Source organism: Diospyros lotus, chromosome 7 (genome assembly GCF_014633365.1).
Source record: "Diospyros lotus cultivar Yz01 chromosome 7, ASM1463336v1, whole genome shotgun sequence".
NCBI classification, from domain to species: domain Eukaryota; kingdom Viridiplantae; phylum Streptophyta; class Magnoliopsida; order Ericales; family Ebenaceae; genus Diospyros; species Diospyros lotus.
Genome location: NC_068344.1, coordinates 23,442,262 through 23,514,048, shown reverse-complemented (window position 1 = coordinate 23,514,048; position 71,787 = coordinate 23,442,262). Strand labels below are relative to the sequence as shown.

The 71,787-nt window shown below is 36.4% G+C and overlaps 5 protein-coding genes across 10 annotated transcripts in view; 3 read left to right on the top strand and 2 right to left on the bottom strand.

Moving 5' to 3' along the window:
- LOC127806731 (uncharacterized) overlaps positions 1–3,553 on the bottom strand; it is a 12,359-nt gene extending 8,806 nt beyond the window's left edge. The window contains exons 1-8 of one of the 4 annotated variants that reach the window (XM_052344206.1): positions 3,172–3,552; positions 2,771–3,020; positions 2,409–2,546; positions 2,154–2,313; positions 1,724–1,868; positions 1,439–1,579; positions 984–1,182; positions 287–891 (exon numbers count right to left, since the gene is read on the bottom strand). In XM_052344206.1, coding sequence (XP_052200166.1) covers positions 985–1,182; positions 1,439–1,579; positions 1,724–1,868; positions 2,154–2,313; positions 2,409–2,546; positions 2,771–3,020; positions 3,172–3,513 — 1,374 coding nt within the window. In that variant the 5' untranslated portion in view covers positions 3,514–3,552 and the 3' untranslated portion in view covers positions 287–891; position 984. Of the gene's footprint in view, positions 1–286; positions 892–983; positions 1,183–1,438; positions 1,580–1,723; positions 1,869–2,153; positions 2,314–2,408; positions 2,547–2,629; positions 3,021–3,171 lie in introns of those variants that run through there. The other 3 variants (XM_052344203.1, XM_052344204.1, XM_052344205.1) reach the window with 3 other exon arrangements.
- Positions 3,554–22,188: 18,635 nt separating this feature from the next.
- Positions 22,189–25,774, top strand: LOC127806876 (patatin-like protein 7). Its single transcript, XM_052344436.1, has 4 exons — positions 22,189–22,486; positions 22,623–23,690; positions 24,927–25,239; positions 25,386–25,774. The coding sequence occupies exons 2-3, from the start codon at positions 22,629–22,631 to the stop codon at positions 25,194–25,196; spliced, it is 1,332 nt and encodes a 443-aa protein (XP_052200396.1). The 5' UTR covers positions 22,189–22,486; positions 22,623–22,628; the 3' UTR covers positions 25,197–25,239; positions 25,386–25,774.
- A 6,708-nt stretch (positions 25,775–32,482) lies between these two features.
- On the top strand, positions 32,483–35,442 carry LOC127806724 (putative serine/threonine-protein kinase). Of its 2 annotated transcripts, none has more exons than XM_052344191.1 (6): positions 32,483–32,619; positions 32,975–33,081; positions 33,395–33,605; positions 34,242–34,482; positions 34,688–34,838; positions 34,951–35,442. In XM_052344191.1, exons 1-6 carry the CDS (start codon positions 32,517–32,519, stop codon positions 35,269–35,271), a joined length of 1,134 nt encoding a protein of 377 aa, XP_052200151.1. In that variant the 5' UTR covers positions 32,483–32,516; the 3' UTR covers positions 35,272–35,442. The 2 variants fall into 2 exon arrangements, with proteins under 2 accessions (XP_052200151.1, XP_052200150.1); XM_052344190.1 differs by having other exon boundaries at positions 32,963–33,081.
- Positions 35,443–38,488: 3,046 nt separating this feature from the next.
- On the top strand, positions 38,489–56,365 carry LOC127806194 (protein GET4). Of its 2 annotated transcripts, none has more exons than XM_052343323.1 (12): positions 38,489–38,655; positions 38,960–39,039; positions 40,845–40,923; positions 41,621–41,702; positions 48,312–48,465; positions 50,627–50,717; positions 51,557–51,640; positions 53,218–53,264; positions 54,414–54,542; positions 55,311–55,395; positions 55,621–55,701; positions 55,961–56,365. In XM_052343323.1, exons 1-12 carry the CDS (start codon positions 38,608–38,610, stop codon positions 55,982–55,984), a joined length of 984 nt encoding a protein of 327 aa, XP_052199283.1. In that variant the 5' UTR covers positions 38,489–38,607; the 3' UTR covers positions 55,985–56,365. The 2 variants fall into 2 exon arrangements, with proteins under 2 accessions (XP_052199283.1, XP_052199284.1); XM_052343324.1 differs by having other exon boundaries at positions 38,519–38,655; positions 38,883–39,039.
- A 342-nt stretch (positions 56,366–56,707) lies between these two features.
- On the bottom strand, positions 56,708–61,758 carry LOC127806195 (uncharacterized). The gene is made up of 3 exons (XM_052343325.1): positions 61,529–61,758; positions 58,021–58,363; positions 56,708–56,906 (listed from the first exon to the last, which is right to left on the bottom strand). Exons 1-3 carry the CDS (start codon positions 61,696–61,698, stop codon positions 56,844–56,846), a joined length of 576 nt encoding a protein of 191 aa, XP_052199285.1. The 5' UTR covers positions 61,699–61,758; the 3' UTR covers positions 56,708–56,843.
- Positions 61,759–71,787: the final 10,029 nt, after the last annotated feature.

The following is a 71,787-nucleotide window of genomic DNA, read 5'->3' as shown; positions in this document are numbered from 1 at the left end:
TATTTTTGAATAAAATTTAATTTCAATCTTTCTCTCAATTTCCCTCTCTTTCTTTCGGTACTCCCTAATCTCCCTCTCTTTCTCTCAGGACTCCCTAATCTCCCTCTTTGTTCTATTCTTCCCTAATTTCTCTTCCATTTCTTCCGATCTAACTCTCCAAATTTTCTTCCAATTACCTTTTAAACCTGTCATGAGCCTTAGGTCCATGATAGAGTTATATTGTGGATGAGAAAGTATGGACTTTAAGCTGTATGGAATGACGTATTGTAAATTTTCTGTTTTTCTATAATTTATTGGTAATGTAATGTCGCTTGAGAACATTATGACACACACACACAAACTTCTTTCACGTGACATACCCATGATTCTAAACCATGTCCTTTGTTGATGCTTCCTTCTCATCCAACTGCTTTAAAAGAAAAATGGAAATTTTCTATCTTGATTTCTGTTGTACAGGTTAGTTCTCTTGTTTTTAGTTCAGGAACTCAGAAACAAGTAAGCTTTTTATTGGGTGGTCCAAGAAAGTTCCAAGTTTCTCGTGAGCCATGAAAAGGGAAATTTGGTTTGCCATTTCCTTAAGCATAGCGGGCACCAAGAAAACATTATCCTCAATATACGATCTGGGTCAGTACAGTTGTTTTTAGCTCTTATCTTTTAGTCCTCTGTTTACTCTGAAAGAAAGCGAGGCTGTTTAGGATATATGGGAAGCGGAGTTCTAGTTTACTAAATAATGCTGAGTCCTCTGAGAGTTTCAGTCTCTTTTGGTCACCAAATCATGTTCTGTTGAAACATATGAGGATGCTGATTCCATCACTTCAATGTCTTTAGTTCTATACTTGTAATCTATTGCATGAATCCTTGCAAGTCTTAATACGAAGTACACAATTATACCTGCAAAGGAGAAGAATCAACGTGTAAAGAAAATGCACAGTTCATGCAAGGTTGATTGTTATTGATGTCAACTTTATGATGCTCTTGTTTACCTTAGTTGTGCAACATTGAGAGATCTTGCAGGATTTGCTCCACAACTATCCCACAGGCAAGTAATCCTACTCCAAGTAGAGCAGGCATTGCCGCTGATATTCCCCTCTTCTCTGTTTCGTCCTCACTTTCTTTGTTTTGCATAGCCCAGGCCATTGCTGGTGGAAGAACTCCAAATAGCATTGTCATACAATAGCCGCCCTGTTTCAAATTTTCAAGTGATTGTTTGCCCTAGAACTTGGATTACTCTCAAGTGTTCACAAATGCAATCTCAGAGCTCGCTTAGGGTAAAATCCTTGCCAACGATAGGATGTTTAGTCCCAACCTCATATAGTGGGATTGAGGCTTATGATTGTTGTTGTTATTGGTAAGTTGTTTAGTGGCCTCCCTCTCCCTTTGTAGAAATCTTACCTTACATTAACACCACAGACACATGCAGAGAGAGAAGAAAACTTACAGCAATGTCTGTAGCCGCAGAGAATGCATCTGGAACTGTTGCCGACACAACAAGAGGTGGAGCAATCACCATTGCTGTCGCCGTGAAGCTAACTTTGTTTCTTCCCCACCATTTTCTTGGGCCAGCTAGCTTTTTTGGTTCCTGTCACAGCCGTTCATAGAACATGTCACCATTGGTAATGGTGCATAAACATCAAAGGAATGGTAGAATAATTATCAACTAAAACACATACAGAAGTAGAATCAGTTCCAGAGTGTCATTAAAGAGAGATGTTGCCTGTAATACCTGTCCTGCAGGAGACTGCCTGGACAAACCATTAAGTTGCTCCTTGAAGAACTCGGTGAAACTGAGCAGAGTGCCAAGTAGCGATGTCCCAACTGCCAGGAGCGAGAATGCCTCGACCAAAAATGAAATGCCACTCCATCTTACGCTGGATTAGGGTGGTAATTAATATAAGATTAATGGTAGCTTCAAGATGGTAAGAACAGTCTTCTCTGCCCTCTTAACAAACTTTATGCAATACTGTTATACTTCACTCGGCCTATTACTTGGTAATAAGCTTGTCAATAGTCCGGATCTGGATCTGGATTAATTCTATGTTGTGTGCGATTTTATCTAGATCCATTTGTATTTAGATTAGATCTCGCAGGTATTGCTGAGCGTAATATCTGGAGGGAAACAAGCTCGAAAGAGAGAAAAAAGACGATTGAAGTACCTCATGAACAATTGAACAGGATCAGCAACTTGGTCTGCCTGAGCCGATAAACCAAGTGCTATTCCATCCCATAAAAGCAATGCCAGCAATGGCACAACACTGCCAAGCAAAACTGAAGCCCTTATTCTTGGTAGATCACCTCCCAGATACGCACACACAACTGCAAGGCTTTAATAGCGTAAATCCAAAGAGGCAAATTAACCATTGTTCGATGAATCCAGATTGAAACATGAACAAGCATGGTGCTCTGCTCACCAGGAGCTATATCATGATAGACCAAAGAAAATATGATCACTGGAATGGTGGCCGGAACTTTTCCCCAGTCACTGGCTCCCTCCATTCCCGACAACCCCCCGAGCAAAACAGCTAGAATCTCGATTCCCAGTAGCAAACCTGTTCCATCAATGGTAGTGTACAAGGATACAATCAGGAAGATTATGCATGCATAGTTCCTGAATATACAACACATTTGGTACCTATCATAGTAGCTGTGAGCCATTGGTTGACTTGATCAGTGGCATGAGTTCCTCCAATGGAAATGAGAAGGGTGAAGAAGACGCTGAAGAAGAAGCCAGAGATCGACTCTGGAATATTGACTAGGTGGTAAAGGATCTCACCGGACTTGGAAGCATAGGCAACCATGGAAGTGTAACCCAAGAAAACATAGGTAACAGTGGCTAGAGTTCCACCCCACTCTCCTAGTGTCTCTTGAGCCATGGTTCTGATGGAGATCACCTCAAGCTCATCCTCTTCTGCCCTCTTTTCCCTCTTTCTCAGTAGTCCGACATTGATTTCGACTAGCAGAAGTGCTTCGATTAAGAGGAAAGCCCAACATGTTATCAAGGTTATTGAGCTTGGAAGCAACCCCTGCAATAACACAAAATGGCGAGTCGGGAAGGTTGCTTTTTTGTGATGGGAATGCCACGGTTTCAAGTTGTGCTCTTCACAAAAAAAAGGGTAAAGTGGAGTACATAAACGGCTCTTGTGATGTGAAGCGGGAAGAGCGAGATAGGATTACCGCGGGGGAGGTTTTCTGAGGGAGAGCAAGAATCCCAGAACCAATACTGGTTCCAATAATCAGAGCAACTGCACCAGCAAGGGTTCCTCTTTTCTGGGCTGAATTGGGAGGCTCCTCCCTCAAATTTGCTTGATATTTCTTCGTTGTCGCCTTAGAAACTGGAAGCTGAGTCCATTGTGGTTGCAGGCAGCTGAAGGCACAAGTGTCGGAGGTGCTGGACTTGAAGCTGAGTTTAATGGTGGCGCGAATAGCTCTTGTCCGTGGTGTGGTGCTTATCTCTGCATCTCTGAGCAGCCTTCTGGGATGCAAAGGGGAAGAAGCAGCCATGCACTGTCCATACATCCCAAAAGAGAGGGCTGGGGGAATGAATAAAGACCATAAACAATACAAGTGCAAGTTTGCCAAATATCTATCTTGGAAGTGGGGCCCCTCACAGAATCTTTTGTTTTCTTTAACTTCGAGAATATTTTGTATAAAAATATGGAACACTTTGCTTACTTTATCTTTTAAAATTTAAAAGAAAGAGAACAAAAGAACAACAATAATTATATTAAATTTTAATTCCACTAGGCACTAGGTGAGATTGGTTAACTTGCCAATCATCTATTTTGATATTTTGCTTATAAAATTCATGATAATAGGATCTAATTGTCAATTACTCAGCACAAATCTTTAATGAAAATCATGTTCACAATACAAGGATAATAGAGTGTTAAACAAATTATACATACGTACGTACATGAATTTACTTAAACTATGTTTTACTGTTATTTCTAACTCAAATGGTCTTTAAATTGAAGTTTGTATTCAACTTTTAATAAAAAGAGGCAACGAAACCTAAATGAAAGAATTAGATAAAGTTTGGGGCATGTTAATAAACAAAAATGTTAAAATAGTATAGTTGAAGTTTTTAGCTATTTAGTAGCAGTAGCTTTAAATGGAATAATAAGGGGAGTAATAAGGGGGTCTAGATCTTAGTTGTGAGAAATGGAAGAACAGAACTAATTCCTAATTAGTATTGTTATTATGCCCAATGATTCATCTGAGTTTGTGAAAATCTAAGGGCGCGTTTGATAGCCCAATTTTTTCAAGGAAAAGGTAACTTTTCTACTCAATCTTTAACTTTTGCATTGTTTGATAGCATTTTTTTTAGGGAACTCATTTTTCCATTAATGGTCACGTGATGCCATTTTCCTTCAAACCATGGAAATCAAATTCTTTTTGAGGGGGGGGGGGGGAGGAGATGGAATTTTTCTGGCAATTGAGAAGGGCAGTGGGTGGGTGACAGCTACGGATGAGGGAGAAGGGAGGGTTTGTAAATTATTTTATATTTTTAGTAATTAATAAATATAAATGTATAAAAATAAAATATGCCAAAATTAGGTATAAATTATTTTGTTGAAAAACAAAACAAAAATAATTTTGTAGTTTTATTTCTTTGAGAAAATAATTTAATTAATTTAAAATACGTTATTATTTTAATTTTTTTACAAGATTTAATATTTTTTAATACATTTTCACCATTGAATTCCATGAAAAATAATGCCTATCAAACACGAAATGCCAGGAAAATGATCAAATTCTATGAAAAATATTACCAATCAAACACCAAAAGATAGAAAATAACATCATTTTCTAGATAGAAAATTATACCAATCAAACAGCTTAAATTTTCAATTTCCAGGAATTCATTTTCCCTAGAATTCATTTTCTTTCCACTCAAATTTCACCCTTGCAATCAAATGCACCCTAAGTGATAGCGTTGGGTTAAAAATTAATATGGATCAAGACCATCAAAACCAAGACCAAGTGGGCCAAAGAGTTGCTTTCGGGACTTCATAAGAGCCAAGATAAGTTATTAGAGTAAAAATTGAGTGGGTGTATAGTTACTTAGTTATAACAGTGAACCCCCCACCCCCACCCCACCCCAATCTCTTAGCAATTGTTTCGACCATATGTCATGGCATCTTGTTGCTCCAAGCCATGTTGAGCCAAATCATGTGACTATGCAGCCTTGTGCACAAGACTTAGAAACCAAACGAGTGACCTCGGGGGTCACTCGATTATACCTAAGTGAGTGTAGGGGTCACTCCGTTATAACTGAGTGACTCCCCTCATCTCTTAATTGTTATTCAAACCACACACCAATTATGCCGTGTGAACCCTGCAAGACCACGTCAAAGCCACTCCCAAAATTCTTGTCGAGAGGTGTGGGTCTCATGTTACCTATGTAACGCCCCACTTTTCTCGACGTTAAATAACTTAGAAAATTTTGGGAATATTTTTTTTTTCAATATAAATCATTTCCCAACAATCCCGTTTTACCTTCCCAACATACTAAACAAGAATCAATTAGCCAAGACAGGTAATCATCATAAATGCGGAAGCTTAAAATAGAAACCTGATATGGTACAGAATCAAAATCTACTTTAATCATAAAATAAGAATCCATACCATTACATCTTCAAATACTTAAATACATGGAGACTTATCATCAAGAGATAACAACTAAGTACCTCAAATGATACAATCTAAAGATATCTCAAAAATACATTAAACCATAACAATTATACATGATCATCAATATAATAATATATCCTGAATCCTCATGAGGAAGAAAATATAGGGACAACTCGCCAAACTCATCGACCACGTCATCACATGCCGTTACGTCTTAATCATCTCCCTGCCATATATGCAAGTCCTAACTGGAACGTGGAATGTTCCAAGGGCATAACCCATTAGAAGATGAAACTTCTAGTGAGGGTTTAAAAACATGATACGTGAATGCAAGATGCAAATACATGAACAAACATTTGCCCTAGTATAACTTTTTAGGCTCAGCTCGACACAGAACCCTAGGTAGAATCTCGAACCTCTATAGGATAAACCTAACATTGTTCCATCAATTGCTCTTGGGGAATTACGGCTACACTCTTAGGGCGATATCCCAATCCCATGCACAAATATCGATATGACAATAATATTGTGCCATGCAAATATCACAATTTTCCACGCAATATGACAAAATGAATCATATCTTTTATAAATATCATGCATGCATAAACAATCATATCTTTCATAAATATCATGCATAACAAATAATCATATCATATAGGATAGGACAACTCACATTTTCACGAGATTCGAAATACCTTGAAAGGCGTATCGCCTCGATATGCGTGTCTGACCTCGATTTTTGTGTTATCTCTCGAAAGTTGCATCAATCGCTTTTTCTCGAGCACATAAATCAAAAAAAACATATTTAGTCACTAAATACCTCAAAATTCCAATTTCTTTCATTTTTCCTTCATTTTCTTCCATTTTTCCTTCTAAAAATCCCAATGAATGCCCTCAAGACTATTTTCTCAAATTTCTTTCCACAACAATTCATAATAACCTATTAACATCAAGAGAAAATTACTGGATTTACCCGGATGTTGCGTTTTCATGCAAAACGAGGCTATTCGATGCGAATATCGAGACATCGGGATGGCAAGTACCAAAAATTTTTGCACAAACCCCAGTAAAATATTTTCTAGAATTTTAGGAATTTTTCCAAATTTTTCAGAGGCCCCACGTGCCCGCACGCGCCTAGGGCAAGTGGCGCGCATGAAGGACTGCGCGTGGCTGGCACGCTTCGGTCGTCTTCTCCGGTGATGTCCATGCCGGCGATGTTGGAAACCTCCACCTCTTGAAAGCCCTCCTTCAATCGTCCGGATGGCACCCTTTGCAGCTTGAAAGGAGCATTGAAAATCCCTCCACTAGCCGCTTGAAGGTTAGGCCAGGGCGGTGTACCTCTTTTTTCCGGTGAAGCTCGAATAGCCTTCAAAACAGCACCAAAATGCTCCTAAATCTTCAAATTGAATCTACTCCTCATGGGCAACAAAAGCCCCTTATTCCCCTTGCCCAATTTGTTCGAAATCGACTTCAATTTGAAGCCTTAATCTCTCCCATTTTTGGCTTTCATGGTTGTCTATTTATAGGCAAAATTGAACCCTCAAACGCCCTTGCTTGGCCAACCCAAGGCCTTAGGAGTTTCCACCTCCCTTAGATCGGCCTGGAAGCAGCCTTTACCGACCAAGAAATCGAGTTGTAGGTTGTGGAAATCCGACCAGCTTTCTGGTCGGCTTTTTCTCCAAATTCTGGCCACCACAGTGGCCCTTGTCGGCTGATGATCACACCCACGTGATCCCCGACCATCCCCATGCTAGCCCAGTGGCTTTCGGTGACTCATCGTGGCCTAGTCGGATTCCATGGCCAATATTTTCATTTTTTTGCACTTTAGCCCCTTCAATTTTGGCTATTCTCACTTTAACCCATTTTCACATAGCCCCTCAACTTTACATAATTGCATTCAAGTTCCTCAAGTCCTAAAAATTTTATTTGACCTTTGAAGATTCCGAAAAACATCATTTGACCTCCCTCTGGCAATTTCAGAAAATTACACTTAGGCCTGAATCTTTGTTTTGGCCTTAAACCATTTCGTTTCTTCTTAAAACCACTGAAGGGTTATTCCTTATGAAAAACTGAAACCCCCTCAAGCTTTCGTTGATTTCCAGGAAGTCGTCTATCACAATTCGGTATTACAGCCTAATCGGCAGCTACATTTTAGGTATACCAAAAATCGTTCTCAATCTCATTTCTTTCAATGCCATAAATCATGCCTCAAAATACTCATCACAGGAATATCATTTTCCTTTAGCATCTCGGCTCCAGGGCACTCCCTGCAGTCGATTTGGTCAATTTTTCGGGCTATTTAGATACCAATCTTCCCCGAAATTTCGTTTTTCTAATAAAATGCTTATTTTCAAATAATCTTAATTTCTTGAGTATTACAACCTATCAGTCTCCTCTCTCTCTCTCTCTATATATATATATATATATAAATAAGAGACTCATTCTCCTAGTAAAGGTGTGTTTACTATGCCACTTGAACTCTAATTCATCTTCAGATCGAGATCGAGACTGACTTAAGCATTGGAAGGTCCACAGGTGACTTCACACGTGCCCCCTAACTTTTTTCTTTCTCTGTAGGTCTCTCGATTATCTCAAGTCTCTTAGTTATTTCAAGTATCTCAGTTATCAGGACTCTTGTCATCAAGGGAGACACATACCATAAGGAGACTCACAAGACATCTCGAGAGTGGCAGGTTTCCCGTCATCTTGTAGGTTACTCATTACTTCAATCAATTATATGAATGAGTCCCTAGATCTTCCGTGTAAGAATATTATTCTCAAGGTGTTGAGATTGTGACAAGATTCTTTGGTAAGAAAATTTCTTAAACTATTCCTAGTCCTCAGATTCTTTGGATGTGGACTCCAATTAATCGAGTATGGACTAGCACAAGGGTATCTAGCTTGTTTGATATAGGGATACTGATGGGAGGATGGCGTGTCATGCGTCATATGAAATGAGATATCACTAATAAATTTGTGGGTGGTCATTGGGGAACTATCAGTCGAATGTGACGTCGATGACTGACCACATGGCCTGATAGATAATGGTTATGTCATCAAGTTGTGATGGTGTGTTGATCATTCGAGTCGAACCGGCACAGTTGTTTTGTGTATTGGAGTATGAGATTTGCTAATGAATCGAACCATCCAATTGGGAGATGGGAACGTTCATCTATGTGGTTTTGTATTGCTGATATATGGAGACATGTGTTGGAAATATAATTTGTCGCCATTGGCAGTATTTGATAGGGTGAACGTCCTATGTGATCTATTATTGATGTGACGGGACAATCCCTGACCAGGGCAGATTGAAAGTCAGGAAAGGTGTTTTTTTACGATGTCATTTAATCACATTAATGAGGTCTGACACATAGTTGCTGAGTTTGTGAGTTTGTCACTCCATAACTCTCTTTCAATCGGGATGTTAGGTGATGGAAGGATTATAGCACATGATAATCATCAACTGTAATAGGTTTACTTGAAATGAGATTTCACTGCCACTTATACTATCCTGAACTGTTGCTAAGCGCTATTCAAAAACTCTTGAAACGTAGTCGAAATTTGGAGAAGTTTTGATAATGGGTCAAGGGTTTGATCGATACCGAAAAGGGTTTCGGTGTTATCTGATTGCTAATGGGTAGTGAACCTAGAAAGTCACATATCATATAGTGTTGCATTTGGTATTGACATCATGCGCCCAATATGTCTCTGAAAATGGTTGGTCAAAAGTTGTCCCTTGGCCCCTTACTAATAGTGTATAGTTAAAATGCATAGTGTATAGTATGAAATCAATTATTAATTGCACAGTAAGAGGTGACAGATTGTAAATAATGCACACTGCATAGTGAAATCAATTATTGATTGCACAATAACCAAAGAGGCGGCGGATGTGAAAAAGAATGAAATTGGGAGAATAAGAAAATGAAAAAGGGGAGGAAAAATTAATAAATAAAGGGGCCGGGCCTCTGCCCCTTCTCTCTTGCTCACGATTTTGTTTCATTTTCTTCTTCTTTCTTCTTCCTTTGAAAAATTATAGAAATTATACGTGTAATTATTACACATATAATTTTGAAACACAAGCACCAGTGATACGCAGATCCTTCGTATCTAGCACAAGAAGAGATGATCAGAATAGTACCTTGTTGCATACTACGTGTGGACAAATTAGGACCACCACAACGTGAGGTGAATACAGAAATTGTTTTTACACCCCAACATTACATCGGACAGCAGGTATACATTTATTTATGTATTTAATTGTTGAATATGCATGTTACTTAAATACTCAAGCTATATATGGCTTATATATTATACTTCGTTGCGTGTATCTAATACACGATAAAAATTTTATTTTTGCTTGTACCGTCATACTAGTGATTCCCTTCACTTCCCCCATAAAGGACACACTCTCAGGATTCCCCTCCTTGCCATGTTTGAAACCAAGGTGATATTTTACTCTTGTGTTTGGTTTTGATGATAAAAAATAAAATCAATTTATTTCCTAAGTCATTTATCAAGAATATGATTTGTTGGAGATTATGATTTGTCAAGAATATGAAAAACCAAATGATCTATAATTTTCTATAGATGGGGATTTACACAAACAAGTATTAAGATTTAAAAGAATCTCCTAAATGGTTTTTTCAAATTGGTTTTGAATCATTGGATAAATGAACCAAAATGTTTCAAAGGCAAAAGACCATGTTGTTGAGCCTAAGAAATGTTATTTTTCTAAGTCTAGAAGATTAGTACATTATAAGAAGACATACAAGAAAATATTTTTATTTTGAAAAACTATCTCCCGATATTTTGATAGCTAGTATTCATTGTTGTTAAAAAGATTTTTAATGAATTTTTCAGGAAATAGAAGGTATGTATTTTGGGAGTGGTAAAATTGTTAAATCCCGAATTTATACTAAAACCAAAATTCTACTTTCTTATTGTTATGGATTTTGATTTTTTAGATATTTTTATTGAATTCAAATGGGGGGTACTTTCTTATTTACATTTATGTATTAAAGTAAATGGAAGATAAAATATAAATTAAAGAAAATGAGAACATTTACTTAGTAAATATGTTGTAATATTTTATATCATCAAGCTTCATCTGTCGACCACATGCTTTCACTTTGTCGACTAATATATTGTCTTGGTCGACTAACCTTAAGCCTTGGTCGACTAACAATGTGCTTGTTTATGTCTTGGTCGACTAAGCTATAAGCTTGGTCGACTAACAGTGCTTGTATTATGTCTTGGTCGACTAACTCTTTCAGTTTGTCGATAGAAGGATAGTCTTGGTCAACTAAGTGCCATGCCTATTTTTATCTTGGTCAACTAAGTGTCCTGTTGTTTTTATGACTTGGTTGACCAACCTATTTTGTCTGTCAACCAAGCTTATTATTTTACCTAATTCTATCGACTAACCATTTTTATTTGTCTACTAAGTTTCTTTCGTAGAAAGTATAACAGCTAGTTTTTCAATTTCCAACGGTAAAAAAATGGCTAGTTTTTGGGCAAGCCTCTTGGGATGCCTATAAATACAACTCAATGATGATCAAGAAGAGGCTAATGGATGGGAATGAGTTAATCCAAAGATTACAAATCTTTTTATTCGAGCTTACAGTGTTTGTGCTTTCATTATTATATTTTTCTCTCCAAGGCTTTGTTCTGTTATTGTTAATATATTCTTAAGCCTTGTTTTCATTGTGAGAGAACTTGTAACTAAGAGTGTTAACTCTTAGATTCTCTATTTCATTTGTATCGTTTTTATTTTCCTAGCTTGTTGTGCTAGAGGACTTGCTCTTTGAAACAAGGGGTTGAATTTCCTAGTTTGTTGTTTTAGAGGATTTACTCTTTGAAACAAGGGGTTGTAATTCCTAACGAGGTGCTAGAGAGCTTGCTTGTATAAGCAAGAGGTTTGTAATTTCCTAGTGTTGGACTAGAGGGCCTACTTGGTTAAGTGAGAGATTTTAGTGGATTGTTTGCAAAATCCTTAGTGATGAGCTAAGGTAGTGGATTAGGTTTAGATTAAGCCAAACTACTATAAATCCTTGTGTGTTTCTTGTGCTTGTGTTCTTTGATCTATTTATCTTTTCAAGTATTTCATTATTCCTCACTTGGTTCACATATTTATCTTTGTTCATTTGTCATTTTATATGCTTTATGTTTTAAATCACTAAAACCTTAATTTGTATCAAAAAGTTTTTCAAGTTCAATTAAGTTTTTAAATTATTCAATTCACTTCCCCTCTTGATGTGTGCCATTGCATTTCAATTCTAACACAAGGAAGAGAAGAGGACTGACGAAGATAGAGAAATAATAGATGAAGTCCCTAGAGAGGAAAATATCAAGAAATCGTGGCGAGTACATCCATAGATGAAGACCAAACCTCATCAAGATCGAGGAAGAATGACAAACTAGAGAATTCCTCAGAGTTCAAGGCTTGAGAAACGGTTGACATAAGGAGAATGATCGATAAGGTACTAAAACATAGAAGATTATTGCCTACCTCAGAAGACTGGACTCAAAGAAGAATCCCATTTGCCCTAACCATAATGGATAAACCCCTACCAAGGAATTTTAAAATGCAGAGCTATCTCCGTATTTGGGCAAGGGCGACCCTCATGATCACATTCAAAGCTACAAGTCCCTGATGTTGCTTTATGGATGAGATGATGCAATCACGTGTTAGGATTTTCCTCCAACCTTGACAAATAATGCTTGCACTTGTTATAATGGTCTTACTGAAGGATCCATCTATTCTTTCGACCAATTGAGGGCAAAATCCATCAAGGCCTTCATTGTTAATAACCAAAAAAAGAAGGATTGCACGTATCTGTTTAGTATCCAACAAGGTAGCAAAGAAACCCTTAGATAATTTGTTGATCGTTTTAGAAACACAACATTGGAGATATAAGATCTATAGACTAGTGTGGCAACCATTGCAATGCTCCAAGGGATGACACTGGTACCACTGTAAGAATCCTTAGCCCTTGATCAGCCAACGACCCTGACTAACTTGTTTGTAAAGGTTGACAAATACATACTCCAAGTTGAGGTAATAAGGATGGCTAGAATGAATGAAGATAGGGGAAAGAAGAGGAAAGGAAAAGACTTCGATGAATGGGTAATTAAGCCAGAGAAAAGAGAAACCCATAAGACATGATAACACTTCTCGACTCCAATTCAAGGATTATACGCCACTCATAGATTCATGCTCCAATATTTTGGCAGCAATTAAAGGGTTGGGCCTTATTCGGTTCCCCAAGAAGATTGACAAGCCTATGGAGAGAAAACAATATGCCTTTTTCCAATTCCATAGTACACATGGCCACTCTATTAACAAATGTCAAGACTTGAAGAATTAAATAGAAGCACTAATCAAGGATGGGGAACTGGCAAAATTTGTGGACACAGGAGCCCATACAAAAGAGCCTACTGATTGCCATGGAGACCAAGTGCATAATTCAAGGCAGAAAGAACAGTAAAAGAGAATAAGCTTTTCTAAGAAACATGTAACATCGCTTGAAGACCAAAAGTTCTTGAAAGAATTTAGAATATGTATGAACGCTTCAAGGAAGTATCGTGGGCAAGGTTATAAGTCTTAAATGTTTATGTATCTCATTTAGTGATGCATGAATAAAGTGACGCTTGTCTTGTTGCAATTCCCTCATGTATTTTGTTTTTTAGGACAATGAATGCACTAAAAAGGGCCAAAATTTCAATAAGCAAGCAAAATCTAGTATCAAAGCATGGAATACGCGAGAAAGATCTAGGCTTCATATATCAAAACCTAGTGTTAAAGCATGGAATGTCCGAGAATGATCAAAGGCTCATTATTTAAAAATCAAAATGTAAAATCGTGAGAACAATTCAAAAACTAAAGCTCCAAAGCATGAAGATGGTCCAAAAATCGAAGCGCGAAAGTGTGAGAACGGTTCAAAAACCAAAGGGCAAAAGCGTGGGAATGGTCCAAAAATTGAAATGCAAATGCATGAGAACAATTCAAAAATCAAAGCGTTAAATCATGATAATAGTCTAAAAATTAAAGCGCAAAAGCATAAGAAAGGTCTAAAAAATTGAAACCCGAAAGTGCGAGAATGGTCCAAAAATCGAAGCGTTAAAGCGTGAGAACGATTTGAAAAATCAAAACACGAAAGTGTGAGAACTATCCAAAAAATCGAAGTGCTAAAGAAGAATTGTCTAAAAATTGAAGCGCAAAAGCGTGAAAACGATCTAAAAAAATTAAAGTGCAAAAACGATCCAAAAATTGAAGCACTAAAGCATGAAAATAGTCTAAAAATCGAAGTGAAAAAGTGTGAGAATGGTTAAAAAACTAAAACGCTAAAGCACAAGAGCAGTTTAAGAACCGAAGTGCGAAAGTGTGAGAATGGTTTAAGAATTACAAAGCGCAAGAAATGCAAAAAATGATAGAAGGAGAATCGAACATAAAAAATGCAAGATGCGTGAGATTGGACTAAAGACCAAAAGCACAAAGATGGTCTAGAACAACCCAGAATCAAAAGCGATAAATGCGTAAGAAAGACTGAAATCAAAGGCACAAAGTGCATGAGACTAGATTAGGTCCAAAAACCCAAAGAGGGTGAGAATGGTTTAGGGTCATCATCAACAAATAATTAGGGAACAAGCATAATACCCCTTTATCATCATTCACTAAGGACTAGAGAATGGGCGTGTCCCCCATTTTCTATGGAAAAGCGAAACATAAGCGATAAAAGTTTTGAACGATTTACGATTCAGAAATTAATTGCAAAATTTTATATATTATGGTAGATGCTAACATGTTACATAGAAAAATGAACACAAAACTAGAACCAAAAGCGCATAAAGAGTGAGAACGACATGGGAAACTAAAACATGAAAGTACAAGAGTGATATGAGACAAACCCAACATCAAAAGTGCGTGAATGCATGAACATGATCTGGCGACCATCGTCTAACAAAAAACCAAGACCATTTGAAAATACAAAATTCAAGAACCCTGTGACAAAGTGACATCATCTCAAATAACTAGTAGCAAAACACCATTTATGAAGGAAATGATGTGAGAAGAGGTGGAATAAAAGGCAAGACAACAGCTACTCTTTCTACTAGGAAACCTAGAGGAAAGAGTGAGGAGCAATTGTTATGCCCAATGATTCATCCAAGTCTGCGAAAATCCAAGTGACATAGTTGGATTAAAAATTAATATGGTCCAAGACTAAGTTGCCCAAGTACGCCAAGGAAGTGCTTTCGAGACTTCATAAGAGCCATGGCAAGTCATGAAAGTAGGAAACTGGGGAAAACTCGATTATAATCGAGTGACCTCTCCCTATTTCCCCAATATCTTGACCATTATTTCGGCCATACACTAAGCCATTTTATTGTTTCGAGCCATGCCAAGTCAATTCATTTGACTATACAACCGTGTGCATAAGACTTGGAAGCCAATCGAGTGGCTCCTCCCTTTTTCTAATTGTTATTCAAGCCACATGCCAATTAGGCCGTGTAAACCCACAAGACCTGGTCAAAGCTACTCCTAAGATACTTATCAAGAAGTGTGGGTGTCCCGCTACCTATCAATCTCCATTTCTATGAATAAGAGACTCATTCTCCTAGCAAATGTATGCTCACTATGCCCCTTAAACTCTAATTCATCTTCGAGACAAGACTAACTTTAGCATAAGAGGATCCATGGGTGACATCACTCACACCCCTAAGTTGCTTCTTTCTCTATAGGTCTCTCAATTATCTCAAGTCTCTCGATAATTGAGACTTGATTATTTTAACTCTCTCGATTATTAGGACTCTTGTCACCAAGGGAGACACTCACCACAAGGAGATTCACAACACATCCCGAGAATGGCAAGTCTCCTATCACTTTGTAGGTCACTCGTCACTTCAAAACTTTCTCCTTACTCAGTAGATATCTCATCACCTTGAGACTCGCTCATACCTCAGTTCATTGGGGTCTTATCCCAATCACATTGGGGTCACTACCCAATCTCATTGGGGTGTTCACCCACTTGATTATTAACTCTCTACCTAATCCATCATACTCCTTGCATTTACCTCTCTCACATTATAAATTTGTTGTTATAATTGAATAAGAACAAAAATGATTCAATAACCTATTTTTTTGGTTTTTATATTAAAGCCCATCTTTTTATAAATTTATAGAATGTAAGTGTTATTCCTTATATTTTTGTAAAATCAAAGTATCCTTTAATTACTGAAGGACAATTTAATGTTCTAACCTCAATCAAATTATCTATTGCCTTTCATTAAAACTAATTTCTTTTATTGAAAAATGAAAATTAGTAATTTTATTCATTCATTAACATTCTGGTGCAGACTATTTTTTGTATTTTTCTAAAATCTCAAATTGATCCATAAATTATTGTTGTCAATAAATTAATGGATAAATTACACTCAAATCTTGTATAATTTGGATCATTAGCTCTTGTAGTTTGTATTTTTTTTCTTATGAAACTCTTATTCATCACTATCATCGTCGTCCATTAAACCTTAAATCAAATTAAAATAAATACTAATTATAAACGAAAGATAAAAAAGAAACAAGAAATAAGAAAACTAATCGTTGGCTGGTGGATGGACAACCAGTGGTGTTGTCAACAATGAGCCCATCAGTGATGATAGGCTCTGCCTCTGCCTCGAGTCAAGTGGAAGATTATTGATTTGGAATTTTGCTCAACTTTTTTAAAGTTTTTTTGTCGCCATTGTTGGGCAGGCGTTAGAAACCATTCGAATTCTGGAACTCAACTCGGCCTCAAATTAAGAAAAAAATTTAAATCTTTTTGTGTTTTTGTGATTTTATTTAAAAATTTTAATTTTGACAATAAGATCTTGATTTGATTAATTGGTTGTAATTTTATCCACGACCCGTATTCGATTCAAGAGTCGTTCAAGATTCACTGAAGTGGCATGTCTCTTGACATTTTAAAACAATTTAAATGAGTTCCACATATACACATGTAAAAAATTAAAAAACTAAAATAATATTATATATATGTTATATATGTGTGTGTGTGTTACAGATATATTTACAAAGGAAGGCAAGCGAAAAATGGGGACGACGACGACAATGGATGACAATGTTGGGCTGAAGGCAACGACCGATCTAGAAGTTGGTGTAACACCCCGCCTTCTAGGGCATTAAAATTATGCTATGATTTTTTTTTTTTTTATACACCAGCACAAATTAATAATAAATCCTCAACATAACCTTTATATATAACACTCCCAACCATAGCGAATGAATGATATAATTTAAACATAAGCGGAAGCAAGATCATAACTTGCATGAAATCTCAAAAACATAACATGGGTTCATAAACATCATTTACCTAACACATTTATTTAAAATTTAAATAATACAGCCGAATGAAATATATGGTCTTAGTCCCACATGGGACCCACAAAATTTTCATCGCGATCAGCCTCGATCACCTCCTTGCCCTTCCGGCCACTTTATTCGCCTGGAATATGGAATATTCCAGGGACTTAGTCCAATATTAGAAGATGAAATCTTCTAAGTGAGGGTTAGATAAGCATGAATAAATGAATGATGCATGGACATTTATAAATAGATACCCTTAGTGTAACTTCCCTGGCCTATCAGCCCGGCACAGAACTCTAGGCAAAATCCCGAACCTCTGCAAGATAACCCTAACGTTGTTCCATCAATTACCCTCGAGAAATTACAGCTACACTCTTAGGGTGACATCCCCATCCCATGCACGAATTTCAATATGACAATAATATCGTGTCATGTGAGTATCACAACTTTCCATGCAAATAGAATATGAACAAATATGACGAAGATGATCATAACATACATAAATATCATGCATAGAAAGGTATTCATGTTATGTACGGATTATAGGGACAAACCACTCACCTTTTACAAAGTTCAGGCTATCTCGAAAAGCGTGCAATCGTCTCAATTTTCGTGCCAACTTTCAAATTCGCACCAATTGTTTCACCTCAAATCCCAAGGCACCCTAGGCAAGATATTTATTTAAGTCATCAATAAAAACTTTTTTTTTTCATTTTTCATGCCATTTTCTCTATTTTTCTCCACTTAATTTCTCTAACAATCCAAAATAAATACCTATGTCACTTTTTTTTCAAATCTTTTTCCATGATAAATCTTAAAATATTTTTCTAAGCATATTAAAAAAAAATCAGAAATTAACAAGGCCACACGCGCCCACACACGCCAACGCGTGATAGGACGAGTGAGACTGACGCATGAAGCCCATGCGCCGGTCGTCTTCTCTAGCGAAGGCTTCGCCGAAAAAATGGCATTTTCACACCTTGCTAAACTACATGCCGAGTCGATCACGATGGTACCTGAATTAGCCTGAAATGAGGTTCGAAAGCCGGTCAATCGGGGGCTCGAAGTGTTGACCAGAGCGTCCACCTAAGGCTCTGGCGAGGTTTCGGATCTCGCTCGTTCTTGCTCCGTTGCTCACGAAATTCTCTAGACCAACTTATGTGCAACAAAAGCCCTCTATCCTTGCCTCTCAATTTGTTCGAAAATGGCTTCGATTTGGGCTTCAATCTTTTGAAAATTTCGGCCATCATTGAGCTCTATTTATAGGTAAAGTTGAAGCTCCAAATGACCTTGGCCGCCTTGCCCATTGCCTTAAGCGTTTCCACCACCCCTAGATCGACCTAAAGGCATCAATAATCGACTGAAAAAAAACAAGTTGCAGGTTCGCCATTTCGGCCAGCTTTCTTGGCTGAATTTTTCAAAAATTCGGCCACTCCGGTGGCCATTGTCGGCTCATCATCATTCCTTGGCCCTCCCTGACCACTTCCCATGCAAACCCAGAAGCTTTTGATTACCTCTCGTGGCTTGGTCGGATTCCATGGCCAAAATTTTCTTTTTTTTGCACTTTTGCCCCACTATTTTTTTTTCTATTTGGCCCTCCTTCACAAAAGCCCCTCAACTTTTGAATATTTCCATTAGGTCCCTCAAATCCTAATCTTTCCATTTCTCCTTGAAACTTTTGAAAAATGTCATTTTGACCCCTTCTGAAAATTTTGAAAAATTACACTTAGGCCCGAATTTTCGTTTTGACTTTAAACCTCTGGGTTTCTTCCCGAAAATTCTGAAGGGTTGTCCTACTTGAAGAACCAGAGCTTCCCAAGGCTTTTGATACCCTCTTGGGAGTCTTATACGACAATTCAATTTTTCAGTCCGATCTATAGCTGTACCGAAAATGGTTTTTGATTTGATTTCTTTTGGTCTTAAAAATGCCTCGATATGCTCGTTAAAGGTGTTCCTATTTCTTTAGACATTTAAGTTTCAAGGTTCTCCCTTCAGCTGATTCGGTAAATTTTTTTAGGCTTTTCATATACCTATTTTTTTCGAATTTCGATTTTTCCTTTAAAATAACAGCCCAAAGTTCTTGGGTATTACAGTTGGAGGTGGCGATGAAGGCTGATCTGGAAGCTTGATGGCCGATTGTTAACGTAAATGAAGCCAGCTTAAGTAACCGACAGCGAGGGCGATGCAGTCGGCAAATGACGTTATTGGCCAGCAAGAGTAGAGGGTCATTGGTCACTTTTTGTGAGGTGGTCTTGAGTAGGAGAAAGCCCAGGTCAGATTTGTTGCCGTCGCTGTGAGCAAAAGGAAGCCCAGATCGATCGTTGCCTCCAACTTCCAAATTGATCATCGTCGTCCTTTGTCACCATCACCATCCTTTCTCTGCTTTCTTCTCTCTGTGCACATATATATATTTAATATTATTTTATTTTTTAATTTTTTTACATGTGTGCATATGGGCTCACTCAAAATCCAAACCTTTTTCAGGTGGCATGTCATGTCAGTGGGTTGTGGACGCTTAGATCCGGGTCGTGGATAAAACTACAACCAATTGATCAAATTGGAATCTTATTGTTAAAATTAAAATTTTTAGATAAAATCGTAAAAACTCGAAAAGATTTGAATTTCTCATTGCTAATAAACCCAGATTAATTAGGAAGTTGGGAATCTATTTTGATCCCAATTCTAATTAGTCTCATATGGAATTGGAAGTCACTTCCATTTCAAATCAACAAAATCTAACACTCGAACCTAAAGAGAGGGAAGAAAAAAAAGAAGAAATGACAATGAAAAAGACGAAGACTATTTTATTAGGAGTTGATGATAGCTGGTTGGAATTTGTCGTTGGGGACAATTAGGATTTCAAGCAATGATCTAATTATAGAAGATCTCAGTATATTTTATACTATACAAATAGTGATTTGTAATTATTATAATAAAAAAAATAAATCTAAAAGGAAAAAGTAAAAAATTACATGATGAATGGTGAATTGTGTTGTCAAAGTGACTGCCTAATGTCATCACCAAATTACTTAATATATAATTAATTCTAATTAGTCTCCTATGAAATGGGAAGTCATGTTGGTTTCAAATCAACAAAATTTAGAAGTCGAACTTGATGAGAGAGAGAGAGAAAAAAAATGACAATGAAAAAGACTTGCATTCAATTCGAGAGTCGTTCAAGACCCACTAACGTGGCATACCTCTTGACATTTTAAAATAGTTTGAATGAGCTCCACATATACACATGTAAAAAATTAAAAAGCTAAAATAATATTAGATATATATTATATATATGTTATATGTGTGTGTGTGTGTGTGTGTGTGTTACAAATATATTTACAAAGGAAGGCAAGTGAAGGATGGGGATGATGACAACAATGGACGATAATGTTGGGCTGAAGGCAACTATCGATCTAGAAGTTGCAGGTGGCAATAGAGGCTGATCTGGAAGCTTGATGGCCGATCATTGACGTAAATGAAACCAGCTTAAGTGATCGATAGTGAAGGCGAGGCAGTCGGCAAAGGACGTCATCAGCCGACAAAAGTAGAGAGTCGTTGGTCACTTTTTATGAGGTGGCCTTAAGCAGAAGGAAGCCCAGATCGGTGGTCGGTCCAGCTTCCAGATCTGTTGTCGTCGCTGTGAACAAGAGGAAGCTCAGATCAATCATCGCCTCCAACTTCTAGATTGATCATCATCGTCCTTCATCATCGTCACCATCCTCTGTCTGCTTCTTTATCTCTGTGCACACATATATATATAACATATATATATATTTATTATCATTTTATTTTTTAACTTTTTTACATGTGTGCATGTGGGCTCACTTAAAATCCAAACCTTTTTCAAGTGGCATGTCATGTCAGTGGGTCGTGGACGCTTAGATCCAGGTCGTGGATAAAACTACAACCAATTGATCAAATTGAAATCTTATTGTTAAAATTAAAATTTTTAGATAAAATTGTAAAAACGTGAAAAGATTTAAAAAAATTTTGCTAATAAACCCAAATTAATTAGGAAGTTGGGGATCTATTTTGATCCCAATTTTAATTAGTCTCATATGGAATTGGAAGTCACTTCCATTTCAAATCGACAAAATCTAACACTCAAACATAAAGAGAGAAGAAGAAAAAAAGCAATGACAATGAAGAAGACGAAGACCATTTTATTAGGAGTTGACGACAGCTGGTTGGAATTTGTCGTTGGGGACAACTAAGATCACAAGCAATGATCTAATTATAGAAGATCTCAGTATATTTTATACTATAAAAATAGTGATATGTAATTCTTATAATGAAAAGAACATATAAATCTAAAAGGAAAAAGTAAAAAATTACATGATGAATGGTGAATTGTGTTGTCAAAGTGACTGACAAGTAATGTCATCACCAAATTACTTGATATATAATTAATTCTAATTAGTCTCCTGTGAAATTGGAAGTCATGTTGGTTTCAAATCAACCAAATTTAGAACTCAAACCTAAAGAGGGTGAGGAAAAAAAAAAAAAAAAAACGACGACAATGAAAAAGACGAAGACCTTTTTATTAGGAGTTGATGACAGCTAGTTGGAGTTTGTCGTCGGAGACAATTAGGATCTCAAGCAATGATCTAATTATAAAAAATCTCAGTATATTTTACACTATAGAAATAGTGATTTTTAATTCTTAAAATAAAAAAACATATAAATCTAAAAGGAGAAAGTGAAAAATTACATGATGAATGGTGAATTGTGTTGTCGTAGTGACTGACAAGTAATGTCATCACCAAATTACTCGACATATAATTGTAACGTTAATTATAAATTGATGTTCACTTTTAATGTGCATATATATACATTTACTAATCTACATCCCTCTCTCTATTATTCTTAGGAACCTTAATTTCACCCCCAGCCATTAATCAAATCCCACCAACGAACGAACAAATTTGCATTTGCATGTCTCCTAAATTTATCTTCATCTTCTTTTTACTTTATCATCAAATTCAGTTTTAAAATTCTTGAAAGAGAGAATTAATCAAGTTATTTATTTATTTAGGAATAAACAGCCAGCCCTGCCGTATGTATGTATGTATGTATGTATGTATGACTGACAAGAGTGAGAGAGTCTCTCCCCGCCACAATCAATCTGGGCCGTCGGTAACCACGGTTAAATCTACTTAACCGTGGTTAGCGTATATAAAGCCAACCGAAGACTTCGCCATTGCCGCTGCTCTCTCTTGCTTGCTTCCTCTTCCTCGCACTCGTGTCTGTGCTTGGTTTTCTTTGTTAGTCGTCTGACTAGACACGCATATGTTGAGCACTTCTCTCCGAACTCTCTTCTCGTTCGAGCGAGTAATGATTGCTGTGAAGTTCGAGCTGGAGCTTCTGGGTTGGGATTGAGAGCGATGTGCCCGCAAATGGCGTGATTCTTAGGTTATGGGATCGTTGAACATCGCCATGAAATGAGTTCACTCCCTTTGAATTTTTTGCTCCACTTCCATTGGCTGGAGTTTCGAGGTACGGCTAGATGTTTATCCAGTTTAAGCAAGTGGAAATCAAATTAGGATAAGAAATTGACGTGCACTTGAGAAATTAATGTGAAGCATTTGAGATTTAAAACTGATAAGTTCGATTGGTGCTCTGAGTTTTACAGGGAAACATGGCTTGTAATCAATTGGAAACGCAACAGCCGAGTATCGACACCGACAAGCTGAGCTATGAGATATTCTCAATCCTCGAATCCAAGTTCTTGTTTGGCTACGACGATCAGAAGGTGTGGATACCCAAGCAAATCACGCCGGCGGTGGAACAAGCGGCCACTGATAACGGCGTCCAGGCAGTGAAGAACCAGAGGGGCAAAATCTGCGTACTCAGCATCGACGGTGGAGGAATGCGGAGCATTCTATCGGGAAAAGCCCTAGCGTACCTCGAAAATGCTTTGAAGACCAAATCGGGAAATCCAGACGCCAGAATCGCGGATTACTTTGACGTCGCCGCCGGCGCCGGAACCGGAGGGATGTTCGCGGCGATGCTCTTCGGTACGAAAGATCACCGCCGTCCGATTTTCCAAGCTGATGACACGTGGAAGCTCTTGTCGACACAAGGAAAGGACTTCTACTGCGGCGGTGGGCGAATTTTCCGGCGGATATTCCGTCGCAGCGAGGCCGCGGGTTTGGAGAAGGCGGTCAAGGAGATGTTCATAGATAACGGAAGGAGCTTGACGTTGAAAGACACGTTGAAGCCGGTTCTGATACCGTGCTACGATCTCTCCAATTCCGCGTCGTTCGTCTTCTCGAGAGCCGACGCGCTCGAAACGGACGGCTTCGATTTCCGGCTCTGGGAGGTGTGCGGAGCCACGATGGCGGAGCCGCCGAGGTTAGGGCCGGTCGTGGTTCGATCGGTGGACGGCCGGACCCGGTGCGTGGCGGTGGACGGCGGGCTGGCCGTGAACAACCCGACGGCGGCGGCCATCACGCACGTGCTGCACAACAAGCAGGAGTTTCCGTTCGTGCGGGGGGTTGAGGACATTTTGGTACTTTCACTGGGGACCGTTCAAATCTTGGAAGGAAGTTATGGCTACGAGCAAGTCAAGCGGTGGAAGACGAAGGACTGGGCTCGGCCCATGGCTCGCATTTCCGGCGACGGCTCCGCCGACTTGGTGGACCACGCCGTCGCTATGTCCTTCGGCGAAAGCCGTAGCAGTAACTATGTCCGTATCCAGGTACGCTTATTTGCTAAAATGCGCCGAATGCGTCTGATAATCTGATTTTTTAATTTCTGGTTTCTGCTATTTCAATCTCAATTTGATTTAAAAAGGCATTTTGTTTCGATTATTTAGACCATTTTACAAGTGCTTTTATGCTGGGAATTAGGATGTTTGGGAGAATGAAAACAAGTATTTTTTACTTGTATATGTAAAATTATATACAAGTAATGTTATTGTTTTTCATTAAAAATCTTAATTCTAAATTGAGGGTTAGTTGAATCTTCCTCTGGAAGTAGTTTTGGAGGAAAAAAAGTTTGCTCTTTCAAAAACTCAAAAAAAAAAAAAAAAATTGTTTAGAAAAAAGTTTAGTCAACTGTTTGCTAATCAATCAACATAGTTATTTGTTTTTGTTGACAAGTTACATCATGGGAGAAGTTATCTAAGAAAGATTGATTGATATGTGTCTTATGTATATGCATGTTTTGGTTGAAGACGTGGTGTTACAATAGTACCCTAAATACGCAATTTCATGTTGTGGCTGTGAGCCAAGATGGCATATTTGTATTAATTATGTTTAAAGGTTGTGCGATTTCAGATTTGTGTCTTGACAAGGATGATAGATGCTAAGGGCAAGAATTTTTTTTATGAATGCACAGTATACCTATCTGTCGAGGAGGCATTTATTATAATAATAAGAGCCTAGAGATTAACTTTGATTTAGCACTTAATCTGATTAGCTGGAAGTTGGTGTTGTTATTTTTGTATATGCTAATCATGGTGGTGTTCTGAAATGAAAGCGACGTGCTATGGTCAAGTATGAAGTGGAATAGTGAAGGTTGGAGAATTAGGGGTTACATTAGAAACCCATAAGAACGATAACACAAAAGGTCTTGAGTAAAGGTGGGAGACAGGTGCTGTTTTTCGAAGAGCCATGAGTGTGATATCGTGTGTCCCAGGTGTAGGAACAGCGTTATTTAGGCTCGCTTTCCATTATTAGCTACTTGTTTCATTATCAATCCTGGTTATGGCACATTGCTTGTGTTGGCAGTAGACCATGTCGATTGTCATGCTTGTCCTACCCTGTGTCAGGGAGCGTCGTCGTTTTTGTACGCAGTTCATCATGTTTCCCATGGGCCATGGCATGCTAATGGGTCGAGTTTGCCATGTTTTGTGCCCAATGTTGACATTGACCAGTGTCATTTATGTACGCAGCTTATGATATGTGTGTTGAGCTTTCATTTTGCATAGCAGGCTAACGGGTCAGGTTTGGCGCGTTTCGGGCCCAACGTGGCCACCGACCCCAGTCCTGGAAACGTTAAGATGCTACTGGGAGTAGCAGATGAGATGCTGAAACAGAAGAATGTTGAATCTGTGCTGTTTGGAGGGAAGAGGATTGCAGAGCAAAGCAATTTGGAGAAACTTGACTGGTTTGCTGGAGAGCTTGTGCTGGAACACCAGAGGAGGGGCTGCAGAATAGCTCCCACTGTTGCGTTTAAGCAAGCCATGCCCAGGTCCAACTAGACAACTCCCATGATATTGGGGGGAAAAAAAAAAGGAGAAAGAGGTAAAAAGAAGCAGCTCAACTTTGTAATTCAGACAGACTTCCTCTTATATTTCACTTTCATTTTATTTTTCCTTGTTATCCTGCTTGATGGGTTATGTTTCTCTCTTTGTTTAACCAGTGTGCATTTCTTCTTAACATATTTGCAGGAATCGGAGAAACTGAAAATAAGGAAGAAGAAAAAGTGTTACAGCAACAGCTTTTGCTTTTGAAAGAGAAGTGTGGGGAGAGGCCAGAGAATTGAGTGAAAATGACCAACTGTAAAAAGGTGTAAATGATCTTTATGGGATATTTTGCCTACCAGAGGACAAGCATTGTGGTGCCCACTTCACTTGACAGAGACCCCCAGGCCATTGAGTGATTAAACTATGAACAACATTCACCTTTGTTTGTATCCTTTGGTTTCAAATACCAACTTTGGAGTGGGAAACATAGTTATTGCCCGTTTCCTTCACCAAAGTTATTGATTATGACATGAACAAACAACTATATTCTGACTCATGAGAAATGCACAAATCACATAATTGTGAATTAAACATGTGTTGTTTGTTTAAATCTTTACAACAATTATGCTTTGAGTAGTTGGTACCTTCATGGTGCGTCTCCCATACACAAAGTTATTCATTTTACAAAAATCGAGCTATACAGTCTTATCTTTGCTTTTCTACAAGGAGATTGATTTTATAATTTGAACTCTTGGCTTCATAGTCACAACTGACAATCCAATTGCTATTACCAAGACACTCCCTCTTGATTAGTATTTCACAAAGAACCCTAAAATTTCAGCAGAAGCTCTTTTCTACATTTAGTTTTTGTCTCTTTTTTTAATTTGTTTTTCTTTTCTTTTTTTCGTCATCATTGGATTGATGCATGTAAGAGGAAAAGCATTTCATTCTTCTTTGTTTTCTTATGGGTTCGGGTCCTTTGCTTGAATTTCACTTATATGAATCATCTTTTTGATTACAAATATGGAAGCTCTTTGGTTCTTTGTGAACTTTTGAATGGATATTAATATGGGTGGTCTCTGTCTTTTTCTCTGTTGTATTTCTTGACTCAAGCCTACTTGGGCTTCATTATCTATAGATGATTAATAATGGATACTAAATTAATATGGTAGATCATTATCTATAGATGATTAATAGTGGATACTAAATGAATATGGTAGATCAGAGGGTTAAAAATTTCTCCACCATATCGCCTGACTCAAATTTGTTCCTTGCCCTTGCCCTTAATGTCAGTGAACCTCCTGCTAATCTGAAATCCAATTGCAATACAAAAATTCTAGAGGATTGATAATCTTTTGACCACAAAATTAAGCACAGTTGAGGTTTTAATTTTATTTGGGGTTATTGGAACCTTGTATGATAAAGGGGTACTTTCTAACTTTATAAATATTTTCAATTAGAAAGGTTTCATTTATATAAATAATTCTCTTCTTATCTAGCCTAGGGATGAAAAAAAGTCTCAACTAATCCTATTTAAAATAAAAATAAATATAAATATAAATGCAAATATGATTTAGAAAAATATATCAAAACTAGCATAAAACAAACTTGTAAATGGGTTAGTCGGAATCCATCCACATCCTTATCTTTTAGGTGGTAAAAAGATTAATTATTGTGTTTGGTTGACGCGTGAAAACCATTTAAGTCACTTTAACTGTCAATTAGATCATGATTTTAAGTTTATTTTGATTTTGGCAGTTAAATGCCTTATTCTCTCTCAACTAGTTTTCTTTCTTTTCTTTTAGCTATTAAAAAGTGATTAAAAATTTAAATGGATTGTCTTCTAATTTGCTATGAACATTTAGAACATTCAAAAAATTTCCTACTAAGAGTAATCGTAATATCATCAAACAGTGATATTATGTTGTCCACTGACGGACAACATAACATTTGTTTGTCACGTGTATGGGGCGCAGTCCCCACGTGCATGGGGTCCACGCCCCCTCATTAGTGGGCAAATATTGTGTTGCCCGCTAGTGAACAATATAGCATTCTTGTATCATCAAATCTCACGTTAACTCTGAGTTTTTTAAATTTATCCTAAATTATGCTATCGTCCTAGCTATAGTTATATATATTTAAAAAATATATATTTTTCCTAATTCTCATTAAACAAAGGAATAGTTTATCACCCATAATCCAAAGTGGTTTCCTTTTTCTTAATTTAAATGAGAATCTATGATGTTCTGTAATAATGTTGTTTAGAGATGAATTGAAATACAAATACCCCACAACTCTGGCAATGGAATTTACTTTGGCTTTTTATATATCTTTAATTCCAAATGGGGTGGTGTTTGATTCTCTCTAAGATTATTATATAATTAAACAATTAGATTTAGACCCTCTGATCTCATCCTCTCTCAATCTTGTGGGCTAGAATTGCTGGTGAGTGGTGGGAAAGAGTCTAATCAACACAACTTTCCAAACCCAACTCTTTGTTTTTTTCTAATAATGGATCTAATTATGAGCCACGCACTTATTGAGGTGATCCTTTTTGTCTACTAATTATGCATCTATGGAAACAAAAGTCCTTCCTTTATTAAGGTATAAAGTGCTTTCATGTGATCTTAATCGCTTCATTTGATAGAAAGATTTAACCCAGTTGTTTAAAAGTGCTTCATAAACATTTTAGTGGCCAACCATACACAAAAATCATTAACAATCAGTGCTATTTCAGGTATCTGTTTCTTTCGATTTAGGAGACAAAATTATATTGTTTTAAAATAAAATAAAATTTTTAATATGTTATTTGGTAACTTCTCTTTGTTTGTATTTATTTTTTATATTTTGTGATTTTTTATCTATCAAGATGTCAATAATTCTTATATAAGAGTCTGACATTTTGAGAGTGTAAGAGCAATTTGCAAGTAGAGTCATTAAACTTTGGGGATTAAACTTGTTAACAACAAAAAAAAAAGATTTGAGGAGGAGGATGAGGAGAATTGATAACAAACTAGGTTGCACGGAAACAGAAATGGGAAACGTTTTCGATAGAAAATGAAAACGGAAAAACGGTATTTCTTTAAAAAAGTAGAAAATGGAAACGCGGGATAAACTGTAAATTTAAAAAATATAGGAGTATATATAAAAAATAATTAAAAATATAAGTATTAGAATAAAATAAATAAGGGTGTATGTGAAAATAATTTATAATTTATATAATATAAATATTATTATAAGTTACAATTTACAAACTCTAATCAATTTTGCAAGTTGTAGCCGTCGGCCGACAACCATTTGTTGAAGCTAAAGATTTGGAGCAGCTGTCGCCGCCGCCAACCCAAGTCCACTGCTCTCGCCGTCGGCCTGCCTCACCGCCGACCCATCTCGCCACCTTGCCACCAACCACCAACCCATCTCGCCAGCTCCCTGCCAATTGTTGACCTATCTCGTCGCTCTCCGCCAACCGTCTAACGTCGACACATCGATTGCTTCATCACATCATCCTATCTCGCTTATCACTATCAACCTTCGACCTATCTCGCCTCTCGCCATCGCCGTCGCCCGCCACGTCTCATCTCTCGCTGTCGACCTCCGCCTCACCTCTCTCGCCGCCGCCTAGCATCAAGTGATAAGTTGCAGATCTGATGAATGACGACCCTCGTCTTCCCTGTTGCAGGCGATTGCTTCACTGCAGTCGACGAAAACGCGTTTCCAGCAGGAAACATGTTTTCCACAATTTTCTGTAAATTGCGAAACGACCCCGAAACGTTTCGCAATTTACAGAAACGGCCCAAAGACGATTCCAGGACGTTTTCGCCGTTTCCGTGCTTCACAGGTAACAAAGTGGATGAAAAAAAAAACATATTTTTCTTTTTTTTTATAGATACAAAAAAATACATTTCAAAAATACAACTACTTAAATCATTAAAAAATAAATAATCAAGGGTAAATTATATGAAACCCCCTGCACTTAGGGTCATGTGCAACTTATCCCTATGCTTTCGATTGCATCAGAAAACCCCATTGCATTTTCAAAATATTGCAAGCAATCATAATTTGTTGTTATTTTACATAATTTTATGTAATCTATTGGTTGATTAATGTAAAATTTTATATTTTTTTGATATATTAAAATTATATATGTAGAATTATGTATGCTATATGTAAATTATTGTACAAAATTATGTAAAATAACAATAATTATGGCTGATTGTAATATTTTGAAAGTGCAAGGGGATTTTTTGATGTAATTGAAAGCACAGAAGATAAGTTATACATGACCCTAAATGTAGGAGGGTTTCATATAATTTACCCAATAATCAAAGTATAACATTCACAAATCAAATATAGCACATGATAAATTAATGGGGAAACTATTGGGCCGATACCTGGTGAGCATTGGGTCAGTCCAATTAGATACCATTTGAGAAATGGTTGGGCTGCATGGGCCCTGGGCTTACAACTGATTGACCTTTGGGTTGGGCCTCTCAGTTTTGCAATTGTATTTGTATGTAAAGTTGGGTCAATCTATGAGATCGTAGAAGCACCAAAAGCAACCTCATTTTCAGGTGACCAAAGGAATCTTGGACCATATATCAAGGGAACTTTTGGACCATATGTTTTGCTTTATGCTTCAATAATAAAATGTGAGTTTTTTTTTTCCTACTATCCCCATAATGATTGGGAAGGAGATAAAGAATGATATAAGAAACAGCAAGTGATAAATTATATTTTTTAAGCTTAGTTGTTAGCATTGGCTTCTTATATATAAGACCATAAAAAATAGATAATTGTTGCACTCAAGCTATGAAATAAACATATTGCTATCCTTTCAAGTGCTTGTCAATACCTTCTGTGCATAACTTACCAAGTCAAATTCATTTAGGAGTTAAAAAAAGGCTAAGTTTGAAATTTTGAAAGATAGTCGAAATTTAATTGACTTTTAACAACAAATCGTATCTCTTAAGATCTTATATTTATTATAATATTTAAAAATCTTAATGATAACACATTAAACTTTCATGATAACTTCATTAATCTTTTTTTTATCTCTTAAACTCAAATAACATATAAGGCTTAACAAAAACATCAAGTTTCAAGATGATAAAATTTCAAACCTTTGAACCTATAAACATATTAATCCACTACTAATAAAAGATAAAAATCCTTGGTAGAAACATTTTTACAATTAAGTTGAAATAGTCTTCAACAATGAACACAAGCGTGACAAACACAATATCATTTTTCTAAAAAATAAAGTTAAAAATGTTAATTAATAGCAAACATTTTGGATTTTTCACATTAATTAATCATGGTGTTAGTAACGGCATATTTGTGGTTAAAGTCCCCCAAATTGCATGGTTTAAAAATAAGAAATATCGTGACAAAAAATTAATTCTTGTTGTAGTTATCCGACTTAGATAGTGTTTATTAAAATGAGTATGATAAAATTTTATCAATATAATTTATTTATGAAGTTCAAGATAAATTATCTAAAAGGAAAGGAATTAATTTATCTTAAAAATTCAAGATAATTAAAAGTCATATAATTTTTTTTAAAAAATATTTAATAAACACAATAAAAAATACTTTTTTATCTTAATTGATTGGAGCAGGTTTGCTGATGCCACGCTCACATAAGAAACCCCTCCTCCTTCCAAATATAGGCTGGAGGATTCTGTATTGGTCGCTCTCTCTTCTCGCTGACCTTGACCAATCCCCATCATATATATATATATATATATATACGTTTGGTTTTTGTGTTTGTGGAGTCAACAGGTTAGGGGTTGATCACTGTTGCATTCAATCACTTTAATTCTTATATATTAATCCTTAATTTGACATCAAGCCGCCTCCGCCGCCGCCACCTCCGTGATCAAGCTAACACGACTTGACTCCTTCTCTTCTTCGCTTAATTTAATGTTTACCGTCTTTACGAACCCACATCCTTTTAAAATAATATATATTTATGAATAAATTTGTTTATTATTTTTATACGTGCTGATTCAACACACAATATAAGTATTGTTTTCCTTTCTTTCTTTTTTTAATTCAATTAGAAGTCATTTGTCGTTTATATTATTTTATCTGGGTAATATCAGTATTGGACCTGAGATTTTGGAGTCCCGAGGCAAAATGTAAAAATGGGCCCCAAATCGCAGCAATTAATCGCTGAAATTTGAAGGCTTGAACTTGAAAGCTGAAGTAAATTTGAAACAGATCTAAAATTTGAAGGCTTAAAACAGATACAGATCTAGTCAGCAAAGGTGAGTGATGGAGGGCGAGAGAGAGACAGCGCAATGGAGAGAGAGCCACCACCACCGACCACGAGGGCGAGCCGAGCCAACGAAGGCGACCGAGCAACGAGAAGCGAGAGAGCAAAGGGCGACGAAGTAGCGAGAGGAGAGAGAGGCAACGAGCGACGGTTCGACGGAGCAGCGAAATGGGAGAGCGAGGGCAAGCCACCGACGACGAGGGCAAACGCGAAGCCAGGAGTGTCAGACGCAGCAAGAGAGGCAGCGAAAGTAAGAGAGGGAGAAGGTCAGGGTGAAGCTTTGCAGAGGGGGAGGGGGTGGGCAGCTGGGCCTGGGCAGTGGGCCCTTACAAGAGAGAGGTTTGGGCCCCTAAATAGTTAATAAATAGTTAATTTTTCATGGGCCCTGAGGCGGTTGCCTCATGGGCCTCATGGAAGGTCCGGCCCTAGGTAATATTAACCATTGTTGTATAATGTTAATCAATAAAAGTATTTTGTTCATCATCTTAACTATTACCCTTACAACAATGGTTAGTTTTACTGTTTTTATTTATGTTTGTTTGCCATGGACTCATAATTATTAAATAAACTCATTTATTAATTGTTGGCAATTGTCTTTTCTATCTATTGCTTGCTTATGTACAAATTCATTCATGTTGGTCACAAACAAGCTTATATATTTTATTAATTAAGGAGCTCATTTTCGTTCACAAAAAATGGAGTGGTAGTAAAAATGTTTGAAACATATTATGAATAAAATGAGAATAAAGTCAAAGAGCTCCATATATACATATTTGTGTGTGTGTGTGCGCGCGCATATGGCTGTCTACATAACATGCATCCACGCTTACCATGGAATATATTTGTACAGATGCATTAGTCATCTGATGTTCCCCAGCTGTTGCATTGACTTTATTTAATGACTTTTCGCAGTTGATAAAAACACCTAAAAATATAAATAAAATAAAACGTGATGTTTTGCTTCTTCATTAATTCCTATATAAATACCCAACACGCAGCTTGCCAAATCCACTGTCCTCACCATCTCAAGTACTCCACTCTTCTCCATAAGTGTGTTAATGTTTTTATGTGAATTCACACTTGATAAAGAGATGAAGCTCTGCTTTCCATGCTTCTGTCCTTCATCTTCTTCCAAGATTCACAGGAGCAAGTGCAAACGAGGTAATTAATTAATTAAGCTAGCTAGCTTTTTTCTGTAACTATTATCAATTAATTCATCATGCATCACATTAAGATTCACAGTATTCTAATACTACCCTCATCATCCAAATCTCATTTTGCTTGTTACTGTATATGTTGTTGGGATATGCCATTACCGATACTTACTTCGAAGTTAAAATATATATTTTCTTTGGCAACACCCAAGTAAGCAATGTTAATTGGCAGTTTTTGTACGCATGGATGAACTGGTTATAATTTCTTTTTATTTTCTACATTATTGTTATTAGATTTGGCTAATTAACCAGTTGATGAATGATCCATGTTTAATTAATTAATCAAGCAGTAAGCGCGGCAGGTCTTCAAACTTTTCAAGCATTCACATACAATGAACTCAAGGCTTCCACCAACAATTTCCGCTCTTCCAGTAAGATTGGCAGAGGAGGATTTGGCACTGTCTATAAGGTATGTGTGAAATGTATGTTATTAAATGGTTGTCCAATAATAATAAAATTATAATGTTATCCTTATTTATGGACCCAATCGGGCATTTGGGTCACATCACCAAAATCGTTTTCATATACTTTTTGAAGTACAACAAATTAGGAAAAGCAACTAAAAAGATAGGTGCCATACGAACCCAAACCAGAATGAAAGTTTTACAATCTTATCAAGTAAAATATATATAAGTGTGTTTCGTTACGGGATTATCTATGTCTTAAGCTATATATATTTATCTGAAGCTGTTCTAAGATGTACGCGGGTGTATGTGAATTAGGGGAAGCTTGAAGACGGAAGAGTGATTGCTGTGAAAATGCTTTCAGTGGAATCGAAGCAAGGAGACAGGGAATTCATGGCTGAGATAGCTTCAATGTCAAATGTCAGCCATGACAACCTTGTGAAGCTGCATGGCGGCTGTGTCGACGGCGCTCATAGGATCATTGTTTACGAATATCTCGAGAAGAACAACCTTGCTCAAACCTTGCTAGGTATACACACACATATATATATATTTATAATTTCTTTGTTTATTTTTATTCAAGTAGAATTTTTGATGTGGTGGTGAAGTTGGATGACTCTTCCACGCTTTGAAATAAGTATACGTTTCCAAGAAGAGATTTGCACAGAGTTCTGGTCAATTAGAGCTCACTTTCCTTTTCTATTAATTCTCTTTATAACTAATATGCTAAGTAAACAGAATTATGTAGAGTTTCTTAGATTCATATATACACTATTCATGATAAATATTAAACACGCTGTATTAGATTTTCAGACATTTCACCAACCAAAAGACGTTAAAATTTGAAAACAATGTATAATAATTAAATATACATACTTTTATTACATCTTATTTATTGCCTTAAGGCATATATTAGAAAACCCTTTTATATAAGATCTCTGCACAAAAAATAATATGGCGCCTGGTTTATATTTATGCGTTGGACAGAAAAAAAAAAAAAAAATCATTGTAATCTTTATCAAACTAATACCAACAACATGTCATCATTCTAGCTAGTTGCTTTCTTTTTTTCTTTTGGTGGGTTTGTAAGTAGAATTAACAGTTAAAAATTTTTTATAAAAATATCAGCGTCCTTGTCTAAATCAACCTGGAGTTTCTTGTCCAGGTGGGAAGGAAAAGAGGATGAAAATTGGATGGAAAACAAGATATAGAATTTGCCTGGGGATTGCCCAAGGACTAGCCTACATCCATGAGCAAGTAAAGCCTCACATAGTGCATAGAGACATCAAAGCAAGCAACATCCTTCTTGATCGCAACTTTGCTCCCAAGATCTCAGACTTCGGCCTCTCCAAGCTATTTCCTGACGACAGCATCACTCACATTAGCACTCGAGTTGCCGGCACACTGTAAGTAATACGTAGTTTCTATATTTATAGAACTACTAATTAAGGCTCACTTGACTCAGGATACTAAACATTCAAATTCATCAATATAATACTATGAGACTCACTAAGCTACCATCTGGTGCTTAAACTTTCTTTTTCAACGCAAGTGGTTAATATTTGATTTTTCCTCTTTTCTGGTTTTTTCTGTTTGTTGACATGAATGAAGAGGCTATCTTGCTCCGGAATATGCTGTAACAGGACGTTTAACCCGAAAGTCAGACATCTACAGCTTCGGCGTGCTGCTTCTAGAGATTGTCAGCGGCCGATCGGCGGTTGACTTCAACCTTCATCTTGGGGAACACTATCTTGTTGAAAGGGTAATATATATATATCAAAATGATCAACTAGAAAACAGCACCAATAATATTGACAAAATTTAACAAATAATATATTACTAATTACTATTTAATACGTCGAAAAATAATGCAGGCGTGGGACCTGTACAACAGGAACAAGCTCGTGGAACTGGTCGACCCTATGCTGGCCGGAAAGTTCCCGGAAACGGAGGCCGTGCGGCTGCTGAAGGTTGGATTACTGTGCGTGCAAGAGGCGTGTGGTCTCAGGCCGAGGATTTCGAGGGCCGTGAGGATGATAGTTGGCGAGATCGAGGTGGACCGCCTGGAGATCATGCAGCCCGGCCTCATCACCGATATCACGAACATCAAGATCGCCGACCGCCAGTCGTCGCCGCTGACCACCATCTTCGGCAGCGGCCACAGTCCGCAGAGTTATTTATTTTTTGAAAAATAATGATGACGTTAACGAGAATTGACCTCTAGACATAAAATAATAAGATAGGAGATTATTTCATTGAAAAACAATACATATATTGGAGAGAGAGAGAGAGAGAGAGAGAGAGAGTAATAAGAATGTTTGATGTATTCATATATATGTGAGTTGTGGAATCTTGAATATGAACGCTAATAATGATTCAATATTGTTGTGTTGTTATTTTGATTCAATAATATAATTTAGATGGTAGAGAATTATTTTTTAGCTATAAAGGTGTTAGAAAAAAAAAAGATACTCAGAGCTTAGAGTATTTCTCATGCAAATCTTTTGATGTTTAAATTAGATTTTTGTATTCAAAAAAGTTAACCGAATTTTTTTTTTGTAAAAATAATTTAATTTTGAGAAATCATACCTCACATATTTATATTATTTTTTTTAATTAAGGAGTTCTTCCCACACAATCAACTTTAAATTTAAAAGTCTATAAATTTATAATTTGTTCGATCTCTCGTTTAAACGAGCAGAGAAAAACCAATACCCAAAACTTACCACATACACAATTAATGTACAGTTTCTTACTGAGGCAAAAATTTATAATTAAGTTAAGAACATTCTTAATATTTTGTGATTGATTAAGATTTGAATCGTTGTATAAAAAAATTATTATTTTTATGAATGTCAAACCAACCCGTTATCTATTTACATTACACAGTACCCTACAGGCCTTTTGGGTGAGTCAAAGAAGCCACCTCACCCACCCACCCTTCAAATCTTTAATTTCTTTTATATATTTACAGTGATATTTTAGGGTCGATGTCAACATCAAAGCATCTTCCGCAATTTCTTCTCTGCTGATTCCTTTGTCTTCGGCGACACACGCACACACATTTTGGTAATGTTCCAAAAAAAATTAAAACCCCTCACGAATAGTTTGGGTAATTTTTTGACATCGGCCGTTGCTATCTCCTGCCGTCGTCGCAGCACATCCCCTCTCTCCTCTACTGATGCACACCTCCCTTCTATTCAGTCTCTACGGATGCACACCTCCCTTCTATTCAATCACTTGCTGTTGCTACGCACCTCCTCCTCTTTAAAGCGTTGCCTACTATTTTCTTTCATCTCTATCGAGGCTCGTCACCACACACCTCGTTTTTCTTTGCTGCCACTCATTGATGTCTCTCTAAAACTTGTTGAGCAAGAGCTCGGCTATTTGGTGAGCTAAGATTGAGTCTCGAAACAAGTTCATCGAGATGAGCACTACTTAGCTCAATTTGATTATAACTCTTATATATATGTCCTTTTAACTTATTTCTTAAATTATATAAAAATAAAAAAATAATATAATATATAACAAAAACAAGAAAATGTCATTTTTTAAAAATATAAAAATATTAAAAAAACACATAAAAAAAAATATGAGCTTTTGTATAGAAGTCAATGGCAGGAAACTAATTATTTTACTTTATTTTTAAATGATAGTAAAAGTCAATGCTATTTTTAAATATGAGGGCTAATATTTGCATTAAGGATAAATCTAAGAATAAAAAAATTGTTTAACACAATTTTAATGAGGCATTGGTATTAAGGTCATCTCCAATGCAAGCAAAAATTGTTCATCAAGCCAAAATATGGAGAGTCATTTCCTGAAAATCTACTTTAGCGATCCTCCCTATTTGTCTTGTCTCTTGCTAAATATTTATTAGTTTCAAATTGTTTATTACAGTTGGAGAGTAAATATCAATTTTTCCCTCCTCACCATCTCTCTCCCCTACCCAATGGCGGTGAACGTAGATTTAGATTTGAGAGAAGATGGCTGTTGACTAGCAACAATAACGATGACGACAAACAACAACAACGGCATAGGAGACGAGTAACAATAGCGACAGTTGAAATTTTCAATGGGTTTGTGAGATTTTGATATTTTTTTATTTATCAATGAATTGGATGATTGATATTGTGTATTTATTTATTTATTTGTATATTTAATTATTGATTTTGTATATGTGTGTATTTAATTATTAATTTTATTTATGAATGTATCTGATTATTAATTTTGTATATGTGTGAAAATTATAGATAAGATAAAATAAATAGAATTAAAATTTATTAAAATAAATAGATAAATAGAAATGAGAATATGGAGTGTAGTTAAAGCACACACAATTTTTTAGACAAAATCAAAATAAGAAGTGAATTGTTTATAATATAATAGGAAGTAAGATAGGAAGATGGGTTTGAGATGGCTTAAGACTGTGTTTGTTTGCTATAAAATATTTTCCTGAAAAGTGTATTTTAGATTTTCTTATATTTGGTGGCAAGAAAACATCAAAGTTAAATGAAATAATTTTTCAATCAATGAAAAGTAATTTCCTAAAGTTATATAAAAAATTGAAAGATAACTTCCCAAGCTAAAATCACGAAATTCACTTTCTAAGGCTACAAAGCCAAGTAACTTTCCAAATCTCTCAACCTTTGTTGAGCTCCTTCTACATTGTAACTATCGTTTATTGTTTTCCCACGTCACTATCTTTGTCTGTTGAGTTTTGTTTGCATCGCCATCTTTGTTCTTCTTTGCCATTATCAGTCGAGCTCCACTTGTATCCCTATTTCTGTTTATCTTCGACCAAATCTACATCTCTCAGTGTATATGTTTGTCAAGCTCTACCTACATTGCCATCTTTATTTGCCTCTCTTAGTTTGTGTATGCATCACCATCTCCATCTCTTGTCATAAACGATTGTGTTGCAATCTTTAGGTAAATTCATCTCTCTTTGTGCGTGCATCACCATCTCTAACTCCACCTTTCGTCGCCCATCGTCTATCGTTTTGTCCTCTATCTAGATCTCTCTGTCTCTCTCTTTTCTCTATTGTTATATATATATATTATGTTTGAATCTTTATTCATATTATGTGTTTATTATGATTTTTTATCATTATATTATAGATTTAATGATAAGAAAAAAATATTATAATTTTTAAAGTGCTAGTCAAATACTAAAAATGATTTTCCTACAAAATGGAGTCTAAAAAATAACCATCTCAATTAACAGTAATATAGGGCATATATAGAACTAATGTTAGCAACCCTTGACAAATGACAATAAAAATTATAGAACAGAGGCCTTCCTCAAATGGAGAAAATAAACTAGTGCCCCCAAAATAATTTCCATCATTAAAAAAGAAAGCAAGGTACAACACAGATACAAGGGTCGGGGTACAAACCCCCATAGCGCATAAAATATAAGCATCATTTTCACGAAGCTTGAAGACAATCACAGAATAGTTTGATTCGTATCACCGAAGCTCTGAAATTGGGCCAGATCAGATCTCTGTAGCGAAGTGATTGTGGAGGCCATGTCGCGGGAGAGACCCAGAAGAGGCGCGTTGCCTCCCGCTCAGGAGGTAACAATTTAATCTCCAATTTGCCTCCTCTATTTCCTCTGTTTTCAGATCGTTCGATATCAGAACCTCATTCCCGTTCTTGCGTCTTATCCTTACCAATTAGTTTCGTTGGATTGAGCCTTTTTCTTTGTTTGTGCTTAATGTTTGTTTGAGTTTTTTTTTTTTGATTGAATTCTGGTATCGTATGATATTTGATTGTGTTTCCTGTTGTTTTCCTTTCTATATAGGTGCATTATTGCTGGGTGTTTGGTTTGGTTTATGCGATGAATAATTTAGAGTAAATTGCATTTAATGTTAAATGCAGCATGTTGAAAAGTTGGCGAAGGTTGTGGAGGAAGGTAACAGCTATGGAGCTCAGCAGATGTATAAATCTATTAGTGCAAGGTATAAGCCTCTTGTTGTACATCATACCAATGTAAACATGCAAAAATAGTCCAAGTGATCATGTGTATCCCTTTTTTAATTTTTTTCCTGTTACCTATGTGGGCTTTTTTTAGCGCAATTTTGCAGTTAGAGCTGGTCTATTATTGTTTTTGGCGTAATGCTGCATTTGCAGTCCATAGGAGTAGGAAATGGATGCAGGAACATGGGTGTCTAGGGTTTTAAAGTCCGTGAGTAGCATGAGATGAAGGCATGATCAAAAGTCTTAATTGTTCTTATCATTCATTAAATAAAAATTTAGACAACCTTGACTTGACAAACCTTAGTCTAGATGGATTAGATTTGAGAAATTGAAGAATTATATACCCGCATGATAAACTAAAAATTGCTGAAAAATGAAGAAAACAAAATAAGAAATTCTATGTAAAAAAATCCAAATTGAGGAGAATCATGAAATTTCTGTCCAATTGAAACCTCAACTATCATGAACATAGTGATTTACAAAAATTTGTTCCCTGTGCTAATGGTATTACCTCAACTATCTCTCATGGGTGCTGTCAGCTTGGTTCTTCCCAACCTTCCTTCTCACATATCTGGCTAAATGCAAAGATGATGCATCCGCTTTGTTTCAATTAGGGAGATTTGCACTTTACTTGAGTTTGATGAGATGTTTCACACTTTCTCAGCCACTTGTTAAGTCTCGTGAATCAGATGAAGGAACAATGTCATAGGTTTGTGACTACAGGAAGAGCTTTGGAATGTGCAAACAAAGAACAGACGACTCAATTTGTGGTGATTGCATGCCAATTATAAGAGAAATTCTAATCTGGGCACATAGTCTCTGATTGATTGCCTTTTGTTCTGGATTTAGATGGAAACCTCCAAGAAATTCTACCCTCATTGACTTTCTAGAATTACTATGCATGAATACCCAAAATGATCAATTTGCTTTTAATTTAGAATATGCTGCACTATAGCTATGCTTTTATCACAATAGCTTTATGTTGCCTACTATTGTTGCATCATGAGCACGAGTATCTTTCACTCTGGTTCTGCACGAGTATCTTTCACTCTTGCAGTGTCTTACTCAAACTTATTATACAATAGATTCTGGAATTGTTCAACGTTGATCTCACTATTGCAAGGAACAGTGGGTGGCACACTTTTCCTTTGTTGGCTTATGATCACTTCTTGAAATCCTTAAACTATTTGTCAAGCCCTTGCTCCTTCACCTAGCAGTCTTGGCTAAAACTCAAGCAAGTTTCCCATGAAATATATTTGCTAGAGTATCTAATATTGTCACGTATATTTTCCAACTATAAAACAATAGTCCTCCAAACTTTACAAGTGGTAATGTGTTTTTCATTTCAACCACAATGTTGCAGATAATAGTTTTATTACTGGAATTTCTAATATCAATTAAGAGATATCTCAATTAATTACCAACAAGCAATTGATATTATTTATGTTATGATATTTGAAGTCAAAACTGTATACGAGGAAGCATGATCTTCCTTTTCCCTTGTACTAAAGTCACGCACAGATGAATACCACCACCAACATGGCTACGTCCACATCCTAAATTGTTTATTTGTGGTAGGGACTGTTTGACTTTGATAGATATAATCTATGAAAAAGATTACTTACTTTAGTTCTTTTATACTTGTCTGAAATAGAGTTCACCATTTCTTTTTCTGATAGACAATAAAATATTTGCGATGTCCTTTCCCTTGTCTGGCACCTATTTCTTATAGGAAAATTCTGTGTTTCAGACAGTGCAGTAATAGAACATGCATGCTTAATTGCAGATATATATCAGCCGAGAGATACGCTGATGCCCTAGAAATCCTTCAGTCAGGTGCTTGCATTCAGTTGGAACATGGAGAGGTGATACTTTTTTTCAAAATACAGTGTTCGTATGGTTGTGCAGTTTAATGGAGTTAATGCAAGTATGTGCTAAAATTATGTTCCAGAAATATGTGTGTCATTTTTGTCAATGGGTAATATCTGTAGAAGTCCAGATTGGGGATACCACTTGCTAATGAGCTCAAAGGCAGGCTACATGTGGTTGTAACTTTATGTCCCATGATTGGATTTGGTTTTCTCTAAAATTGGGACATTGAATCTTCTTTTGGATTATGCATGATGGAATAAACCATAGATTAACCATATTAGATTGATTTAATGTTAACAATTGGTGTTGCATATTTGAAAGTTTAACCAATCATCATACCACTTAAATCAGTGACATCTGCAAGCATTATTATTGTCTTGTTTTTTTCCCATCTTTTACTTTTCCATGTTAGTATTTAGAAAATTATGGTCACATGAAATGTCTAGTTTCATGCTCAATCATTTATGTACTAACACGGAGCTAGCTTAATGTAATTGCTTTAAGTCAAGCTCCAAACATTTCAGTTTCTAGAGGTAGGGTGTCAAATGAATAGGAATATCTTTGGAGGTATGTCAGTTGAATACTGGCCTGTGGAAAAGGGGCAAAAAAAGTACAAGTGATGTTTTGTTTACCCAATTAAAAATTTATGCTGTTTCATGAAAATCCTATTATATTGTGCACCATTTCCAGGTTATTTGTGGAGCTGAGCTTGCTGTTCTGCTTGTGGAAACACTAGTAAAAGGGAAGTTTCCTTGTGATGAAGATAGTCTTGGTCAGTTCCACCCTTGTGACATATACTTACATGCTCTGTATTCTGTCTTTTTGTACCTAAACATGTATTTTTGTTTATGTCAAAATTTCTTGGTCATATTAGGGAGTCAAGAGACTACCATTTTTGGATGCATATGACAAATTCTACTTTGACACAATCAATAGACACTAATTCACCAAATTTTTATTAACAAAAGGTCATGGGCGTTGTGAAGAGACATGGCTAAAAGATGCTAATGTAACTTGTGGTGCATATGTACTGACAATATTCAAAGCCTCTTGTAGAAAATATTTGAGAGAAAAGAGGAACTTAACTTCATTCTCTCGGCAAAAGGTGTATAAATACATGAATACAAGACACCTACTCTCTATAGAAGTCTACTCTATTTACAAAATGCTTAAACTATTTAAAATACAAACTAACTATCTCTAATTTTTAGGAATACAATTTTAAACTTAATCATATTCAAATTGACTTATCTTCTTCTCCTTTATCTCTTTATCCTTCCTAGAATTTTGCCTTCCTTATCTTTAGCAAATTGGCAGCTCCTATATTTTCACACTCTCCCTCAAGCTGAGCTGAATTTGTTATTCATGCCAAGCTTGCAGCTTAATTCATCAAATAGTCTTCTTGGTAGGGCCTTAGTGAGAATGTTAGCTACTTGATTTTTTGTAGGAGTGTAGAACAGCTTGAATACTCCGTCTTCTATCTTCTCTTTGATGAAGTGCCTATCAATCTCCAAATGTTTTGTTCGATCATGATGGACCGGGTTTTTTGCAATAGTGATGGCTGATTGGTTATCACATAATACTTGAACTGGCTCTGTCACAGTTACTTGTAATTCATGAAGTAGTTTTCTTAGCCATATTCCTTCACAAAATCCTTGAGTCATGGCTCTAAACTCAATCTTTGCACTGCTTCTAGAGACAACAGATTGTTTCTTGCTACGCCAAGTGACTAGATTTCCCCACACAAACAAACAATATCCAGAGATTGATCTTCTATCTAGGATTGACCCAGCCCAATCAGCATCACTATAAACTTTGATCCCTTGGTTTGTTGTTTTCCTGAACATTAATCCCTTATCTAGAATTAATTTTAAGTACCTGAGGATGCGATAAACTGCTTCTAGGTGCTCCTTTGGGATCATTCATGAATTGACTTACAATACTCTTAGAAAGCCTATATCTGGCCTAGTATATGATAGATATATAAGTTTTCCCACCAACCTTTGATATCTCCCTTTGTCAACTGGTGTGCTTTCTTTGCCAATATCTAATTTTGCCGTAGATTCCATAGGAGTATCTGTTGGTTTGCAACCAAGCATCCTTGTTTCATTTAGGAGATCAAGAACATATTTTCTTTGGGAGACTGAAATCCCTTCTTTGGACCTTGCAACTTCCATGCCTAAAAAGTATCGCAGACTTCGTAGATCCTTAATTTCAAATTCCCTTGCAAGGACTTCCTTAAGGCTTTTGATTTCAATAATATCATTTCCTGTAACAATGATATCGTTCACATAGACAATAAGAATGGAAATTTTACCTTCCTTGGAGTGCTTGATAAATAAGGTGTTGTCTGCTTGGCATTGATTATATCCATACTTCTTGACTGCCCTTGTAAATCTCTCAAACCAGGCTCTCGGGGACTGTTTAAGTCTATAAAATGAACTCCTTAGCTTGCATACTTTGTTTCTTGTAAGCTTCGTTTTAAATCCATGTGGAATTTCCACATAGACTTCCTCTTCTAGATCACCATTTAGAAACGCATTTTTTACATCTAATTGATGTAAGGGCGAATCCAAGTTTGCTGTTAAGGACAACAAAACCCTAATGGTATTTAGCTTTACCACAGGGGCAAATGTTTCTTGATAGTTAATACCATAGGATTGGGTGAATCCCTTTGCTACTAGTCGGGCCTTGTACCTGTCAATCCTTCCATCCTCCTTGTATTTTATTGTAAAAACCCATTTGCAGCCCACAGGGTTCTTTCTGGGAGGTAAATCAGTGATATGCCATGTCTTATTCTTCTCCAACGCCTTGATTTCTTCAAGAACAACATTCCTCCACTTAGGGTGTTGAAATGCCTCTTGAACAGTGTGTGGAACCAGCATTTTATCCATATTTGAAACAAATGCATTGAATTTGGGTGAGAGACCCTTGTATGAAATATAGTTTTGTATAGGATGTGTGTATGATCTCACTCCCTTTCTCAAAGCAACAGGCCAATGTAAATCCTCATCATCAAAAGTAGTGTTTGAATTCTCACCAGTTGCAGGATCTGAATTTAGGTCAGCCTTTTGATCAGGCTTAGGGCATGTTTAGTCCTTACTCTCCTTCCGGATAGATTGTCTTCGAGAATAAACTTGAAATTCCTTGTTGGGAGAGTGGCTGATTGAGGAATTAGAGGCTGGTTGGGCTGGTTCTTGGGGCTGTTGGTTATTGGTAGGTTGCTGATTTGCCGTAGGTAAGGATGAGATATCTCAAAACTGATATTCCAAGGAGTTATTTTGAGTGTTCTCCCCTTGAATATCAAGTCTGGGATAATAGGACTAATTTTCAGCAAATGTTACATCCATAGAAGTGAAGAATTTCTAAAGTTTGGGAGAGTAGCATTTTTAACCTTTTTGATGAGGAGAGTAGCCTAGGAAGATGCATGTGATAAACCTAGCATCAAGCTTGCTCTGAAGGTGGTTGTGAACATGGACAAATACACACTAGCCAAAGATTTTTAGCAGAAGTTGTGAAAGAACATGAGTGTGAGGAAAGGCGGTTAGGAGAAGTTGGCTAGGAGTTTGATGCTTTAGGATGCGTGAGGGCATTCTATTAATAAGGTAGGTGGCTGTAAGAATGGCTTCACCCTAAAAATGTTTAGGAACATCGGTAGAGAACAATAGGGATCTTGCCACTTTTAAAAGGTGTCGGTTCTTTCGTTCAGCAACCCCATTTTGTTGGGGGGTATCAACACATGAGATTTGATGTATAATGCTTTGTTGGGAGAGAAAATGACCAAGAATAGAGTTGAAATATTCTTTGCCATTATCAGTCCTTAGGATTTGAATTTTGGCATTAAATTGTTGGTGCACCATTGAATGAAACATTTGGAAGATAGAACTAGCTTTAGATTTATCTTTCATGAGAAACACCCAAGTAAGACGGGTATGATCATCAACAAAGAAGACGAACCACCGAAGCCCCAGTAATGTTTTTAACCCTAGAAGGCCCCCACACATCACTATAAATCAAGGAAAAAGGGTAAGATGGAGTATAGGATTGTCTAGGATAAGTATTTCGAATATGTTCAGAGAATTGACAAACTTCACATTGCAACATATGTGGATCTTGATTCTCAAATAATGAGGGAAATAACATTCGAAGATAAACAAAGTTTGGATGTCCAAGTCTATAGTGCCATAATATAATTGCACTATTATTGCTAGAATAAAAATTAGAGAGACAACCAGAGGGTCTAGAGGAGGAACACTTGCTGATCGGAGCAAGTTTATTGCTGGAAGTAGTCTCTTGAAGGATATATAGTCCCGAACATGCCTTAGCACTACCAATCGTCTTCTTCAAAATCCGATCCTAAAATTCACACTGTTTTTGTGAGAATTTAACCACACAATTATGATCAGCTGACAGTTTACTAACTAATAATAGGTTGCAATCTAAATTTTGCACCAAAAGTATTGAATGTAAGGTTAGATTTGTAGATACAGCCATTAAACCTACTCCAACAACCTGTGATAGTGATCCATCAGCAATTTTTACCATCCAATCTTGTTGGCATGGTTGAAATCTAGTTAGAAGATTGATATTTCTAGTTATATGATCCGAAGCTCCTGAAACAACAACCCAAATAGCAAAAAAATCACCCTTAGCGGTCAAGGCATGGAGGGAGTTACCTTTATGAGCTATAGAACCGGATGCCAAAGTAGGAGACTAAGTAATCTGAGATCTACTAAACATATTTTGAAGGCACTCCATTTGTTCTTTGCTAAAAACATTGGTTGATGGAGCTACTGTGGTTTCTTCGGTAGAGGCTAAGGTTCCTTTACTCCTTCTTTCATAGGCTGGCTTCCAATCAGGTGGCTTCTCATGAAGTTCCCAGCAAGTATCTTTGGTGTGTCCTGTCTTGTGACAATGATCTTTTTTTTGTTTAAATGAAGTTTGATGGCTCCCTTGGGTGATTAAGGTTGATTGCTCCAAGACTGGGTTGGTAGTTTTCAGCATGACCTTCATCCAGCTTTCCTCCCTTCGTACTTCTGCAAATGCCTTTTTAAGAAAAGGCAAGGGCTTTGTATCAAGAATTCTTGCTCTTACTCCAACTAGGTTTTTATTCAAACCTATAAGAAACTTGTATAGTCTCTTCTTTTCCACAATCTGCTTGTATCTTGTGGAATCATTTGTACACTTCCATTAGATAGTATCACACTTATCCAATTGAAGCCAAAACTTGTTTAGGGAGTTAAAGTATTGTGTAACATGAGAATCTCCTTGTTTTAGATCATCAAGCATGCTCTCTATCTCAAATAATTTAGAAGTATTCTTAATATGAGAGTATGCTTTCTTAGCAGCCTCCTAAATTTCTTGTGCAGACTGCAGAGTCATAAAGGAGGAAATTCTCACCTATTTCGATTGTCATAGAGTTGATGAGCCAAGACATCACATGTTATTTTCAAACTTCCAAGCCTTGAACCCTGGTTTTGTTGTGCTTCCAGTCAAGTAGTCATCATTTCCCTTGCCGCATATGAAGATCAACACTAATTGTGACCATTGGAGATAGTTTTGACCATTAAGTTCGTGTCCTGTAATGGTGAACATGTTGCTGTTGTCCATGATTATAGGATTGTTGTTCGATAGGGGTATAATCTTGGAGGATTGACTGCTGCTTCTGTCGACCATTGTGAGTATCGACGAGTTTGCAGTTCCCGGTAGAGGCTAGGTCACGACTGTTAATCCTTTAGGGTTTGGTAATCAGAAGGAAAAATAATCTTGCTCTGATACCATGTAGAAAATATTTGAGAGAAAAGAGGAACTTAACTTCATTCTCTCGGCAAAAGGTGTATAAATACATGAATACAAGACACCTACTCTCTATAGAAGTTGTCTACTCTATTTACAAGATACTTAAACTATTTAAAATACAAACTAATTATCTCTAATTTTTAGGAATACAATTTTAAACTTAATCATATTTGAATTGACTTATCTTCTTCTCCTTTTATCTCTTTATCCTTCCTAGAATTTCACCTTCCTTATCTTTAGCAAATCGGCAGCTCCTATATTTCCACACCTCTTCTCCTAACTTGGTTAACATTTTAGCTTTTTATCCAACTCATCTTATCTCTTGAAAGGCAAATGATATTGATGCTTCTCTTGATCATCATGTCCACCACTAACATAGATTTTCATGTCAAAGTTCCAATGTTCTGTGACCCAATTCTTGACCCCTGCTCCTGGACAAACATCTTTACTTGAACTAGTCTCAGAAAATGTAAGGATCCTCATGAGTTTAACTAACACTAAACTCAAATGCTGATTTAGCAGCCCTAATTCATTTGGAGGGTTATTCCCAATGAAATAATATTATTTAAATTCACGTTGTGAACTTCAATGATATTTATGTTGGTTATCAATTGTCTAGCACAACCATCTTGCTTTATCCACACTTGAAACCAGTTGTGATAAGGAGTAATACCTTAAAGGTTTAAACATTAGAGTTGTTCAGGGATTACTCAATCCACAAGTAGTACTGGACATTTGGATAATGTGCGCATATGAAATATATTTGATCTAAGCGGAAATCATGTTCTTCATGCCTGTTTTCTGGGAATAACTAAAGCACTTTGCCACTGATCTAAATCTAGTGATTTTAGTTCACGAACAGCAAAAAGTGTTAATCATGCTTTGTGCCCAGATAATGTCTTCAATAAACCATGTTGGCTATGTCTATCTGAGTTGTTTTGTCATTTCTTCATTGTGCATTCATGACTGAGCTTGATCCTTGATCAGTAATCATTTTTTGAATTCTGGAAAAGTTGAGGGCTGAGTCTTCATAGTTTATGATGGTCAGCCTGACAAATATAAACCCAATTCATTCAAGTATGCGCTTGCCTTTTTGGATATTGACTTCTACAGTTTTTTCCTTTGGATCTGTCTAAGATTGCAATCTGAATAAGCATTCAGAACTGAACCTGCATCAATCAATTCAGGGCTTTGTGATTTTCTCTCACTCTGATTGCCTTCACTTATGAAGAAGTGTAGAGTAAGTTTCCTCCTTTGATTGCTGCTGGTTCATGTAGCAGAATCAAATTGGACAATTGCTCCTCTATCCAGTCAATTAAGGGCTGCATACGTGGTCTTTCCTTCTAATTTGTAATTGCCTTGACCTTATGATACCCATCTTTGGCCTGTCTGGAAGTTTACAACAATTTCTTTCTTAGGGAATTGCTTGCACAACATTTAAAGCTGAAACATTTTTTTATCTTGACCAAGCACCATAGAACTTGCGCTTTCTTGCTATCTAATACTTGTTATATTTTTCTGTATGGTTATATTTTGCTATATGTTTTTTTGGGTTGTGATCATGACAAAAGAACATTGTTAGATCGTGTCAGGAAAATCTACAAGAAGTTTCCCCAGATTCCTGCGCCGCAACGTTTGGGGGATGATGATGATGAAATGCAAAAACTTTCTGAAGCTCTTGCAGCTGCAAAAACACGTGTTGAGAGCTGCTCATCATTTTTAAAATCTGCCATTAAGTGTGATTCTCTCCCTCCCTTGTTTTCTTTGTTAAGTAAAAACATTATTTATTTATATTCCATAGCTTGCCACCTATATTGCAAGGAGGACCTTGTGATGTTGAGAAGAGACAAGCACTCCTAGAAAAATCTCTTGGGTGGCTCATTTTGTGCAAATAGAATAATTTTGTTCAGTGTTATTTTTCTCTCCATTTTGACTAAGTTTCAGTCCTACATGTATCTTGTAGTTTTTTATGTTTCTGCTAGCTGCTGCCATAGGGTTTTCATGTCTTGATGCAATTTGCACTGTGATGCTAAGCTCAAAACCCCCTATTATACACTTTCAAGGTGTCAAATGGGGATTATGGCACTGTAAACCGATAATAGCATAAAAGAAATGCCAAACATGCAAAAGTAGCATGTTGGTCTTGGGCCCTTGAGTTCAACTATTGGATTGCAACCTGAATTTGTATTATGAGGAGATTATATCAGTATCTTAGTAATGCCTATATAGATGGTACTATCCCTAAAATGATAGTGGTAATAATAAAAAAATAGAGCATTCCTAGTGCATGATGCTCCTTACTCTGCGATGGTTGGAGACAGTTGTTTTTGTATGTAGTCTTATTTTTGTGGTAACACTACGAGTTCTGACCCAAAAATACTAGTTGAATGTGACATTCGAGTTAATGAGGCTAAGTAATGTACTCAAGACCTCCCCAGTAGATTATCAATGTGGGATTGGATCATGACAACTCCCCTCTTTAATTCATAGAGTCCTCCTCAAGTTCTCATATCTCAAACTAACCCAAACTAGTCTCAAAACACTTTTCCTGCTGGCAGCCACTTGGTAGTGGTCCTATGTTGGCTCTAATACCACTTGTGACCCCATGGTTCCTCACTCAAAAGTGGTAGCTACAGGTGACTTTTGGGTTCGTAGACCAAGTAACATGTCACTTGTAACGCCCACAAGTCTTCACCCAAAAGTGCTAGCCAAAGGTGAGCTTTGAATTCATGGCAACGAGTAATATTCTCTAGACCTCCTCAATAGAGTACCAATGTGGGATTGGGTTGTGATCCTTAGTAGAGAGACTATTTCCACAACTCAAGCTTGTGATCTTCTATTCACAAGAGAGAAACCTTAATGTCAAACTACAACAATAACAACAACGACAACATATCAAGCCTTAATCCTACTAGGTGGGGTTGGCTATATCACCCTCAAATAGTAATAATAAAATTAATAAAAAAAATGAATCAAAAATAAAGGAAAGAAATTAATTTGTAAGCTGATATCAACTTGCTTAAATAATCCATCTTGGAACCTTTGATTCCTATAATGGAGAGGAGAACAAAATTATCAACAAACTTGTTAGAAAGGGGAATGTTGAGAAGACAACTATTGGGAGGCATGATTGAAGGAAAGAAGTACAATACATACAGTGGATTGTAAGTGTACATACAAAGTTGATGAAGGTAGAGAATGAAATGCTCATGGATATGTGAGTTATTTGATGGCTGCTTGGTTCAGTTTCAAAGAAGGATACTCTTAAAAGCTTTGATTACATAGAGAAGTTAAAATTATTGTCTGGGAAATACATGGGTTTGAGCTAAAATGACCAATGTGCGTACCAACATATAGGTTTGGGTTAACTGTGTTTTCATGGTTTGGTGTGACTAAAATGTGTTGATAAGTAATGGAAAATAGTAATTCAAACTGCATCACTGCCTCCCAACAGAAAGTCCATTATTTTACTGCCCACTAAAACTATCATGTTGGACAAAACTAAATGTCTGATTCTCTATTTTGGGATTGCTATGGCATGAAATTTTGGAAGGAAGACGCATGTATCTTGAATCTCCTTTAGTTTTATAATGTCTTAGTAATTGTTATTTCTTTCCTTTAACTAGTTTCTGCCTCTATCACATCTACTACCCACAGGATTATAACTTTCTTTTTCTTTTTAAACCAATGGTCTTTATTGTTTTTCAGTCTTCTTCTACCTTTGCTTCATCAGATTTATTTTTCATTAGTTCAAAGGCCCATGTCATTAGGGTGGGTATGTGAACATATATCTGTACTTCATATAAGCTACTAGTGAAAGTGTTATTTGAGAACCTGAAAAAATAAAATGTTGTTTGATGCTGCAAATTCGTGGTAACTGTGTTCTTCTGTTGGTAGGTGGTCTGTGGAATTTGGTCCTGATAAGAATGGATCTCCTGAACTGCATGATATGCTAGCTGAATACATATACTCTGAATCTGCTGAGCCGGTAGGTGCTAGCAGTAACAGGCTCCAAGTATTGGGTTCTTTTGCTTTATTTCTTTCTATTACTTTTAAATGTAGTACATAAGAAGCTTTATTTTTCATAATTCCCATGATTGTTTAGCTGTTCTAATATATAAGGTGAAGGGAAATGCTAAATTACTAATAGAATTGGTGTCCACCAAAACATGAAATCACTTGTTAGGATCTTTAGTGCAAGTTGGTTATTTTTCAAATGTTCAAAAACCTGTGAGTGACTGCTGGCAGAGCTGAATTACATATCTGGCGGTGCTTTCTGACCCTGGCCCCCTCCCCAGCCCAAAACAAAAGAAAAGAAAAAACTCTCATAAGTCTAAACCCCACTAGATTTTCACTCTTCACTATTATCACCCACATCCCCTGTAAAGTACCATTACAAGTTTCTCGCTTGCAAAATGTAAAGCACTTTTATCTTATTTCTCTCTTTTCAATAGAAGATGTTTTGAGCTATTATGATTGATTACATGTTCAGTGAACTTTACTGTGACTATAAACAAGTTCACATGAACCTTAGGTTCCATTGTATGTTGCATTGCCCTTGTGCTCTTGGTTTGATCATATGCCCTTGTCCTCAAACGTTCAAAACCTGTAATTACTGCTGGCTAGGTCCAATTTACATATCTGATGGTGCTGCTGCTTCCCTCCCCCAGCACATATGCACACGCACACACAAAGAAAAAAAGCAAGAAAAGTTTTATTGTCTATTCTTTACTGTGATTATTAACAGTTTAACATGATTCTTAGGTTTCATTGTCATTGTGCTCTTGGCTTGATGCTATATGAATACTATTTTCTGTTACTTTGCAGGACATGACTAGAGTTTCTTATCATTTTGTTCGAGGGAAAAATCCAAAGCAATTTGCTTCACTTTTTGTTAATTTTATGGGAAAGGTTAGTCTGCTTTTTATTGTATCAACTATTTCTTGAATTTGACACAATGATGTTATAGGTAAATGAACTGTGAAAGAAAGTGCAACTTCCACTTAAGGTCATTCAGTTTTGTTTGACTAGGTTCTGTCTGTATGCATGTAGATATCCTCACCCGTAGTAACTTATTTGGTCATTTTTTTAAATCTAAAATTCAAGTCAGGTTGTTACCTAATTATCTGTATTTTTTGATATGTACATTTTTTTGCCTTGGCAAACAACTAGGAGGGGTGGACCAGTTGGTGATGATTTTGCACATATGACCATTTAACTTTATCCACTGAGCCCATTTGGCATCTGGATTAAATAATGATGGGATAAAGTTAAGGATGGGATAAAATAGTGATGGGACGTATTAGTATTGCTCCATGTGTGGTAGACGAGGTATTTCTTGAAGTTATTACTATACCATGTGCGGTATGTCAAATTGTGAATGAGGTATTACTGATTACTAATTGCTAGACGACCAATTTACCCCTCTCTCAATATGGAAAAATCCAAACAAACAAAATCCACTGGAACTTAGGACATCATGATCTGTGGTATTAGTGATGAAACTCAGAACATCATCTGGCCAAAAAGAATTGCATGACCCAAAATCTTATACCACCACCATATTTATACATCAAATGCTGAAATTCACAGCAATTAGAACAACTTAAACAAACGTATCAAGTACATATGAATTGTTCATCATCTCCACGTCATCTAGCAAAATCTGAAATTCCATTATATTCCCCTAAATTACAATGGCTAGCCCACATATCAACATTCCCATGGAGGCTGAGAACAAGTTCAACAGGTGAGCCAACAACAATGAAGAAGAAGGTGAAGACAAACACCATCAGGATGGAGATGAACATGGTGGGATTCTCACTAACTCTGGTGACTCCTTTGGTGATGGAGGAGAAGAAAAAGGTATTACCTCCTAAACATGGTGGCGGCGGCAAGTCTGCCGTGAAAGAAGATTAGGTTAGCTTAATTCCACCTGTCTTGAAATACCAAACATGGTAATACTGTGCCAGAAGTTATTACCTCCTACCAACAGGCTGTGAGAAGGGAAAGGAGAGGCCTAGATGTGCCCACAAATGGCAGGGATCTACTTGTGCACCTTAAAGTCTGCCAGATTAAGCTGTAGGTTGAGTTAGCCCTACAAAGTGAATAGTAATGAAGGTTGGTGTTGATAGAATCAATGAGGATGAGTGTCTCCCTTGCTACCTCCACAGTGGTGGTAGATCAAACTGAATTCCATAGCTTCTTGGCCACCAAACCACATGGGAGTATAGCTTTTCCACAAAGCCATCATCCTTGGGCAGTAATTACATATTATTTCCCTTTTTAAATATTCATGGAGTTGATGCTCAGATAACAAAAAATGAAAATGTGGTTATGCTATATCATAAACCTCAATGGTCCTGTATAATTCTGCAACTTGTACTTATTTTTTGTAGCCCAAAGTTCAGAATCATCAAATTTAACATAATAGTTACTTTTTATTTATTTATTTATTTTTTAAATGAGCATGCTTTTCAAACATGCAGTGTTATCCAGGTGAAGATGACTTAGCTATTGCACGTGCCATTTTGATGTAAGTACTATTTGAACCAGACCTTGCTTCTTGGTTTAAGATTGATAGATCTTAAACGTCAGAGTAAGCAGGCCTCTCATCTATATTCCCGTTTTGCTAGATAAAAACACAGGATCAAGTATATAGTAGCAAGCATCTCCTATCAGACTATTGCATTAGTACAATGAGAGAGTTTTTGTACTTGAAGGGTTCTATGTAATTTGGGTTTCCAAGGGGATTTTTGTTATCTGTTGGGCGTTTCCAAGAAACATACCCCAAAACATAGACAAGATACTTGATGTATGGGAATACAGGAAGATAAAAATGCATGGGGCACAGAGGCTGATACAAATTTTTCTTTAAAGGAGGTAGCATTTAAACAACATTTAAGGAGAATCATTCAAAAAAAAAAAAAAAAAGGATAACTAATTAATACTAAAAATTAATACTTAATGTTTAAATTTTAAATATAACGGAAGAAAATGGATAAAATTACAATCCTATCAAACATTTTATACATAATGTGTTGTAATAATGAGGTTTACATCACTGGTAAAAAAAAAAAAGAGAATAATTCCAAATCATGGGAAAATGAACTAATAATAATGTATGGTAAGAAACAACTAATAGTGTATATTACTTCGTTTTAATATTTTATCTAATATTGGTGGAGCATATAGTGAATATTTAAATTCCAGATCAGAAATTTATTGAACCAAACTCATTGACAAAAATGATCTTGGATAAAAATTGACAAAATATAAAATTTTACATATATAGAAGATCACATACGATTTAACATGTATTTTCAATTAGAATGGAGGTAAACAAGTTACAAAAAAATTGGTTACACATAAACACAGTGCAAAACAAGTCTAGTGGGGGGAAAAATTAGTACAGTGGCCAAATTCTTGGATTTTTTTCTATTATTCTAAAAAAATCAAAATATAATTTAAAAAAGAAAGAAAAATAAAAGAGAAGTTGAGTGGGGACAAATGCGCCACTGGACCCTTAATGGTGTCTGCCCCTACAAACACACATGATATCTAAATGGGCCTGAATAGTACTAGCATTGCTAGTTATTACATTCAGACTTAGTTGTGTTGCTATTTTGGCTTTCATTTTAAAGATAAAGTATTGAAGGTTTTTTTTTCTTTTTTTTTCTAATAGGTATTTATCTCTTGGAAATCTGAAAGATGCCAACTGTCTTATGGATGAGCTAAAAAAGCTAGTTAAACAGCAGGAGCTTGAGTTCCCCAAATCAGATTTGATGCAGTTCATCACTTATCTTCTACCAACGTAAATTCTATTTACACATCTCAGTTGACAGGTTCAGTACAAATTTGATTTTACACTCCTGATAAAGGATGTCCAGGGAATATAGGGGAGGTGACTTTTTGCTGTTAAAGCTGCGTTTCAATTTAAAGATAAGCTGGATCCTCAATTGAAACCATGATCCTTAAGAGTTCTATCAGCCTTATAAATAATACAATTAGTATCCTGTCCAATTCATTCATGCTGCATGGTACTTTACATGAAACTATCAAAATAATTAGCAGAGGAAAAGGGAGCTTTGTGCTACAATTTACTAGCTGATAACTGATCACCCAGATGTTTCAAGTGGTCAGATTTTGTAGGTTTAGTGGGTTTTTTGGTTTCTTTTTTGATAAATAACTTTTTGCAGATTTAGTTTTCTGGTGACTGCTCCCATGTGCACAATGACAGTATATTGACTCTTGGAGCTTCAAAGATTTCATGATTTATGCTTCAACCATTTTTGTGTACACCTTTTCTTTGCTTCTCAAACCTTAAGGCTGAAGCCTCTTACACTCTTCTCAAAGGAAATCTTATATATTTACTAGCAAAATATCTCTTAAGTCTACCCATTTTAACATTCTCATTTTTTTTTCTCAACTCGTATGTGTATATATACACACATTTCACATTCTAAGGTGTTTGTTAAGCTATAGTTGTTTGATAATCCCTTGGACAATGTGGATTGGTTCATTCTTTAGATTATAATGTACATTGACACAAGCTTCAAAGCTTATACTATTTCTAATGCAGGTTGCAGAGAGATGCTCTGCCTCTGTTTAGTATGTTGAGACAAAGTTACAAGTTTAGTATTGACAGAGAACCTGTGTTCAATGAGGTGTGTGATTATAGGTCCAAATTATGGTGGATTATAATACTTCGTGGTGTTATCTTTTCCTTTTTAATACCTGAACAAAGAGTTCTGGATGTTCTTTTATCATAATACTTAAGAAACAAAACATTTTTCTCTATCTTGTGCTGTTGCCCTTGTCTGCTGTGGTAGTTCATTCACGTCTGCTTCTTTTTCTTCTTTAAGTTTTTAACACATCTTATGGTTGCTTAGTTACTAGATGACGTTGCCGAGAAATTCTATGGGGTGCAGCGCAGAAATCCCCTGCAAGGGATGTTTGGAGATTTTATTAAGGTATACAGATTATTTTCTTTTCCTTCTTTTTTTTTTCTGTAAATGAATTTTTCTTTTCCTTCATCAGTATCAGCAGAGTTCAAATAAAATTCCTAAAAACTTTGTGGTGATAAGCTAGTTAGACCATCACTGATATCATAATTGTTCCTTTATATTTGCTCCTTACAGTACGGACAATTTTTTTTTCCCAAAAGATTTCATGTATGCAGTCTTGCTTCTGAAATTCTTGTAATATGGAATCTTCCTTCATATCTTACAGATGATGGGAAGCGAGGGTATGTAAGAGACCAGTCGAATATTTTGTCTGCTTCAGAGAACACGAATGCCTCAACAGTGGCAGCATCCCGTTTGATCAACCGGTCTGTGTGAACAGAACCTTCAGAAGCAGTTGGAAGCTTTTTAGAAGCTCTAAATTGGTCTATACGTTAGGGAGAGCTATGAGAGGCATATGAAGCGTCTGTGGTTGTCTTTTGATAAGTTCTACTAGTAATTTGTCGATACTTGGCTTTGTTTTTCCTCTTCTTCGTGCACATCATCCGCTCTGGTCATTTGTAAACATGGCGGACCTCTTCGAGTGCGCACTCTGCAAAAATCTAATGCTAATTTTGTTGGCTTGAGAACATTTAGGTGTTGCAGTAATTTGGCCATATTTCTGCTTCTGCAATCTGTTCACCACATTGAGAGTTCTTGCCTCATCTGAATGTTATTTGCTGGGTGGTTTGGTTTTCATTTGCAATATTGTGATTTGGAATTTGGGTTACATTATGGAAAGGTCTAAGGTAAGTATTATTGTAAAAGTTTTAAATGCAATGGCTTCTGGCTTGAAATGATAAGAAAACAGCCCATGTGAATGGAGTTCCATCAATTTTCGCTTCGGGAGTTGAGAATGGTGGTAAATAAAGATCCTGGTTAATCAGTTGGACCAAAGAATCGTTCCAGGGTAATCTGGACATTTTGTCCAGTCGGCGACCGTTGTTTTCGAAAGACAATTTCGTCTCCCAAATCATTGTCCTAAAACGGAACGGTGTATTCAAACGGCATTTATTTGCACGGTGTGATATGCATGCACTGTTTATATATAGTATGCATAAACAGCTTCTGAAATACACTTGAGAATGACAAAAAAATATATGAAATATATACTACTCGTCGATTTGAAAGACCACTCCATCTTCCTCAAAATCATGCTTTGTGTGATCCACAACCTGCACAGAGAGGAAAATCAAACCACAAAAGTATCCTTTGATTCAGTAATATTGATACAAGCTGTTGCAATTTTCTTTTACATGTAATTATATATATTACACAATACATTTTATTTTCTACAAATGATTACAGAAGCAAATAAATTTGTATTATGGAACGAAGGCCTCGGTAGAGGTACTTCAACAGAAGAATTTGCAGATAAGGAAGATGAAACCTTTCTGTGAAAAAAACAAGTTTGTTTTTGAACGGCCGGGTCTGGCCTTATATTAGCTTGTGATGGCACTAACCAGAAGAACCCACTAGTTCTCATGGTAACGCGAAGCAGTTAAAGGTGTGTAGGGAGAGTTAATCATGTAAGACAATTAAATCTAGACAGAAGAAATATACTCAATAATTATGATTCCAAACATGTTTGGGAAAAAAGAAACAGAAGATGGATTCTCTAGCCAATATAAGAAGACTGGTAGTTTCAATTACAGAAAATAGATGACTATCTAAGAGCAGACTAGAGAAAACCATGTGAATTCAGCAAGTCAAGAATCTTCTACTTTTGAGTAGAAAATCGCAAACAAAGAAAAATTAAAATTAATTGTACTGAGCAGGCTTCAAGCCTTTTCTCCTCTTGTTATCTTTGAACTCCTTTGCCTTTTCCATTCTATACAGTTGGTGAAAGAAACCAAAACAAATGACAGACAATAAGTTCTCTTCATGAGAAGACACTTGTACATTTTAAGATAAACGGGAAGCCATTAAAATGAAAGAAGATAAGCAGATGCAATATATTTGAGTTATTGACTCAGATTGATAAAGCTGCAAGTTCAAACAAAACCCTGAGATAGTGTAAGGTGTAGGTAGTAGAGCAAGACATCATGATATGGCCCCATCTAGAGTTGTTTTGCAAACCAGGATTTACCAAGGTTATAAAATGGATATCTTCCACCCTTATGGAAGAAAATTAGCAGAAGAGAAAACTGAATTTCCTCCAAAATCTGATAGATGGGATATAAAAAAAAAAAAAAATACAGGGGCATCAAAATGATAAGGCAAGAAAGTAACACAAAAGTACCAACAGAACGCAAGGTTAAAACTTTGAAGAGTAAGGATGGTGCTCACATTAGTATTGCTCAGTTCTAAATTATAGAAATCCAATGCATCTGATTTAAACAAAGGCCCGGCATGCCATGTACCACAATTCAGCTTCAAGAACTTTGGACCAGCAATTCTGAAAACATGCACATCATCAATAGCAGGCGGGATATAGAAATGGCCACAATGTGAGCGTGCGACATTTAAAGCCTTATCAGCCTTGATTTCACTTGAGTCCACGATTGAAGGCTTAGCAACCCCAAGATACCAAACATTTCCACCAATTGCACCAAGGCACTGGGTCACGCTTGCATGGTGCGTTATTGTGGAAAATTCAAGTGGTCGGTCTTCAAGATGCATAATGTAGAACCTAAAAATAGGATGCATTAATTAACTTCTTAAATGATTTTATAAGAATAGTAACGGGATGACGATGTTGGATTGGTAATAAGAACATCACTAGCATCGATGCATGCAATGCAAAACATGTATTTATCTGTATGTTCATCACCCCCCATCTGTATGTTCATCACCCCCCCCCCCCCCCTCCTCCTCCTTTCTATGCAATTTATGGATTGGTTTCAATGAGAACCAATTCTTGTCAATTTGAATTTTCTAATGATGACTTGCTTTAAAATCACTAAATTGTTAAACTGTGGGACTATTAGTATTAGTGTCCTAATGCTAGATTTAGATGACTTTAATTATGGAACTAATGATATAATTCTTGCAAATGTAATAAAATATGTTTTTACATTTTAAGATCATATCTTCATTCATACCTCTCCAATCAATCATATGAATGAGCCCTTGGATTTTCTGATGATAGTCTTATTCTTAAGTGTTAAGAATATGTGACAAAGACTTTCGGGTTAAGATTTTCTTAAAGGTTTATTCCCAATCCTTAGATTTCTCAAAAGTGAGTTATGATTAATCGAGTTTGATCAGTTCATGACTCTCACCTAATCGACTCTCACTCGATTGAGATGTTAGTTGATGGATGGATTATAGTACATGAGAATCGAAAGCCCAAATAGGTTCTCAAAAGAAGTTAAACTTCATTTCTGGTAGAGTCGCCTTAACATAATGCTAGTTGTCAATCAGGGTCTTTCAGGGTATATCGAGGAGATAGAAAGATTCTCATTGTAAACCAAAGTGTTTAGTCAGCGTCAAAGAGTTTAATGTGTCTCGATTGCTGCTTAGTAATGAACCTAGAATGTCACATGCATATTCGGGTGTAGTGGTTGATTAAGAGATGAAAGTTATAATTATCATTAAGAGTTAATGATGTCATCGTTAAAAGTTAACGGATTGGGTTCAATGATTAAATCAATAAGAGCAATTGTCAAGAGTTGACAAACATGCCGTTAAGAGTTAACGAGAGCCTTGGTTTCATCATGAGATGATAAAAGGGTTATTAAGAGTTAATGGCGGGTCTAGATACAATTCGCAGAAACTTGACAAAATTGGTTGACAGTTCCTTAGAAGCTATTAATCGGTTCTTGGCAATCGGTAGATAGTTCCTTTGAATTGTCGACCGTTACTGTTGCAGAGGGTCGTGAATCTCGACCCGTTTTCACGTTTCTGCTTCAATTGGAAAAGATGGCTGATGGGAGAATGATTAAGGGGATGGGGGTGTGTTCTTTATGATGTGGGCTTGTCTCCCACTTGTCCCCCCCCCCCCCCCCCCCCCCCTTTCTCTCCTTGGCTATTGACTGATTATTAGGCATATTAGGGTTTCTAGGGCTTGGTATATAAGAGAATGAAGAAGAAGAAAGGGCTTGTGGGTTGCAATTGCATTTGATACTCCGTTTTTCTCTCTTAGTTATTCTATCTTCTTCTCATTCCAGAGCCTACTTCCCTTCTTATTGCTCTCCTTCTTGCTCCTCTAATCTCTTTATTGCTATAGTAGCAATCCCATCCAAATAGATTGTCTACTGGATTGGGTATTCTTTATTGAACCCATTTCCAGCTTGAATCACCAACAAGAAGCCTGGCTAGCACATAGGCATTCTTGTTAGTTTCATCCTCTACTTGGAGCGTGGACTAACTAGTTCTCTTATATTTTCGAGGGTTGGATTAGTCATCCGAAGGAGTGTTCGGAAGCAAGTTGTTGCTACCAAAGGGAGGATTCCAACCTCTACATCAGATTTGAAATCTCCGTGAGGTATATTACTAAACGCCCTATGGTATGGTTTCAGTTGTAATGCATATGATCGTTTGATACTGAGTCTTGCAAGGTGATTCTCATTTTTGTTTTCATTGCGTTTTTGTATGGTTTTTCTAAAAAGTTTTAAAAACCGGTAAAACCTAAGCATTGATACACCAAGAGTTGGTGTATCCTTTTAGGGACACCACCATTACTCTCTAAAAGAGCATCCTCAGTGCTCAAGGCTACCATATTTCCAAAGATCATATCTGTACATAGCCTTACCCTTACTTTGGAAAGAGGCCATTTCTACAACTCGAATTTGTGACATTCTAGTAAAAGAGGAGCAAGCTTATTGTTTCTACCAAGACTTTCCCTCCATCACTATTTCTGTCTAATTTATTGAAACTTAATGAGCTAGAAGACTATCACAATCACAGTTACATAAAAGCCCACTAAAATTTGAGACATGCGGCCAAATTGGGATGCCTTGTACTGGCAAGCTCAACAGAAAATTAATCAAGGTCATCACAAACCAATTAACAACACAAGTTTAAGAGAAGAAGGTGGGGGTGAAGACTTCCTAATCAAGAGAATTAAACAATTCACATAAGACTCACAATGCAAGTTTAACATGTTACTGTTACAACATGCATCCGGAAGTTGAAACTACTGATGTATAGATTTTACAGATTAACTCTATACAAATAGGACTTTGTATAAAGATTCTATTGAGAATAGCATAACTTTCTTATAGCTATTCATTCTGAAACAAAAACTGAATGCTTGTAACTATAATTACGGTTAAAGATGATCGTCAAATCAGTTTACATTTGATTTTAAATATGGTTTATCTCTTGGATAAGATCAAATTTATCTTTAGAGTTCAACTTTTTATTAGGTTGGTTAGATTTATCTTTATTTTGTGTAAATTTGTCTACAAATACCTTGCACATAAATCGTATCATTCATTTATTCAATCTAAGCCTGTATTGTTATGGATCCCGTATTTCTCCTAACATGGACAATATACAAACGGCCTCTTCTCTATAAAAGTTTGTACTAATATCACCCTTGGTCGCTCAACTAAGATTGATGTTTTAACAGGTTAAGTAAACAATAGCTGTATAAAATACTGTAAAGAGAAAATATAGTTGGAATGGCATTATATGAACAAAAATTACTTAAGAAAATCATACTTATTAATCCAACTAAGATTGACGCTTCAAATTTTATGTTTGCCAAAAAGCCTGTATAAATACTCAAATGAGAAGACGATTATTCTCAATCATCGGGATGACAACTTGTTTGAATGGATAAAAGTTAAAACAAAACCTAAGGAGAGAGAAAGTTCAGATGGCAGTAACAGAGAAGGGAACGTGAAACCTTGGGATTCCCCTGCTGAGGTCCAATTGAGCGTCCCAAGGTCCGTACTCTTCACCGTCCGGTGACGCCTCGATCACTTGGCCGAACTCTACAAACGACTCCGGCGTTGCTTCAATCGGTTTAAGCTTTAACATCGTGGGCGGTGGCCTTGAGTCGCCCGATACTTCCATTTCTGGATAACGAAGGAAGCGTTTAAAGTCTCCTTTTCTGTACGACAGACAAAACTGCTAGTGGCTAGGGACCTCCAACCACGCACCCTATTTTATTTTTTATTATATTATAAATAATTCATCATCAATTTTAATTTTACCTAAAAATTTATATATGTTATAACCACATTCTCTATCTCACTCATTTATTTATAAATTTTAATTATATTTATTTTACCTCACTTATAATTTTTATTACTATAAAATTTATTAGTTATTTGATAATTTAATAAATACTCTCATTGTAATACAATAAATATTATTTTAAATACAACATTAAATAATTTAATTGAGTAATTTAGATATCTATTTTTAGGATCAATTTCAAAATATTACATTGAAATTATGCCATATACGTATATATAATTAATAATTAAATACACATACAAAATAAATAAACCAAACACATCTTAATTTAAAATCAAACAAGAGAAGAAATAATTAAGAATTATTCAAAATGTTCTTAATATTAGAAAATAAACCAATAAAACTAAAGTAATAAAAAACAATTTATATAACTCACTAGATAAATAACACAATTACACAAACCCAGAAATCTACAACCACAAACCCATGTCTTCTTCTCCGCGTGCCGCTACTCTGTCTTCTCCGTTTTCTGGTGGCCACTGCTCCGTCTTCTCTGCGTACCGTCGCTGTACCTTCTTCTCCGCACGCTGCCGCTGGCTCCTTTTTCTCTGCACACCGTCGCTTCTCCTTCTTCGCGCGCGCGCCACCATTGCTCCTCACCGTCACCGTCGCTGTTGCTAGTTTTCTCCACTACTGTTGATGGTTTTCAAATTTTAGAAGCCAAATAGAGCCGTTAAGAAATATAAGGAGCAAAACATGGATCCTCAACCGTAAGGAGTGATTTCAAGCTCCACAAAAAATTGAGAAATGACTTGATAGGTAGGGAGCAGCGTTGGAGTAAACATTTTGATAAATGCTCTTCAAATTTTGACTTAGGGATGATACTGACTCTGCATTGGAGATGGCCTTAGCCACATTTTATATGCACAGATACTACAATAGTTTCTATTTTCTAAGAGAGATCCAAATAATTTTAGTTTATTTCATTTTATTTTAGTATTTAGGATAAATTGCTGTAATGACCGTTTTGTGTAAAAACCTATTAGGAGAATCTCTTGGGAGGGAGATAAATAAGATGAATATGGGTGTGGGATTTGGTAAATTTCATAAGATTTATTAACTATTTTTATTTTTTAAAAAATAGCATATACCTTTTTTGATTTTTGAAAATTCATAACAATTTATTTTTCTTGTTACTTAACAACAATTAACATTTTAAAATATCAAAAATATCCCTATTCTATTTTTGTATATATATAGTTTACTCAACAAAAAATTAAAAATAAAAAGATTAAAACATAAAGAGAAAAATATAATTGAAACCCTTGTCACCACTTTATTATTGCTCGTTGCCTTTAGGTTTGCAACCATATCCGTCTCCTTTCAAAGCCTTCAAGCTTGTCATCGCTCAATGTTGTTAGTCGTCATTCCACCATCCTGTTTGCATTTGCCATATGTCGACGCTTTCACCATCAGATGCATCACATTTTCCCTTTATTATGGGATTTGCCACCTTTACCATCTCTACTTCTTTGTCTACATCCATTTGTCTCCTACCATCGTCAGTACCACTTGGTACTGAAGGGAATCACTAATATGACGGTGTCATTACTTTGTTATTGCTCGTTGCCTTTAAGTTTGCAACCATCTCTGCCTCCCTTCAAAGCCTTCAAGCTTGTCGTCGCCCATTGTTGTTAGCCCTCGTTCCACCATCACCATAGCATTTTCCATCTGTCAACGCTTCCACCATCAGATTCGTCACATTTTTCCTCCACTATGGGATTTTCCACTTTTACCATCTTCACCTCTATATCTACCACCATCCATTTGTCTCATACCATCGTCAATACCATTTGATATTGAAGGGAAGCACTAGTACAACGGTATGAGCAAGAATAAAATTTTTGCTGTGTATCAGATACGCGTAACGGAATATAATATACACACCATACTACACACCATACATAGCTTGGATATTTAATCAATACGCATATTTAACAATTGAATATATAAATAAATCTCATACCTGTTATTCGATGTAAGGATGGAGTACAGAAATGGTTTTTGTATCAAGATTAAATCCACCTCAAGATGTGATGGTCCACACCTAGTATGCAGTAAGGTACCATTCCGATTATCTCTTCCCGTGATAGACACAGAGGATCTGCGTATCACCAGTGTCCTTGTCCCAAAATTATATGTGTAACAATCACACGTATAATTTCTATAATTTTTCAGAGGAAGAAGAAAGAAAAAGAGAAAGCAGAAACGTGTGAGGGAGAGAGAGAGAAGACAGAGACCTGGCTCTGCCTTATTTAAAACATTTTCTCCCCCCTTCCTCTTTTTTCTTCTTCTCCCCATTTGATTTCTTCTCACGTCTATCGCCCCACCATCCCAATAATTTAATTCAATCAACCAATTTTACTATGCACTATTGGCAGGGAGCCAAGGGTCAACTTTTGACCAATCACTTCCAGAGACATTTTGGGCACACGGTGTCGATACCAAATGCAATACTATATGGTGTGTGACTTTCTAGATTCACTATCCGTTAGCAATCAGATAATATCGAAATCTTTTTCGGTATTGGTCAACCCCTTAACCCATCATCTGAACTTCTTCAAATCCCAACGACGTTTCGAGAGTTCCTAAATAATGCTTAGCAGTGGTTCAGGACAATATAGGTGACAGTGAAGTCTCACTTCTATTGGATTGGGAGGTGCTATGGCACACACCAAGAGGGAGGGTGAATTGGTTATTTTAAAAACTTAATTGAACTTTAAATTCTTTTGATGAAAAATTTGATGCAAGTGAGGATTATTGAAATGTTTGAAATAATAAATGAAACAAAAGCACAAGTAAGAGATGAACACAAGGATTTATAGCGGTTCGACTTAACCCAAACCTAATCCACTACCTTATCTCCTCACTAACAATTTTCTAAACAATCCACTAAAACCCCTTACTTAAACCAAGTAGGTCCTCTAGTTCAAGACTAGGAATTATAACCTCCTACTTATACAAGTAGGCCCTCTAGTTACATAAGTTAGGAAATATAAGAGAAATAATAAGGAGAGGATCTAAAAGATAAATCTCTTAGTTACAATGTCTCTCAAAATACAAACAAGGCTTAAATGAATGTATACAAATTAATATCAAAGCCTTGAAGAGAGGAAAATAAAGCAAGATCAATATAAATACAAATGTGAATAACAGTAAGCTCAAATTATTTCATTCTCGTCCATTAGCCTTCTCTTGATCATTCTTGAGTTATATTTATAGGCTTCCCAAAGAGCCTTGCCCAAAACTAGCCATTTTTGTGACCGTTGGAGTTAAAAAACTAGTCGTTACAACTTTTTGAGAAACAAACTGTCGACAGACAAAATAGGTTAGTCAACTAAATTTTCAAATAAAACTAAGGCATAGTCGACAGACAAGAAAGCATAGCTGACATATATTCAACCAAAACTACTGATAGTCGACAAACATTTTCACATAATCAATACATCTAAAAATATGAAGAAAATTTATAAAATCATACACATGCATAGTCGACAGAGCTTGTCCAATAGTCAATAGAACACAATATAGTCGACAGAAGCTTGAGCATTGTAATACCCAAGAACTTTGGGTCACTGTTTTAGAGGAAAAATAGAGATTCAAGAAAATTAGGTATTTGAAAAGCTTGAAAAATTTACTGAATTGACTGAAAGGAGTACCCTAAAGCTTAAATGTCTAAGGAAATAGGAATTCCTCTAACGAACATCTCGAGGCATGATTTTTAGGACCGAATGAAATGCAATCAGGAACGATTTTTGGTACAGCAAAAATGCAGCCGCCATTTAAGCTGAAAAATCGAATTCTCGTAGGAGACTCCCGAAATGATAACGGAAGCTATGTGAAGCTTTGGTTTGTCGAGTAGAGCAACCCTTCATAGGTTTCAGGAAGAAACGAGTAGGTTTAAAGCCTAAACGGAGAAACGGGCCTAAGTGCAATTTTCCAAAGTTGCCCGAATGAGGTCAAAATGTCATTTTTTGCAAAAGTGGCAAAGAGGAAATTGAAAGATTGAAACTTAAGGGGCTCAATAGAAATTGAGGAAAGTGTAGGGGTTGTGAGGAAAGGGGCCAAAATGGAAAAATCGAATTTGAGGGGGGCGAAACTGCAATTTCAGAAACTCTATAGCCATGGCTTCTGACAGTGGCACACCAGCTCTAGCCGGCCATTTCAGGCAATGGGCTAGCATGAGGGATGGTCGAGGATCTCGTAGGAGCCATCATGAGCCGACAACGACCACCGGAGTGGCCGGAATTTTGAGAAAATCGGCTAAGAAAGTTCTTCGAAAATGGGAGACCTTCAACTCGCTTTTGCAGGCGAATATTAGTGCCTTTAGGTCGATCTGGGGGTGGTGAAGATGCCTAAGGCAGTGGATAAGCCATCTAAGGCCATTTCGAAGCTCGACATTCGCCTATAAATAGAACTCTTGATGGCCGAAATTTTCAGAAGTTGGAGGCTCAAATCGAAGGCTATTTCGAACGAATTGAGAGGCAAGGATAAGGGGCTTTTGTTTACCATAAGGTAAGGATAATTTCTATGCATTTTGGTTGAGATTTGAAGGCTATTCGAAGCCTCGCCGCAAAACAAAACGGACCGCCTGACCGAGCCTTCAAGTGGCCGGTTAGGGAGTCTGCGATGCTCCTTTCGGGCTGAAACCTATGCCATCGTGATCGACTTGGCATAGGCTTTCTGGTGGTGCAAAAATCCCACTTTCTGGCAAGGCCGTGGCCGGAGAAGACGACGGGTGCGTGGGCCCCAAGCGCCAATCTCAATCTCCCTAACACGCGCTGGCGCGTGCGGGCGCGTGTGACCTTGTTATTTTTTGATTTTTTTTAAATGTTTAGAAAGTTATTTGATGATTTTCCATGTAAAAATATTTGGAGAAAAATGGGTGTAGGTATTTATTTTAGAAATTAGTAAGGAAAAATAGAGAAAAAGGAAAGAAAATAGAGGAAAAATAGTGTTTATTGATTTTTTTGAATAAAAATCTTACCTAGGGTGCTTTTGGACTTGAGGTGAACCATTTGGTGCAAATTTCAAAATTGGCACTCAAATCGAGGCAATTTGCACGTTTTTCGAGGCATCCCGATTTCTGTGAAAGGTGAGTGGTTTTATCCCTATAACTCATATATGATATGATTTCCTTGTTATGCATAATATTTTCACATGTTATGATCATTTTTGTTCATATACTGTTGCATGGGAAAACGTGATATATGCACGACACGATTATTTTGTCATATTGAAACTCGTGCATGGGGTTAGGATGTTACCCTAAGAGTGTAGCCGAAATTCCCCTAGGGCAATTAATGGAACAACGTTAGGCTTATCTTGCAAGAGGTTCAAGATTCTGCCTAGGGTTCCGTGCCGGGCTAGTGGGTCTGGGAAGTTACATTGCGGGTATATGTTTATAACTGTCCATGCATCTTGCATCATGCATCATTTATTCATATATGTCTAACCCTCACTTAAAAGATTTCATCTTCTGATATTAGATTATGTCCCAGAAATATTCCACGTTCCAGGCGAGCCAAGTAGCCGGAAGGGCAAGGAAGTGATCGAGGCATGATCGTGGTAGAAATTTTGTGGGACCAGGACTATCTATTTTATTCGGATGTATTGTTTAGATTTTAATATCGTCTGTAATGTTATGTTGGGTGAACAATATGTATGTACCCACATATGTCATATTTTCGAGGTTTCTTACAGGTTTTGATCTTGCTTCCACTATGTTTAAAGCATATCATTCCCTTACTTTATTTGGGAGTGTTATTAAATAAAAGTTATGTTGAGGATTTATTGCTGGTTTATGTTTGATCTAAAAAATAAAAAATAAAAAAAATCCTAGCATATATGAATGCCCTGGAAGGCGGGGTGTTACAAGCATAGTCGACAGATCAGAACCCACAGTCGACTATCCATAGGCATAGTCGATAGAACATAGGCACATAGTTGACTATTTATAGGTATAGTTGACAAAGCATATACACATAGTCGACTATCCATTTAGAGAAACTGAACACATATAATTTCCTTACTTTGATTCTTTTGAAAGCAAGTTGAGATTATCAAAACGATATTAATTTTGAATTTAAACACACTCAACCTTACTCCTATATAAATTTTCATAACTTTGCTTCAAACTCATTTATATAGATTTAAGGATTGATTTTCATAAAGTCATTATCAAAACTATTTTATTTCCAAGAGTAAAATATCAACTTCAAGTGAACCTATTATAGTTGACGATTACCGTGTGCTATAATTCTTCCATCACCTAACGTCTTGACTGAACGAGAGTCATGGAGTGACAAATTTTGTAACTATGTGTCAAACCTCATTGATGTGACTAGATAATACCTTAGGAAACACTTTTCCTAACTTTCAATATGCCCTGTCCCAGGGACTGCTCCGTCACATTAATAGTAGATCACATAGGATGTTTACCCTATCAAATACCGACGAGAGCAATGGATCATATTCCTAACACCTATCTCTATATATCAGTAATACGGAACCACATAGATAAGCATTTCCATCTTTTGATTGGATGGTTCGGCTCATTAGCATATCTCACACACCAGTACACAAAACAACCATGTCGGTTCAAGTCTAAGGATCAACACACTATCGCAACCTAATGACTTGACTATTATCCACCATGCTATGTGGTCAATTATCAGCGTCATATTTGAATGATCATTCCCCAATGACCACCCATAGGTTTACTAGTGACATCTCATGTCATATGGCGCATGACACACCACCCTTCCATTAGTATCCCCATACTGAATGAGGTATTAACTCTTGTGTTAGTTCATACTCGATTAATCAGAGTCCCCATCCAAAGAATCTAAGGATTAGGAATAGTTTAAGAAGTTCTGTTACCAAAGAATTCTGTCACACAATCTCAACACATTGAGAATAAGATTTTCACATAGAAAATCTAGGAACTCATTCATATAATTGATTGAAGAAAATATGAATGAAGAAAACCTTGCATTTTATAGATTTATACAAAAATACAATTAATACATTACAAACCAACTTGATAGATGTCATCCGAACCTAGCATCAGGGCACACAACACTAACAATCTCCTACTTGCACTAATACTAATTTACATCACATGTACATCTAGTGCTACACCATTGGCAGAAATTGAATACCCATCTTCTCAAGCTGTCGATGCAACTATGATTGAATTATAGCCTTGGTAAGTGGGTTAGCTACATTATCCGCTAAATCTATTCTCTGCAGCTGCACATCCCTACGTGCTATAATCTTTAGAATCAAATGAAATTGGCACTCAATATGTTTGGATTTCTGATGAGACCTGGGTTCCTTCATTTACACGATAGCTCCATTGTTTGTCACAATACATAGGTACTAGTGACAGAATGATCAGAACCACATCTACCTCCGAAAAAAACTTCCAAATCCAAACAGTTTCCTTAGCAGTATCACATGTCGCAACATACTCAGCTTCAATGGATGAATCCATTGTGATTACCTACTTGGAACCTTTTTAGCTCATAACACCACCATTCAAGAGATATACAAAACCAGACGTTGATTTGCGATCATCAACATCTAATTAAAAATCCAAATCAGTGAATCCATCCACATGAAAATCACCCCCTCCATTAATCAATAGCATATCTTTATTCCTTTGTAAGCACTCTAGAATATGTTTCGCTGCGATCCAGTGATTATCATTGGGATCTGGTTGATATCGACTTACAACACTTATAACATATGTAATATCTGACCTCATATATATCATTGCATACATAAGGCTCTCTACCATCGAAGCATAAGGTACATTACTCATACAATCCCTCTCTTTAGGAGTATTAGGGTACATCTCCTTAGAGAGATGAACTCCAACCTAGACAAACAAATATCCCCTTTTGAAATTCAACATGCTAAACCTCTTTAGCATCTTCTTTATGTACAAGCTCTGGGAGAGACCTATCAATTTTCTGACTTTATCTCTATAAAGTCTAATCCTCAAAATATAACTAGCATCTCTTGGATCCTTCATGGAGAATACTCTAAACAATCAAACTTTCGCATACATCATCATGTCCACATTATTACCCATAATTAAAATGTCAACCACATACAAGACTAGGAACACAATGTTGCTCCCACTAGCTTTTTTATATACATATGGTTCATCCGGATTTCTCAAGAAACCAAACCCTTTGGTCCTATGATCAAAACAGATGTTCTAACTCCTCAATGCTTGCTTCAAACCATATATTGATCTCTTCAGCAAACACACCTGAGGTGGATCAGTGACTCAAATGCACTTGGTTGTTTCATATAGATCTCTTTTTCAAGAAGTCCATTAAGAAAAGATGTCATACGTTCATCTGCCAGATCTCATTGTCATAGTAAGTAACAATAGCTAACATCATCTTGATGGACTTAAGCATCACGACAGGTGAGAAAGTCTCGTCATAGTCAATACCTTGACTTTGACGATAACCCTTTAACATCAACCAAGATTTCAAGTCATAACCAATCCATCTGAACCAATCTTTCTCTTAAAAATGCATTTACACCGGACATAAACAATTCTCTCGGGTAGATCTACCATGACCCAGACCTGGTTGGAATATATAGACTCCATCTTAGATTCCATAGTTATCTACCACTTCGAGGCATCAATATCTGATGTTGCCTCCGTATAAGTGGTAGGGTCAACTAACTTATCACTATCCCTATACAAGAATAATTCATATATCTCCTCCATCGATAAATCATACCATCGATCCAGAGGATGGGGCACTCTGCCAGACTTACAAGAAACCTGTGGATGATTTCTTGACTTAATTCGTCTTGCTCAATAATTCGATCAGATATTTGTGGAACAGAAGACTCATTTTTCGTCAAATATATTTTCTTCCCCATGCCACCTTTATGGATGAACTCTTTTGGTGTTGGTTCCTTAGGGTACGGTTACTTAAGAGAGGGGGTGAATTGAGTAATTAATTTTTTTTTTATTTTAATAAATATTCTTGATTAATAATTTTATTTAAGAATATATATTTGATAAATATAATAAATTATATTTGAGATAAATGCAAGCCATGAGATATAACAAGAATAAATAAAATGAGACATAAGACAATTTATAGTGGTTCGATGTCTCCACACACACTTACTCCACTCTCCCAAGTTCTAACCACCCTTGGGGTTCCACTAAACCAATTTCATCAAGACTTCTACACTAACTCACATTGTAAACTAGATACACACTTAGATTACAACGGATTTTAAGAAACCACTGTACCAAGGTTTTCTCCTTAGCTTACCTTAAAAACTAGATACACCTAGATTTTAACAATTCTAAGAAACCTATATAATCCATAACAATAATTCAAATAATTACAAGTAATTGTCTACAATTGGATACAAATAAATAAGCAATTGAGAACAAATTTATAAGGCAATGAAATACAAATAAATAAATAAATTTGTAACCTCAAGTTCGATGGAGAAATTCATAATAGACTTGAAAATCTTTTTTTACCCTTGTCTTGTGGCTCATCGATGGATTTGTAATAACGCTTCGAGAGCCTCAAATTGCTTGGAAATTAGCTTGAGAGCTTTTGAGTGCTTTGGATAGGCAATATGAATAATAAATGATCTTCAAAATGAGTTTGGGGCTATTTATAATCATTTTAAAAATTATTGTTCACTGTCACTGTAGCGCATTGTTCACCAACGGTTAGATTACTATTCCAACGGTCTGATTACTGTTCCAACAGTCTGAATACTGTAGTGCGCTATAGTGTATTATAGCAATAGTGAAAATTTTGATTTTTGGTCCAAAATTTGGGAAAAAATATTTGTATGAATTTTTACTTGAAAAATAATTTAATAGAAAATACTAAT

What these genes read in the sequence shown, in the direction of transcription:
- LOC127806876 (XM_052344436.1), top strand. Translation starts at nt 22,629, where the DNA reads ATGGCTTGTAATCAATTGGAAACGCAACAGCCGAGTATCGACACCGAC. An exon ending in GTAACTATGTCCGTATCCAG is followed by an intron (nt 23,691 to 24,926) that starts GTACGCTTATTT and finishes TTTGCATAGCAG; the next exon opens with GCTAACGGGTCAGGTTTGGC.
- LOC127806724 (XM_052344190.1), top strand. Translation starts at nt 32,517, where the DNA reads ATGTTTTTATGTGAATTCACACTTGATAAAGAGATGAAGCTCTGCTTT. An exon ending in CCTTGCTCAAACCTTGCTAG is followed by an intron (nt 33,606 to 34,241) that starts GTATACACACAC and finishes TTTCTTGTCCAG; the next exon opens with GTGGGAAGGAAAAGAGGATG. An exon ending in ACTCGAGTTGCCGGCACACT is followed by an intron (nt 34,483 to 34,687) that starts GTAAGTAATACG and finishes ACATGAATGAAG; the next exon opens with AGGCTATCTTGCTCCGGAAT.
- LOC127806194 (XM_052343323.1), top strand. Translation starts at nt 38,608, where the DNA reads ATGTCGCGGGAGAGACCCAGAAGAGGCGCGTTGCCTCCCGCTCAGGAG. An exon ending in TTGTTAATTTTATGGGAAAG is followed by an intron (nt 51,641 to 53,217) that starts GTTAGTCTGCTT and finishes TCAAACATGCAG; the next exon opens with TGTTATCCAGGTGAAGATGA. An exon ending in ATCACTTATCTTCTACCAAC is followed by an intron (nt 54,543 to 55,310) that starts GTAAATTCTATT and finishes TTTCTAATGCAG; the next exon opens with GTTGCAGAGAGATGCTCTGC.
- LOC127806195 (XM_052343325.1), bottom strand. Translation starts at nt 61,698, where the DNA reads ATGGAAGTATCGGGCGACTCAAGGCCACCGCCCACGATGTTAAAGCTT. An exon ending in CTCAGCAGGGGAATCCCAAG is followed by an intron (nt 58,364 to 61,528) that starts GTTTCACGTTCC and finishes TCCTATTTTTAG; the next exon opens with GTTCTACATTATGCATCTTG. An exon ending in TAGAACTGAGCAATACTAAT is followed by an intron (nt 56,907 to 58,020) that starts GTGAGCACCATC and finishes CTCTCTGTGCAG; the next exon opens with GTTGTGGATCACACAAAGCA.